The sequence below is a fragment of the Globicephala melas genome, chromosome 1 (genome assembly GCF_963455315.2).
Source record: "Globicephala melas chromosome 1, mGloMel1.2, whole genome shotgun sequence".
Taxonomy (NCBI): Eukaryota; Metazoa; Chordata; class Mammalia; order Artiodactyla; family Delphinidae; genus Globicephala; species Globicephala melas.
In genome coordinates this window covers 148,395,886-148,467,974 of record NC_083314.1, presented here as the reverse complement: position 1 = coordinate 148,467,974, position 72,089 = coordinate 148,395,886, and the positions used below count along the sequence as shown (strand labels likewise).

Here is a 72,089-nt window from a genome sequence, read left to right as displayed (position 1 = left end):
GAGCTTCTATGATGCAGAAGCCTGGGCTTTGTCAGTTTCACCTTGGTCCGGAGATCCTGACTGAGTTTTAATGGCTGGTGTCCTGCCCCAAGGCCCCGAGTCGGGGCATTAAAGCATCGTGTTCCCTAGGGCTGGTGTCAGGAGTCCCCGCGATTAAAATTGCAGCTTCTTTGGCTTCAGCCTCTCCCAAATAAAAGTCTCTTGTCGGGGGATCATTTTAAACAACTATCTATGGTGATTCTCATGCTCTCACCATCTGCGAGAATCATAAAAATCTCCCTTTTGTTCATCATGTTGAGATGGCTAATCCCAGAGAACTGCTTGTTCTTCAGACAAGGGGACAGAAGGACTGTGAAATCAAGGAGGCCCGTGTCCTGAGATGGGAGAGGTGGAGAGAGAAGGTGGGTGGAGTGGGACCCGTTGAGAGGGGCCTGGTGAGCTCCCACTGGGATGAGTGGCTGCCGAAGGCAGAGAGATGGACTGGCACCTGCTTTGAGTACTAGGTCTCCCTAGTACCTAGCAGCAGAGAGCTACAGAGGTCATTTTGGGAAGCAGGAGACAGCTTCAGGCTCTGCCCACCTCAGACAGGCAGCAAGGCAGCCTTTCAGGATGCACATGTTGCTGGCAGGAGAGGGGCTTTGGCCTCCCCAGACCTGGCAGGGAGCCAGAGCAGGGACCAGTCCATTTTTGGAGCTGCAAAGGAGCCCAGGGAAGAGGGCAGCCGCAGATTCTGAGGGCACTGAGGACAGTTTGCCTTGGCCAGAACTGCACGCTGGGTCCCACTCTGCCAGTAACAGGCTGTTTACACTTGGACAACTTCCTCCCCTCCAAAGTGCCTCAGTTTCCTCATCTGTAAAATGAGGGTAACAATATCTCTTGTCAGACTTTAGTGAGGATTAAATGACTACATCATACACGTTATCTCATTTAATCTTCACAGCAACTTTTGAAATAGGGATATAATCATTGTGAAATTTAACTGAGTGAGAGTGAGAGGGTGCAAGTGACTTATCTGAGTTACGTAGGTTTTCGGTGGCAAAGCCAAGGTTTAATTCTGTCTGACTCTAGAACCTTTGGAACCACATTCCATACTGCCTCTTTTCTAGGAATGAATGAATGAATTCCCTCACATGCAGGCATCCAGCCTCGGAGGTTTTTCTGACAAGGGTGATTGCGTCTCTTGAAGCTAGGCTGAACCCCTCCTGTGATCCTCCCTGCAGCACATGACCTTAACAGCCTGGCTGGAGGGTGCTGCTTCCATCACAGGAGCCCTCGGACTGCTGACAGCACTAAAGGCTGTGTGGCACGGTAGTTCCGAGCACAGGCTCTGGAGTCAGGCCAACCGAGTTATAATATTGTTCGGGAAATCCTTGCACTGAAGGACTCCCGGTGAGGCTGATACTGTCTGATGATGGGCTTCCCCGAGATCCCAGGTTTCTTGGGGGCACAGAAATAGGCCAAGAAGAAGCTTGAAGGAGAGAAGACCCTGGGGGCCGTATCTCTGACTCCAAATCTCTGAAGGGCCCAAGGCAGAGCCAAGCTTTAGCTTAAAACAGGGACAGCTGTCCTAACAGTGGGCTGCCTTGAGAGTGCCAGATCTGGCAGTGTTCAACGGAGTCTGTAGGCCGAGGACTGCTCATCAATGGGACGGGGCCAGCAGAGGGGTGGGAGGGCAGAGCCATGATGCTGCAGATCCCCTGACGGAGGAATTATCTGGTGAAAGGATCGGTGACGGGGCCATGTGAGGCACCGTTCATCTCATAACTGGAGAATGTCAAGTTTACAGTTTAAAGTTTATAGGACCCTTCAGGGGAGGCTACCCAATGAATTTCTACTCACGGTGGAGGTGTGGAGACTCTGTGCCTCAGGATTTTCCTGCATGATTTGGCCTTTCGGGAAAGGCAAAAGAATAAGATGGTGTCCTGGTCCATTTGGGCTGCTATAACAAAATACTACAGAACGGGTAGCATATAGATGACAGTGCTGGAGGCTGGAAGTCCAAGACCAAGGTGCCAGCTGATTGGTGTCTGCTGAAGACCTGCTTCCTGGTTCACTGATGGGCTGTGTTCTTGCTGTGTCCTCACATGGTGGAAAGGGAGCTCTCTGGGGTCTCTTTTGTAAGAGCATTAATTCGATTCATGAGCGGTCCACCCTCATGACCTCATCACCTCCCAAAGGCTCATCACATTGGAAGTTAGGGGGAAAAACATTGTCTACAACAGATGAGGATAAGAAAGAGGGGAGAAAGGGCAGGGGAGGGACATCAGAAGGTGGCATCTGCTGTTCAGTGGACGCTTACTGGATTCCAGGCACACTCACAGCTTAGTCACATTGACTCCTCCTCACACAAGCCTCTGTGCTTGTTTCACAGATGATGGTCTGAGATGCACTCTCAACCAGGAAGGCCCCAGGTAGGCCTGGCTGGAAAGCCTGCTGGGTTCTGGGTAGCACACTGCCTTCTTCAGGGTGGATAGCACAGTGCCTCTTGCCTGAAAGTTCATCAGAGGTCCCCGCCAGCCGGGCTTCTGCAGGCTGCTTGTCCTCTCTTTGATTCTTCTCACCTGTGGGTCTGTATAAAAAAAGAGTGGGAATGGGCATATACACTGAGAAAACCATAAGTCAAAAAGAGTCATGTACCACAATGTTCACTGCAGCTCTATTTACAATAGCCAGGACATGGAAGCAACCTAAGTGTCCATCGACAGAAGAATGGGTAGAGAAGATGTGGCACATACATACAATGGAATATTACTCTGCCATAAAGAGAAACGAAATTGAGTTATTTGTAGTGAGGTGGATGGACCTAGAGACTGTCATACAGCGTGAAGTAAGTCAGAAAGAGAAAAACAAATACCGTATGCTGCTAACACATATATATGGAATCTAAAAAAGAAAAAAAATGGTTCTGAAGAACCAAGGGGCAGGACAGGAATGAAGACTCAGTTGAGAATGGACTTGAGGACATGGGAGGGGGAAGGGTAAGCAGGGACAAAGTGAGAGAGTGGCATGGACATCTATACACTACCAAACGTAAAATAGATAGCTAGTGAGAAGCAGCCGCATAGCACAGGGAGATCAGCTCAGTGCTTTGTGACCACCTAGAGGGGTGGGATAGGGAGTGTGGGAGGGAGATGCAAGAGGGAGGGGATATGGGGATGTATGTATATGTATAGCTGATTCACTTTGTTATACAGCAGAAACTAACACACCATTGTAAAGCAATTATACTCCAATAAAGATGTGAAAAAAATAAATAAAATAAAATTAGGCCATCTGCAAAAAAAAAAAAAAAAGAGTGAGGGTGCTTGGCTCCCCCTTGCGGTCGGATTAGTCAGGAACCAGCTTGCAGGAGCCAAGCCTTTCAGGAACGTTGAGAGAATCACTGCAGTGGGAAAGGTTTGGCTAAGGGCATATTCCAGGCGTGGAGTTCTCCGGCACGCAGTAGGGGCACCATACAAATCTGAGGAGTCACTGAATGAAATAGAGACCTGGAGGTGGGGGGGCCATCGGGGTGTCCACTAAAAAAAAAAAAAAAGCACAACCTAAAAGTTGAGAATTATGTTTTATTTGGTGGACTTTCTAAGGACCTTAACCCTGGGAGGCAGCCTCTCAGATAGCTCTGAGGGACTACTCCCAAGAGGTAAGGGAGGAGCCGGGATATATAGGAGTTTTTGCAACAATGACCAGGTAGTGAAAACATCAAAGATCACTGTTAATTGAAGAAAACCAGATATCTCAAGTAAATGAATTTAGCGCTTTTCTATGTATGGGAAGATGAAAGAGTCTGGGCTCACTGAAATCATTCCTCTGATATTCATCTTAGCTATCCAGAGCCGGTATCCTGTTCTTTCCCATCCTGAGTCCACTCAGGGTGCACCCCTGGGGTGGCTGCAGTGGCTGAGGGCCGGGCAGCAGGGAGCCCATCTGTCTCCATCCTGAGCTCCCACAGGGCTCACCTTCGGGGGTGGCTGTTGTGATGTCTGCAGCACCCTTTGTTGACTGACAGGGCGGGCAACATTCCTTATTCGCAGGGGGAAGAGGGAACCAAAGGGGGAAGAGTGCCAGCTGGGCAGAGCACGAAGCTCCAGTCTCTGCTCTCCAGCCACCCCTGGGAGCCCTGGACCAGTTAGTTACCCTCCACGGTAGGGCCTCGGAGCCTCCGCCTGCAAAATCGCGGGGCTGACTTATGTCAACGGTGTTCATTCTGGGCTGTACTTATGAATCACCTGGGAAGTTTGAAAATATCCTGATAACTGAGCCCTCGCCCTAGAGACTCTGACTTTTTAGGTCTGAGGTGGGGCCTGTGCATTGCTATTTTTAAATCTCCCCAGGTGATTGCAGTCTGCCGCCACCGCTGAGAAAGACGTGGGTTATTTTTCTGGACCCCTCAAACTCCCATTGCCTGTCATTCTGAGATGGTTTTTAAGGCATTTCACTACATTTAATTTGTATCCTGTAGTAGTAGATGATGTCACTTCACCATTAGGACAATGAGCTGATATTTGTCCCCAGTAAACCTCGAGGTAGATCTGCATGTTCGTGTCCGTAGGGTAATTCCATCAATAGGCGACGGGAATAGGATTTATTCCCCAGGCCTCTAATGTAATTAAGTGTGCATTCTAAAGAAGGCTACACTGTTGAGATGCAAATTAGTGACGGCAGTTTACCTTCTAATTGCCATTTTGTTAAGGTTACCGTAGTGTTGTGGCAAGTGCTTAAAAGTGCATTATTCATGTAACAAACACAGGAAGTCCACCGGGAGAGAAAGTACAACACACTCGAGAGATGATTCGAGGCCTCTGGACTTCGTCATATCCACGAGAACTATTGCTTCATCCCCTCCCCTGTTTGTGCTCCCTGTATCCTGCAAAATGTGCCAGAAACAGAACACTGGGGTCGTGGGGGAAGGAAAAGGGAAAACAGTCTGCAGCTTGGGCAGCTGCTCTCGAGATTCACCACTTTGAGCAAGTTGTTCTTTTTTTTTTTAAAGAATTTTTTGAGGTGGACCATTTTTTAAAGTCTTTATTGAATTTGTTTACAATATTGCTTCTGTTTTCTGTTTTGGTTTTCTGGCCAGGGGGCACGTGGGATCTTAGCTCCCAGACCAGGGATCGAACCCACACCTCCTGCATTGGAAGGCAAAGTCTCAACCACTGGACCGCCAGGGAAGTCCCAGAGCAAGTTGCTCTTATTAGAGATGTCCGAAAGGCAAGCAGTATTTTGAGGTATTTCTCGAATCGGGCAGCCTGGCCTGCCCCTCTGCTCTGCAGTCTCTCTCTCAATCTTGAGAGGGCTGTGGCCTAGCCACGGAGTGGGTATCACAGAGAGGATGCTAAGGGGACCCAGATGAGACTGCTGCCAGATGACACGAGCTCTGACTTGGACTAGCAAGAAACCACCAGGAACAACCCTCTCAGTTCTACGAACCATTAATCAAGCACTGCCATCGTCCAGGTGCAATGCTTGAATGACCCCCTTCACCAGTCTGAAGCATAAGAAAGATTTACAAGCCTTTTACTTCTTAATTAACTGTTCAAGGCCTGCCTGCTTATAATATCTATCCTCCTTGAGGTATGAGAATGTCAACAACTTCCAAGAATGTCATGTAGCACAAAGAGTTTGGCGATGCTTCCAAGTGCACTCAATCTATCAAGGAGATTCGAATCTTCCTAGAGATTCCTCAACTCCATGCAAGTTCATCTCCTTCTCCTAAGTAGTCAGATCTCGGGAGGTTTTGCAAAGAACAATCTTTGTGCCTAAAGCCTCCTGTTATACCCATCCCACATCTCAGTGTGTGCTTTGTGGTCTTTTTTTTGCAATAACTAAGACGTACATCTGAGGTATTCAAAGGAAAACTGAAGATCTACTGCAAGATAATAAAACTTACAATATTTGTCAGGTAGAAATCACTGGCAATTTCGGGAAGATCCCACATGCCGCGGAGCGGCTGTACCCGTGAGCCATGGCCGCTGAGCCTGCGCGTCTGGAGCCTGTGCTCCGCAACGGGAGAGGCCACAACAGTGAGAGGCCCGCGTAACGCAAAAAAAAAAAAAAAAAAAAAAAAATTTCTCACGATGAAAAAATCTTCAGTTCTGTCTCACTTGGCAGTCTATCATGCTTGTGTCCATAATTTAATCCTTTCAACAATTTTGTAAGGTAAGAGAGTTAATCTCATAGTTCGAATTTTTATTATTATTAGACTGATAGAAAAAGCTAATAAGTTCTTAGCGCCTTCTTTGTTTCAGGAACTGCTAGGTCCTATATAAATAATAAATACTATCTCTAATCCTTACCATAAGACTACAAGGTGAATATTATCATTCCATTTAACAAACTAGGAAATCAAATCTCAGAGGAGCAATTTGCTCAGGATTCAGTAGTTTGCACATTCTGTAAGTGGCAGAGCTAGGATTCAATGGCACATGTCACTCACTCCCAAACCCACGATTCGCACAGCATAGTGACCTGCCTGCAAATGTTCACCTGTCCTGGATATGGTGGGACATGCTTTTCCAGCGGGTCCTGTCCTAACAGGGGCAGGGGACACCTTTCAGATATGTTGTATAAGGTGCTCCTGCCGAGGGGACCAGGGGGCTGCACAATGTCCCTTCCAGCCCAGGGACTGACTCATTGTGAGTCAGCAGACAGGCTCTTTGTCGAGCACAATCTGGCACAAAAAATGGGTTAAAAAGTGTTTGTTGAAGATTGAAAGAGTTCTGACTTGGGACTGAATTAATGATAAAGAAAATACACTAGAAACAGTCAGGGAAAGGGAGGTTACCGTACTCTGCAGTGGTCAAAGAAGTGGAGGCAGATTTTGACCCAAGAAGTGAAATAACTTGCTTAGTGATGCCCATCAGACTGAGAAGATTAGGGTCTCTGGGAGCACATCTCTGTGACCCCTTTTGTGAGATGTTAGAAAGCCTGCAGTATGAGTTTTAACCCTAGATGGCACTCATGTACTTTTTTAGCTTTCATAGCTTGGCTTTCAAAGGAACTCAAGCAGTGGTTCTGGCCAAGGTCTGTCCAAATTTGCATCTAACTGTGTTTCTCTAGGTCAGGGTGTCCACTTATGATTAATAAAATACCAGAGAAAAAACACGTTTTTATCTTGTTTATTCTTACTTCATTCACATATACCTCCTCTCAGCCTAAAAAGGATTTGAGACTGGACAGTCTGGCGTCCTGTATGATACATATTTGAAGCAGATGACGCAGATGCTTTTGAGACAGTCCTTCTGATGCCAGCGTGACACAGCATGAAGGGACAAGATCCCGGCACGACGCTGCCTTGGGGTAAAGTACCTGTTTTGTCTCAAGTGGCAAGTAGAGGAAATTTGTCTTCTTCAATTCCATATTTATCGCTCTTTGCTTGCTCTTACCTAATCTACTCTTTTGAAACACAGATAGGTAGACAGGATGAAAGTAAGGCAGGGTCAAGATCACAATAATGAGCATTGTGTTTGGAGAGGTCATGAGAAGCAGAGATTCTAAAATGTACCAAAGAGATGTAACAAACAACATACTAGGGATATAGGAACTGGAGGTGGGTGAGGCAAGGGCTGGTGAAAGTGAGACCCTATCATCCTTGATTCTCTAGCCATGGAGAAGATTGAGCGGATTTGAGGTTGGATGAGGAGAAGTTGTGGGAATGGGACTCAGCCTGGGCTGGTTGAATTTTTTGCTGAAACCGAAGCATCTTTCCTTCTCCCCACCCTGCCAGTAACTCATGGCTATGCCTTTATTTAATAAATATCTGAGCACCTCTCATGTTATAAGAATTGGTAGAGGCACTGAGGATATAGATGTGAATAAGATAAACAAATTCCTATCCTCGAGCTTACATTTTAAGAGGGGAATAAATAATAAATAACAAGATCAGGTGATGATAAATGTTATAAGGATGACAAAATAGGGAGCCATGATAGAGAGTGGTTAGAAGTGGGGTTTATTTAGCTGAGGTGGTCATGGTAGACTTTTCTGGGGTTACATTGGAGCTGAAATGGAGCTGAAACTTGAACAACGAGAAGGAACCAACTCTCTGTATTGGCATTCTTAATTCCAAGGAAACTGCAGCTAAAGGCAATAAACTTTCCTGGTAAAATCCTAGAAAGGCTTGAGACTCTATGCACAGGAAAGAATGTGAATGAAAAGTGGGGAAAGAAACAGGGAGATAAATTGAACCTTTGTAAATGCAATAGTCAACTTGCACCCTTACCCCTATTCACAGCATGGCCTTTAGCCGGCATTTATCCCTTGGCAAAACCCAACCAATCAAACAGACCACAAACAAAACATTGATTCCTTTTAAAAGATATGGAACAAGTCATATGTGGAAGTCTTGAATAGCAAGTGTAGCTCTTTTCTATCTAGGTGAAGCCCTCCGTATCCTGTTGCTTTTCTAGGAGAAGGGTGCTCCAGAGAAATAGCTCATTCCCCATCAGCTGATAAGGTTTGATCGTCCATCTCTCACTCAAATAACAGAACTCTAACTTTACCTTTTAATCTTCTTCAGTCTTAAAAGTAAATTGGTAAATGATTGCAAGATACTCGAGAAAAGCCTGCAATGTGAAAAAAGACCAATGTTAAAAGACAGAAAACAGAAAGAAACAAAGAGAAATTTGGAGAACAGAAGAGAATCAGACACGCAAATGAACAAAAAAGTTCCCCTGTTATCTCCAATAACATTAAAAAGACAAGTTATTAAATAAAGGTTAAAGAATCAGAATAAATTACTGTAAATGAAAATTTAGGTTATAAAAATTTAATGGAAATTGGGAAGAAAGAGTCAAGAAAATGTCCTAAAATATAGAAGAAAAAAATAAAGTGAAAAATAAGTGAGAAAAGAAAATTAGTATGGTGGGTAAATCTAAGAAGTTCAACATCTGAGAAATGGGATTTCCAGGAAGAGATGAGGAAAAATAAAGGGGAGGAAATTATTCAAAGGTAAAAAAAAAAAATGATAATTTTACCAGAGTAAAATGGGTAAAGAAATTTTAAAATTGAAACAATCAAGTAGGATAATTAAAAAATAAAAACCCACAAATAGTTATAAGATTTCAAGACAGCAGGGTTCAAAAGAAGATCCTAAAAGTTTCAGAGTGGGAGAAAAAGAGGAGACAGAGATTCTCACAGAAGAAAAATTTAGTTAAGTAGATAAGCTTATCAGAAACACTTTCAGATTTCTCATCAGAAAGACTTCATCAGACCAGCTATACACATTCTTTTTCAAGTATTCATAAAAAAAATTACCAGTGAGTTATGAAGTTTCCACAAATTATAAAAATTGAAATCATATGAGGTATATTCTCTGACTACAGTGGAATTAAGCTAGAAATTAATGTCAAAGAGATAACTAGAAAACATTGTATGGAAAATTACAAAATCTACATCTAAGTATCCCTGGATCGAAAAGAAACCATAATGAATATTAGATTTGAGCTGGATTATAATGAAATCACAACATATCAAAATTTTAGGGTAGCTAAAGCCCTGTTCCAAGGTAAAATTATACACTTAAAGATAAATAGCTGGAAATAAAAGGCTGAAGCAATGATCTAAATATCCATCATAAGAAGTTAGGAAAGAAAAGCAAATTTATCTCAAAGAAAATACACGAAGAGCAGAAATTAATGAAATAAAAAAATCATACTATATAGGGGATCAAGGTAAAAAAATTTGATCTGTTTTAGAAACAAAATCACACAAATTATTAATATCAGGAATGAAAAAGAACACAATTATAGATTGCATAGACATCAACATTAGTAAAATACACATTAAATCATGAAAGTTGAGTAAGATTCCTATAGACACTAAAATTTAGTAAGATGTTGTCATACTAATAAGATTAAAAATTTAGATGAAATTGACAAATTTTTAGGCACAAAAATTTGACCAAACCAACACAAAATGATGCAAAAAATATGAATGATGAATTCAAGAAATTATAAACGTTTTCACCAACCCATAAAGTAAATTGCAAAACCAAGTGATTTAAATGTTACATTCTACCAAATATTTAAAGAGGGAATAATGTAAACCTTATGTAAGTACATCAAAAAAGTAAAGAACTGGAAATTCTCCAATATAACACTTATATCAAACTTGATAAATTCAGTATAAAATGGAGTTACAGGCCGATAATGACCTAAGTCATACAACTTGCACAACATGAAATTGCTGATATCTAACCATCTGAACCTAGAAAAATGACAATTTTATGTGGTTCAACATAGTAAATGCAAAAATTTTAAATATATATTAACAAACCAAACCAGTCTGGGATCAGTTGAGGCAGTCTAGGATGAGGGGTTAACCTGACTGGATTAAGGTGAGCACCTCATTTAATCTATCTGCCTAGCAGAAGAAAGGGTAAACCCCCTGGCAACACCATTGAGAACTTCTATACTTTTTAATGGACAATGCCTGGCATTAGTTAAAGATTACTAGGAATATGTAGAAACAGGGCCTTAGGATAAATAACCAAGAGAAAAAGCAAACAATAGAAGCTGACCCAGAGATAATCCAGATGTTGAAGTTAGCAAAGACTTTAAAATAATTATGATTAATATGCTTAAGAAAAGAGAGGAGAAAGATAAAATAGATGAGTAGAAGGAAATTTCAACAGAGATTTGGCATTTATGAAAAGATTTAAGTGGGATTTTAAAATTAAAAAAAAAAGACTATATGAAGTTAAGAACTCAGTGGATGAAATAAGAGTCAGCTGAGCACAGAAATGACCATAAGGCTAGTAAATAGAAAGTATCCAAACTGAAGCACAGAGAGATAAAAAAAAGCAAAACACAACAGAATGTAAGAAACGTGAGGGTTAGGTCATAGGGTTTAGGTATATGTAACAGTAATCACAGAAGGAGAGTAATAAAAGAATGAGGGAGAAGTGATATAAGAAGATAGAATGGTTGAGAATTTTCCAAAATTTTATACAAATGGAAGCATACAATATGAACTCTTTTTTAAAAAATATCTTTATTGGAGTATAATTGATTTAAAATGGTGTGTTAGTTTCTGCTTTAGAAAAAAGTGAATCAGCTATACATATACATATATCCCCATATCTCTTCCCTCTTCCACATCTCCCTCCCACCCACCCTCCCTATCCCACCCGCTAGGTTGTCACAAAGCACCAAGCTGATCTCCCTGTGCTATGCGGCTGCTTCCCACTAGCTATCGCTTTTACATCTGGTAGTGTATATATGTCCATGCCACTCTCTCATTTTGTCCCAGCTTACCCTTCCCCCTCCCCATGTCCACAAGTCCATTCTCTAATAAGTCTGCATCTTTATTCCTGTCTTGATCCTAGGTTCTTCATGACAATTTTTTTTTTTACACATTCCATATATATGTGTTAGCATACGGTATTTGTTTTTCTCTTTCTGACTTACTTCACTCTGTATGACTGACTCTAGGTCCATCCACCTCACCACAAATAACTCAATTTCGTTTCTTTTTATGGCTGAGTAATATTCCATTGTATATATGTGCCACGTCTTCTTTATCAATTTATCTGTTGATGGACACTTACGTTGCTTCCGTGTCCTGGCTATTGTAAACAGAGCTGCAATGAACATTGTGGTACATGACACTTTTTGAATTATGATTTTCTCAGGGTATATGCCCAGTAGTGGGATTGCTGGGTCGTATGGTAGTTCTATTATTAGGGTTTTTTTTTTTAACATCTTTATTGGAGTATACTGCTTTACAATGGTGTGTTAATTTCTGCTTTATAACAAAGTGAATCAGTTATACACATACATATGTCCCCATATCTCTTACCTCTTGCATCTCCCTCCCTCCCACCCTCCCTATCCCACCCCTCTAGTTGGTCACAAAGCAGCAAGCTGATCTCCATGTGCTACACAGCTGCTTCCCACTAGCTATCTATTTTACGTTTGGTAGTGTATATATGTAGATGCCACTCTCTCACTTTGTCCCAGCTTACCCTTCCCCATCAGCATATTCTCAAGTCATTTCTCTAGTAGGTCTGTGTCTTTATTCCAATCTTGCCCCTAGGTTCCTCATGACCTTTTTTTTTTTTTGATTCCATATATGTGTGTTAGCATACAGTATTTGTTTTTCTCTTTCTGACTTACTTCACTCTATATGAAAGTCTCTAATGTCCATCCATCTCACTACAAATAACTCAGTTTCATTCCTTTTTATGGCTGAGTAATATTCCATTGTATATATGTGCCATATCTTCTTTATCCATTACATTAATCTGTTGATGGACACTTTGGTTTCTTCCATGTCCTTGCTATTGTAAATAGAGCTGCAATGAACATTTTGGTACATGACTCTTTTTGAAATATGGTTTTCTCAGGCTATATGCCCAGTAGTGGGATTGCTGGGTCATATGGTAGTTCTATTTTTAGTTTTTTAAGGAACCTCCATATTGTTCTCCATAGTGGCTGTATCAATTTACATTCCTACCAGCAGTGCAAGAGGGTTCCCTTTTCTCCACACCCTCTCCAGCATTTATTGTTTGTAGATTTTTTGATGATGGCCTTTCTGACTGGTGTGAGATGATATCTCATTGGAGTTTTGATTTACATTTCTCTAATGATTAATGATGCTGACCATTCTTTCATGTATTTGTTGGCAATCTGTATATCTTCTTTGAAGAAATGTCTATTTAGGTCTTCTGCCCATTTTTGGATTGGGTTGATTGTTTTTTTGATATTGAACTGCATGAGCTGCTTGTAAATTTTGGAGATTAATCCTTTCTCAGTTGCTTCATTTGCAAATATTTTCTCCCATTCTGTGGATTATCTTTTCATCTTGTTTATGGTTTCCTGTGCTGTGCAAAAGCTTTTCAGTTTCATTATGTCACATTTGTTTATTTTTGTTTTTATTTCCATTTCTCTAGGAGGTGGGTCAAAAAGGATCTTGCTGTGATTTATGTCAAAAAGTGTTCTTCCTATGTTTTCCTCTAAGAGGTTTATAGTGTCCGGTTGTACATTTGGGTCTCTAATCCATTTTGAGTTTATTTTTGTGTATGGTGTTAGGGAGTGTTCTAATTTCATTCTTTTACATGTGGCTGTCCAGTTTTTCCAGCACCACTTATTGAAGAGACTGTCTTTTCTCCATTGTATAGCCTTGCCTCCTTTGTCATAGATTAGTTGACCATAGGTGCGTGGGTTTATCTCTGGGCTTTCTATCCTGTTCCATTGAGCTATATTTCGGTTTTTGTGCCAGTACCATATTGTGTTGAATACTGTAGCTTTGTAGTATAGTTTGAAGTCAGGGAGCCTGATTCCTCCAGCTCTGTTTCTCGTTCTCAAGTTTGCTTTGGCTATTCAGGGTCTTTTGTGTTTCCATGCAAATTGTGAAATTTTTTGTTCTAGTTCTGTGAAAAATGCCAGTGGTAGTTTGATAGGGATTGCATTGAATCTGTAGATTGCTTTGGGTAGTGGTGTCATTTTACCAATGTTGATTCTTCCAATCCAAGAACATGGTATATCTCTCCATCTATTTGTATCATTTTAATTTCTTTCATCAGTGTCTTATAATTTTCTGTATACAGGTCTTTTGTCTCCTTAGGTAAGTTTATTCCTAGGTATTATATTCTTTCTGTTGCAATGGTAAGTGAGACAGTTTTCTAAATTTCATTTTCAGATTTTTCATCATTAGTGTATAGGAATGCCAGAGATTTCTGTGCATTAATTTTGTATCCTGCTACTTTACCAAATTCATTGATTAGCTCTAGTATATTTCTGGTAGCATCTTTAGGATTCTCTATGTATAGTATCATGTCATCTGCAAACAGTGACAGCTTTACTTCTTCTTTTCTGACTTGGATTCCTTTTATTTCCTTTTCTTCTCTGATTGCTGTAGCTAACACTTCCAAAACTATGTTGAATAATAGTGGTGAGAGTGGGCAACCTTGTCTTGTTCCTGATCTTAGTGGAAATGGTTTCAGTTTTTCACTGTTGAGGATGATGTGGGCTGTGGGTTTGTCATATATGACCTTTATTATGTTCAGGTAAGTTCCCTCTACGCCTACTTTCTGGAGGGATTTTATGGTAAATGGTGTTGAATTTTGTCGAAAGCTTTCTCTGCATCTATTGAGATGATCGTATGGTTTTTCTCCTTCATTTTGTTAATATGGTGTATCACACTATTTGATTTGCGTATATTGAGGATTCTGCATTCCTAGGATAAACCCCACTTGATCATGGTATATGATCCTTTTAATGTGCTGTTGCATTCTGTTTGCTAGTATTTTGTTGAGGATTTTTACATCTATGTTCATCAGTGATATTGGCCTGTAGTTTTCTTTCTTTGTGACAACTTTTTCTGGTTTTGGTATCAGGGTGATGGTGGCCTTGTAGAAAGAGTTTGGGAGTGTTCCTCCCTCTGCTATATTTTGTAAGAGTTTGAGAAGGATAGGTGTTAGCTCTTCTCTAAATCTTTGATAGAATTCACCTATGGAGCCATCTGGTCCTGGGCTTTTGTTTGTTGGAAGATTTTTAATCACAGTTTCAATTTCAGTGCTTGTGATTGGTCTATTTATATTTTCTATTTCTTCCTGGTTCAGTCTCGGAAGGCTTGCATTTCTAAGAATTGGTCCATTTCTTCCAGTTTGTCCATTTTATTGGCATATAGTTGCTTATAGTAATCTCTCATGATCCTTTGTATTTCTGCAGTGTCAGTTGTTACTTCTCCTTTTTCATTTCTAATTCTATTGATTTAAGTCTTCTCCCTTTTTTTCCTTGATGAGTCTGGCTAATGGTTTATCAATTTTGTTTATCTTCTCAAAGAACCAGGTTTTAGTTTTATTGATCTTTGCTATCATTTCCTTCATTTCTTTTTCATTTATTCCTGAACTGATCTTTATGATTTCTTTCCTTCTGCAAACTTTGGGTTTTTTTTTTTTCTTCTTTCTCTAATTGCTTTAGGAGTAAGGTTAGATTGTTTATTTGAGATGTTTCTTGTTTCTTGAGGTAGGATTGTATTGCTATAAACTTCCGTCTTAGAACTGCTGTTGCTGCATCCCATAGGTTTTGGGTTGTCGTGTTCCATTGTCGTTTGTTTCTAAGTATTTTTTGATTTCCCCTTTGATTTCTTCTGTGGTCTCTTGGTTAGTAAGTAGTGTATTGTTTAGCCTTCATGTGTTTGTATTTTTTACTGATTTTTTCCTGTATTTGGTATCTAGTCTCATAGCGTTGTGGTCAGAAAAGATAGTTGATATGATTTCAATTTCCTTAAATTTACCTAGGCTTGATTTGTGACCCAAGATATGATCTATCCTGGAGAATGTTCCATGAGCACTTGAGAAGAAAGTGTATTCTGTTGATTTTGGTTGGAATGTCCTATAAATATCAATTAAGTCCATCTTGTTTAATGTATCATTTAAAGCTTCTGTTTCCTTCTTCATTTTGATTTGGGATGATCTGTCAATTGGTGAAAGTGGGGTGTTAAACTCCCCTACTATGATTGTGTTACTGTCGATTTCCCCTGTTATAGCTGTTATGTATTGAGGTGCTTATGTATTCGCCTTATGTATTGAAGTGCTCCTATGTTGGGTGCATAAATATTTACAATTGTTACATGTTCTTCTTGGATTGATCCCTTGATCATCATGTAGTGTCCTTCTTTGTCTTTTGTAATAGTCTTTGTTTTAATGTCTATTTTGCCTGTATGACAATTGCTATTCCAGCTTTCTTTTGATTTCCCTTTGCATGGAGTATCTTTTTCCATTCCCTCACTTTCAACCTGTATGTGTCTCTAGGTCTGAAGTGGGTTTCTTGTAGACAGCATATATAGGTCTTGTTTTTGTATCCATTCAGCCAGTCTATATCTTTTGGTTGGAGCATTTAATCCATTTATATCTACATAATTATCGATATGTATGTTCCTATTACCATTTTCTTAATTGTTTTGGGTTTGTTAATGTGGGTCTTTTTCTTCTCTTGTGTTTCCTGCCTAGAGAAGTTCCTTTAGCATTTGTTGTAAAGGTGTTTTGGTGGTGCTGAATTCTCTTAGCTTTTGCTTGTCTGTAAAGGTTTTAATTTCTCCATCAAATCTGAATGAGATCCTTGCTGGGTAGAGTAATCTTGGTTGTAGGTTTTCCCTTTCATCACTTTAAAGGTGTCCTGCCACTCCCTTCTGGCTTGCAGAGTTTCTGCTGAAAGATCAGCTGTTAACCTTATGGCGATTCCCTTGTATGTTATTTGCTGTATTTCCCTTGCTTCTTTTAATATTTTTTCTTTGTATTTAATTTTTGATAGTTTGATTAATATGTGTCTTGGCATGTGTCTCCTTCTATTTATCCTGTATGGGACTCTCTGTCCTTCCTGGACTTGATTAACTATTTCCTTTCCCATGTTAGGGAAGTTTTCAACTATAATCTCTTCAAATATTTTCTCAGTCCCTTTCTCTTTCTCTTTTTCTTCTGGGACCCCTATAATTCGAACGTTGGTGCGTTTAATGTTGTCCCAGAGGTCTCTGAGACTGTCCTCATTTCTTTTCATTCTTTTTTCTTTATTCTGGTCAGCAGTAGTTATTTCCACTATTTTATCTTCCAAGTCAATTTTCCGTTCTTCTGTCTCAGTTATTTTGCTATTGATCCCTTCTAGGGAAATTTAAATTTCATTTATTGTGTTTTTCATCATTGTTTGTTTACTCTTTAGTTCTTCTAGGTCCTTGTTAAACGTTTCTTGTATTTTCTCCATTCTATTTCCAAGAATTTGGATTCTCTTTACTATCATTATTCTGAATTCTTTTTCAGGTAGACTGCCTAATTCCTCTTCATTTGTTAGGTCTGGTGAGTTTTTACCTTGTTTCTTCATCTGTTGTGTGTTTCTCTGTCTTCTCATTTTGCTTAACTTACTGTGTTTGGGGTCTCCTTTTTGCAGGCTGCAGTTTCATAGTTCCCATTGTTTTTGGTGTCAGCTCCCAGTGGCTAAGGTTGGTTCTGTGGGTCATGTAGGCTTACTTTTGGAGGGGACTAGTGCCTGTATTCTGGTGGATGAGGCTGGATGTTGTCTTTCTGGTGAGCAGGTCCATGTCTGATGGTGTGTTTTGGGGTGTCTGTGACCGTATTATGGTTTTAGGCAGCCTCTCTGCTAATGGGTGGGGTTGTGTTCCTGTCTTGCTAGTTGTTTGGCTTAGGGTGTCCAGCACTGTAGTTGCTGGTCGTTGAGTGGAGCTGGGTCTTGGCATTGAGATGAAGAACTCTTGGAGTTTTTTGCCATTTGATATTACATGGAGCTGCGAGGTCTCTGGTGGACCAATGCCCTGAACTTGGCTCTCCCACCTCAGAGGCACAGCCCTGACACCTGGCTGGAGCACCAAGAGCCTGTCATCCACACTGCTCAGAATAAAAGGGAGAAAGAAAGAAAGAAAGAAAGAAAGAAAGAAAGAAAGAAAGAAAGAAAGAAAGAAAGAAAGAAAGAAAGAAAGAAAGAAAGAAAGAAAGAAAGAGAAAGAAAGAAAGAGAAAGGAAGGAAGGAAGGAAGGAAGGGAGGAAGGAAGAAAATAAGATAAAATAAAATGAAATAAAATAAAGTTATTAAAATAAAAAATAATTATTAAAAAATATTTTTAAATAAAAAAAAGAAAGAAGAGAGCAGCCATACCAAAAAACAAACCCACCAATGATAACAAATGCTAACAACGATACTAAAAAAAAAAATCTGACAGAAACTTAAGACAAATGGTAAAAGCAAAGCTATACAGACAAAATGACACACAGAAGCATACACATACACACTCACAAAAGGAGAAAAAGGGGAAAAAATATATATAGCTTTGTTCCCAATGTCCACCTCCTCAATTTTGGATTATTCATTGTCTATTCAGGTATTCCACAGATGCAGGGTACATTAAGTTGATTGTGGAGATTTAATCCGCTGCTCCTGAGGCTGTTGGGAGAAATTTCCCTTTCTCTTCTTTGTTCACACAGCTCCTGGGGTTCAGCTTTGGATTTGGCCCCGCCTCTACGTGTAGGTCACCTGAGGGCGTCTGTTCTTCGCTCAGACAGGACGGGGTTAAAGGAACAGCTGATTTGGGGGCTCTGGCTCACTCAGGGCGGGGGGAGGGAGGGGCACGATGCGGGGCGAGCCTGTGGCGGCAGAGGCCGTCGTGACATTGCAACAGCCTGAGGTGCGCCATGTGTTCTTCCAGGGAAGTTGTGCCTGGATCACGGGACCCTGGCAGTGGTGGGCTGCACAGGATTCCGGGAGGGGAGGTGTGGAGAGTGACTTGTGCTCGCACACAGGCTTCTTGGTGGCGGCAGCAGCAGCCTTAGCGTCTCATGCCCATCTCTGGGGTCCGCGCTGCTAGCAGCAGCTCGCTCCAGTCTCTGGAGCTCCTTTAAGCAGCGCTCTTAATCCCCTCTCCCGCGCACCAGGAAACAAAGAGGGAAGAAAAAGTCTCTTGCCTCTTTGGCAGCTTCAGACTTTATCCTGGACTCCCTCCCGGCTAGCTGTGGTGCACTAGCCCCTTCAGGCTGTGTTCATGCAGCCAACCCCAGTCTTCTCCCTGGGATCCGACCAAAGCCCAAGCCTCTGCTCCCAGCACCCGCCTGTCCTGGTGGGTGAGCAGACAAGCCTCTCGGGCTGGTGAGTGCCGGTTGGCCCTGATCCTTTGTGTGGGAATCTGTCCGCTTTGCCCTCCGCACCCCTGTGGCTGCACTCTCCTACACGGCTCCGAAGATTCCCCCCTCGGCCACCTGCCATCTCCTCCTGTGAAGGGGCTTCCTAGTGTGTGGAAACCTTTCCTCCTTCACAGCTCCCTCCCACTGGTGCAGGTCCCATCCCTTTTCTTTTGTCTCTGATTTTTCTTTTGCCCTACCCAGGTACCTGGGGAGTTTCTTGCCTTTTGGGAGGTCTGATGTCTTCTGCCAGCGTTCAGTAGGTGTTCTGTAGGAGTAGTTCCACGTGTAGATGTATTTCTGATGTATTTGTGGGGAGGAGGGTGATCTCCACGTCTTACTCTTAGGCCATCTTGATGTCTGCCCCAGTATATAATTTTGTTTTTCACTAATTAGTCAATGGCATTTTAAGAAAGAAAATTAAGAGAGAAGAAAATGTCTTTAAATTTATCCACATATTTACTATTTCTAGAACTTTTCTCCTCTGGTAGTTTGGAATTTACATCTGGTGTAATATTCCTTCATCCTGAAAACTTCATGTTACATTTATGGTAGTGCAGAAATGCAGGCAAAAAGTTCTCTCTGCTTTTATTTTTCTGAATATTTTTGACTTACATTTTAATTTGATACAGAATTTAAGGCTGACTTTTTTTCTCTTGAAGCCTGTTTCTCATTCCATATTGTTGGACCTTATTTTACTTCTACTGAGAAGTCAGTAGTGATTCTTATCTTTTGTCTCCTGTATCTAACATGTCTCATTTCTCTGGCTACATTTAGTTTTAAAAAATTTAATCATGAATGCCTTGGAGTGTTTTCCTTCATATCAATATTTCTCCTGCTTCTAGAGATGTCAAATACCTTATTTTTTCATTGTTGAAATGATTCTTACCTAGACTGCTCCCAGCCTTCTTCTTACAAATGAACTGTCAGAAACATTCTCTTTCATGTCTCCATGGGCACTTGCAAAAGAGTTTCTTTGAGGTATATAGCCAAATATGTCCTTAGTATGTCATAAATACGTAAATCCTTAATTTAATGCCAAATTAAGAGATCCCAGAAAAGATGGGTTATTTTCACTCCCACACGCCATGGATGTTAGCTCCCACTGCCCCAATCCTCATCAGTACACAGTGTTAGCCATCTTCTTAATTTTGCTCATCTGATCGGTAAGAAGTTTTATCTCTTTTTTCTTATATTTGTATTGATCTGATTACTAGCAAGATTATGAATTTCTTCATACAGGTTTAGATTTTCAGATTTACAATTTGTAGATTCCTTACTTACACAATTTAACAAATTATTTATCACATTTTCTGTCTTTTTCTTCTGTGATTTATAGGTATCCCTGTGTAGGTATTAATTCCTTGATATCATTAGGCTTTGAAAATATCTTCCCATCATGTCAGACATCTGCTGTCTTTGTCTATAGTGCCCTTAATTTAGCATAGATACTTAAGGTTGTCAAATTAATTTTCCCCATACAGTTTATACTTTGGGGTCTTATTAAGAAATCCTTTGCACTTCAATGTCACAAAGACATTATCCTGAGTTTTTATTTGTATGTTTTTACCCATAGAGTGAGCCAGTTTTCCTCAAGAAACCCTCCTTTTCAACCAATATGTGATTCCACCCGTTTTTAGTCAGGACTTTGGCAAGGAACACAAGGCAGATTCAGATGACATTCGGAAGAAAATCAAATGAAGAAAATGTTTATTTAAGAATGATTGGTGGCTGCAGGAGAATGCACTCCCAAGTATGGCTGCCCTGGGGCCCAGCAGCTGCCCCTCTGATTCTCCGGGAGACTATCCAACACCAGCAGGTATCCCCAGTATACCTAGAAGAATGCTCAATAAACACCTGATGATTGAATAAATGAGCACAGACCGCCAGTTTATAAAGAAGTGAATACTTTTCATACTAAAGTGATTGGAGGAGGGAGAGGGGGAAGATGATGGAAGAGTAAGACACGGAGATCACCTTCCTCCCCACAGATACATCAGAAATACATCTACATGTGGAACAACTCCTACAGAACACCCACTGAACAGTGGCAGAAGACATCAGACCTCCCCAAAGGCAAGAAACTCCCCACGTACCTGGGTAGGGCAAAAGAAAAAAGAAAAAACAGAGACAAAAGAATACGGATGGGAACTGCACCAGTGGGAGGGAGCTGTGAAGGAGAAAAGGTTTCCAAACACTAGGAAGCACCTTCCCGGGCGGAGATTGTGGGTGGTGGAGGGGGGAAGCTTTGGAGCCACGGAAGACAGCGCAGCCACAGGGGTGCGGAGGGCAAAGCAGAGAGATTCCCGCACAGAGGATTGGTGCCGACCAGCACTCACGAACCCGAGAGGCTTGTCTGCTCACCCGCCAGGGCGGGCGGGGCTGGGAGCTGAGGCTCCGGCTTCACTCGGAGTGCAGGGAGAGGACTGGGGTTGGCGGCGTGAACAGAGCCTGAAGGGGCTAGTGCACCATGGCTAGCCGGGATGGAGTCCAAGGAAAACTCTGGACTTGCCGAAGAGGCAAGAGACATTTTCTTCCCTCTTTGTTTCCTGGTGTGTGAGGAGAGGGGATTAAGAGCGCTGCTTAAAGGAGCTCCAGAGATGGGCGTGAGCCGCGGCTAACAGCATGGACCAGAGAGACGGGCATGAGATGCTAAGGCTGCTGCTGCCGCCACCAAGAAGCCTGTGTGTGAGCACAGGTCACTCTCCACACCTCCCTTCCGAGGAGCCTGTGTAGCCCGCCACTGCCAGGGTCCCGGGATCCAGGGACAACTTACCCGGGAGAATGCACAGCACGCCTCAGGCTGGTGCAACGTCCCGCTGGCCTCTGCCGCTGCAGGCTCGCCCCGCATCTGCATCCCTCCCTCCCCCCACCCTGAGTGAGCCAGAGTCCCTGAAGCAGCTGCTCCTTTAACCCCGTCCTGTCTGAGTGAAGAACAGACGCCCTCAGGCGACCTACATGCAGAGGCGGGGCCAAATCCAAAGCTGAACCCTGGGAGCTGTGCAAACAAAGAAGAGAAAGGGAAATTTCTCCCAGCAGCCTCAGGAGCAGCGGATTAAATCTCCACAATCAACTTAATGTACCCTGCATCTGTGCATCTGTGTGTACCTGAATAGACAACGAATCATCCCAAATTGAGGAGGTGGACTTTGGGAGCAAGATTTATTATTTTTTCCCTTTTCCTCTTTTTGTGAGTGAGTATGTGTATGCTTCTGTATGAGATTTTGTCTGTATACCTTTGCTTTCACCATTTGTCCTATGGTTCTGTCCATCCATCTTTTTTAACTTAAAAAAATTTTTCTTTCTTAATAACTATTTTTTATTTTAATAACTTTATTTTATTTTATCTTACTTTATCTTATTTTATTCTATCCTCTTTCTTTCATTCTTGCTACTTTTTCTCCCTCTTATTCTAAGCCATGTGGATGAAAGGCTGTTGGTGCTACAGCCAGGAGTCAGTGCTGTGCCTCTGAGGTGGGAAAGCGAACTTCAGGACACTGGTCCACAAGAGACCTCCCATCTCCACGTAATATCAAATGGCAAAAATCCCCCAGAGATCGCCATCTCAACACCAACACCCAGCTTCATTCAACAAACAGCAAGCTACAGTGCTGGACACCCTACGCCAAACAACTAGCAAGACAGGAACACAACCCCACCCATTAGCAGAGGCTGCCTAAAATCATAATAAGGCCATAGACACCCCCAAACACACCACCAGACGCGGACCTGCCCACAAGAAAGACAAGATCCAGCCTCATCCACAAGAACACAGGCACTAGTCCCCTCCACCAGGAAGCCTACGCAACCCACTGAACCAAATTTAGCCACTGGGGACAGACACCAAAAACAAGCGGAAATACGAACCTGCAACCTGCAAAAAGGAGACCCCAAACACAGTCAGATAAGCAAAATGAGAAGACAGAAAAACACACAGCAGATGAAGGAGCAAAATAAAAACCCACCAGACCTACCAAATGAAGAGGAAATAGGCAGTCTACATGAAAAAGAATTCAGAATAATTATAGTAAAGAGAATCCAAAATCTTGGAAATAGAATAGAGAAAATGCAAGAAACACTTAACAAGGACCTGGAAGAACTAATGATGAAACAAGCAATGATGAACAACACAATAAATGAAATTAAAAATACTCTAGAAGGTATCAATAGCAGAATAACTGAGAGAGAAGAACGAAAAAGTGACGTGGAAGATAAAATAGTAGAAATAACTACTGCAGAGCAGAATAAAGAAAAAAGAATGAAAAGAACTGAGGACAGTCTCAGAGACCTCTGGGACAACATTAAAAACACCAACATTCAAATTATAGGGGTCCCAGAAGAAGAAGAGAAAAAGAAAGGGACTGAGAAAATATTTGAAGAGATTATAGTTGAAAACTTCCCTAATATGGGAAAGGAAATAGTTAATCAATTCCAGGAAACACAGAGAGTCCCATACAGGATAACTCCAAGGAGAAACACGCCAAGACACGTATTAATCAAACTATCAAAAATTAAATACAAAGAAAACATATTAAAACCAGCGAGGGAAAAACAACAAATAACACACAAGCGAATCCCCATAAGGTTAACAGCTGATCTCTCAACAGAAACTCTGCAAGCCAGAAGGGATTGGCAAGACATATTTAAAGTGATGAAGGAGAAAAACTTACGACCAAGGTTACTCTACCCAGCAAGGATCTCATTCAGATTTGATGGAGAAATTAAAACCTTTACAGACAAGCAAAAGTTGAGAGAGTTCAGCAGCACCAAACCAGCTTTACAACAAATGCTAAAGGAACTTCTCTAGGCAGGAAACACAAGAGAAGGAAAAGACCTATAATAACAAACCCAAAACAATTAAGAAAATGGGAATAGGAACATACATATCGATAATTACCTTAAATGTAAATGGATTAAATGCTCCCACCAAAAGACACAGACTAGCTGAATGTATACAAAAACAAGACCCATATATGCTTCTACAAGAGACCCACTTCAGACCTAGGGACACATGAAGACTGAAAGTGAGGGAATGGAAAAAGATATTCCATGCAAATGGAAATCAGAAGAAAGCTGGAGTAGCAATTCTCATTTCAGACAAAATAGACTTTGAAATAAAGCCTATTACAGGAGACAAAGAAGAACACTACATAATGATCAAGGGATCGATCAAAGAAGAAGATATAACAATTGTGAATATTTATAAACCCAACATAGTAGCACCTCAATACATAAGGCAAATACTAACAGCCATAAAAGGGGAAATTGACAGTAACACATTCATAGTAGGGGACTTAACACCCCACTTTCACCAATGGACAGGTCATCCCAAATCAAAATGAAGAAGGAAACAGAAGCTTTAAATGATACATTAAACAAGATGGACTTAATTGATATTTATAGGACATTCCATCCAAAAACATCAGAATACACATTTTTCTCAAGTGCTCATGGAACATTCTCCAGGATAGATCATATCTTGGGACACAAATCAAGCCTTGGTAAATTTAAGAAAATTGAAATTGTATCAACTATCTTTTCTGACCACAACACTATGAGACTAGATATCAATTACAGGATAAGATCTGTAAAAAATACAAAGACATGGATGCTAAACAATACACTACTTAATAATGAAGTGATCACTGAAGAAATCAAAGGGGAAATCAAAAAATACCTAGAAACAAATGACAATGGAGACACGACGACCCAAAACCTATGAGATGCAGCAAAAGCAGTTCAAAAAGGGAAGTTTATAGCAATACAATCCTACCTTAAGAAACAGGAAACATCTCATATAAACAACCTAACCTTGCACCTAAAGCAATTAGAGAAAGAAGAACAAAATAAACCCAAAGTTAGCAGAAAGAAAGAAATCATAAAGATCAGATCAGAAATAAATGAAAAAGAAATGAAGGAAATGATAGCAAAGATCAATAAAACTAAAAGCTGGTTCTTTGAGAAGATAAACAAAATTGATAAACCATTAGCCAGACTCATCAAGAAAAAAAGACTCAAATCAATAGAATTAGAAATGAAAAAGGAGAAGTAACAACTGACACTGCAGCAATACAAAAATCATGAGACATTACTACAAGAAACTCTATGCAATAAAATGGACAACCTGGAAGAAATGTACAAATTCTTAGAAATGCACAACCTGCCAAGACTGAATCAGGAAGAAAAAGAAATATGAACAGACCAATCACAAGCACTGAAATTGAAACTGTGATTAAAAATCTTCCAACAAACAAAAGCCCAGGACCAGATGGCTCCATAGGCGCATTCTATCAAAGATTTAGAGAAGAGCTAACACCTATCCTTCTCAAACTTTTCCAAAATATAGCAGAGGGAGGAACACTCCCAAATTCATTCTATGAGGCCACCATCACCCTGATACCAAAACCAGACAAGGATGTCACACAGAAAGAAAACTATAGACCAATATCACTGATGAACATAGATGTAAAAATCCTCAACAAAATACTATCAAACAGAATCCAACAGCACATTAAAAGGATCATACACCATGATCAAATGGGGTTTATTCCAGGAACGCAAGGATTCTTCAATATACGCAAGTCAATCAATGTGATAAGCCATATTAACAAATTGAAGGAGAAAAAACCTATGATCATCTCAATAGATGCAGAGAAAGCTTTTGACAAAATTCAACACCGATTTATGATAAAAACCCTGCAGAAAGTAGGCATAGATGGAACTTTCCTCAACATAATAAAGACCATATATGAGAAACCCACAGCCAACATCATCCACAATGGTGAAAAACTGAAAGCATTTCCACTAAGATCAGGAACAAGACAAGGTTGCCCACTCTCACCACTATTATTCAACATAGTTTTGGAAGTGTTAGCTACAGCAATCAGAGAAGAAAAGGAAATAAAAGGAATCCAAGTCAGAAAAGAAGAAGTAAAGCTGTCACTGTTTGCAGATGACATGATACTATACATAGAGAATCCTAAAGATGCTACCAGAAATATACTAGAGCTAATCAATAAATTTGGTAAAGTAGCAGGATACAAAATTAATGCACAGAAATCTCTGGCATTCCTATACACTAATGATGAAAAATTTGAAAGTGAATTTAAGAAAACACTCCCATTTACTATTGCAACAAAAAGAATAAAATATCTAGGAATAAACCTACCTAAGGAGATAAAAGACCTGATGCAGAAAATTATGACACTGATGAAAGAAATTAAAGATGATACAAACAGATGGAGAGATATACCATGTTCTTGGATTGGAAGAATCAACATTGTGAAAATGACTCTACTACCCAAAGCAATCTATAGATTCAATGCAATCCCTATCAAACTACCACTGGCAGTTTTCACAGAACTAGAACAAAAAATTTCACCATTTGTATGGAAGCACAAAAGACCCTGAATAGCCAAAGCAACCTTGAGAATGAAATACGGAGCTGGAGGAATCAGGCTCCCTGACTTCAGACTATACTACAAAGCTACAGTAATCAAGACAGTATGGTACTGGCACAAAAACAGAAAGATAGATCAATGGAACGGGATAGAAAGCCCAGAGATAAACCCACGCACATATGGTCATCTTATCTTTGATAAAGGAGGCAGGAATGTAGTGGAGAAAGGACAGCCTCTTCAATAAGTGGTGCTGGGAAAACTGGACAGGTACATGTAAAAATATGAGATTAGATCACTCCCTAACACCATACACAAAAATAATCTCAAAATGGATTAAAGACCTAAATGTAAGGTCAGAAACTATCAAACTCTTAGAGGAAAACATAGGCAGAACACTCTATGACATAAATCACAGCAAGTTCCTTTTTGACCCACCTCCTAGAGAAATGGAAGCAAAAACAAAAATAAACAAATGGGACCTAATGAAACTTCAAAGCTTTTGCACAGCAAAGGAAACCATAAACAAGACCAAAAGACAACCCTCAGCATGGGAGAAAATATTTGCAAATGAAGCAACTGACAAAGGATTAATCTCCAAAATTTACAAGCAGCTCATGCAGCTCAATATCAAAAAAACAAACAACCCAATCCAAAATGGGCAGAAGACCTAAATAGACATTTTTCCAAAGAAGATATACAGATTGCCAACAAACACATGAAAGAATGCTCAACATCATTAATCATTAGAGAAATGCAAATCAAAACTCCAATGAGATATCATCTCACACCGGTCAGAATGGCCATCTTCAAAAAATCTAGAGACAATAAATGCTGGAGAGGGTGTGGAGAAAATGGAACGCTCTTGTACTGCTGGTGGGAATGTGAATTGGTACAGCCACTATGGAGAACAATATGGAGGTTCCTTAAAAAACTAAAAATAGAGTTACCATATGACCCAGCAATCCCACTACTGGGCATATACCCTGAGAAAAACCATAATTCAAAAAGAGTCATGTACCAAAATGTTCATTGCAACTCTATTTACAGTGGCCCGGATATGGAAACAACCTAAGTGTCCATCATCAGATGAATGATTAAAGAAGATGTTGGACGTATATACAATGGAATGTTACTCGGCCATAAAAAGAAACGAAATTGAGGTATTTGTAGCGAGGTGGATGGACCTAGAGTCTGTCATGCAGAGTGAAGTGAGTCGGAAGGAGAAGGACAGGTGCCGTATGCTAACACATATATATGGAATTTAAGAAAAAAAATGTCATGGGGAGCCTGGGGTAAGACAGGAATGAAGACACAGACCTACTAGAGAATGGACTTGAGGATATGGGGAGGGGGAAGTGTAAACTGTGACAAAGTGGGAGAGAGGCACGGACATATACACACTACCAAACATGAGGTAGATAGCTAGTGGGAAGCAGCTGCATAGCACAGGGAGATCAGCTCGGTGCTTTGTGACCGCCTGGAGGAGTGGGATAAGGAGGGTGCGAGGGAGGGAGACACAAGAGGGAAGAGATATGGGAACATATGTATATGTATAACCGATTCACTTTGTTATAAAGCAGAAGCTAACACACCATTGTCAAGAAATTATACTCCAATAAAGATGTAAAAAACAAACAAACAAAAAATAAACAAGTGGGACCTAATGAAACTTCAAAGCTTTTGCACAGCAAAGGAAACCATAAACAAGACCAAAAGACAACCCTCAGAATGGGAGAAAATATTTGCAAATGCAGCAACTGAGAAAGGATTAATCTCCAAAATTTACAAGCAGCTCATGCAGCTCAATAACAGAAAAACAAACAACCCAATCCAAAAATGGGCAGAAGACCTAAATAGACATTTTTCCAAAGAAGATATACGGTTTGCCAACAAACACATGAAAGAATGCTCAACATCATTAATCATTAGAGAAATGCAAATCAAAACTCCAATGAGATATCATCTCACACGGGTCAGAATGGCCATCTTCAAAAAATCTAGAAACAATAAATGCTGGAAAGGGTGTGGAGAAAGTGGAATGCTCTTGCACTGCTGGTGGGAATGTGAATTGGTACAGCCACTATGGAGAACAGTATGGAGGTTCCTTAAAAAACTAAAAATAGAGTTACCATATGACCCAGCAATCCCACTACTGGGCATATACCCTGAGAAAAACCATAATTCAGGAAGGGTCATGTACCAAAATGTTCATAGCAGCACTATTTGTAATAGGCAGGACATGGAAGCAACCTAAGTGTCCATCATTGGATTAATGGATAAAGAAGATGTGGCACATATATACAATGGAGCATTACTCAGCCATAAAAAGAAATGAAACTGAGTTATTTGTAGTGAGATGGATGGACCTAGAGTGTGTCATACAGAGTAAAGTAAGTCAGAAAGAGAAAAACAATACTGTATGCTAACACATATATATGGAACCTAAAAAAAAAGTTTCTGATGAACCTAGGGGTGGGACTGGAATAAAGATGCAGACATAGAGAATGGACTTGAGAACATGGGGAGGGGGAATTGTAAGCTGATGTGAAGTGAGAGAGTAGCATTGACATACATACACTACCAAATGTAAAACTGATAGCTAGTGGGAATCTGCTGCATAGCACAGGGAGATCAGCTTGGTGCTTTGCGGCAACCTAGAGGGGTGGGATAAGGAGTGTAGGCGGGAGGCGCAAGAGGGAGTGTATATGGAGATATATGTAAACATATATGTAAAAAACAAAAAACAAACATATTCACTTTGTTATACAGCAGAAACTAACACAACAATATAGAGAAATTATATTCCAATAAAGATGTTAAAAAAAAAGAAAGAAGAGTGATTGGAATTATGTGAGCCAACAAGATTCTCAAGGTCTGTCTACAGTGGGAACTTATCCTCAGCATTAATGACAAAGGTTGAAAAAGAGTGTTGCCAGAGCCTTGGCGATCTAGAGCCCTGGGTGATGAGGCATGCACAAGAGCTATAATTGTAGGGAGATGAGCCCGTTGACGAAGTGTGGCAACAAAACAGGAAGGGAGCAAGGAAAGAGATGCTTTGGCCTCTTTTTCTTCCCATCCTTCAGTCTTCCACTGATGACTCTCATAGGCCAGAAGAGAAGGGGCCCCAGGTGACAGACTTGGTAGAGGTCAGCCCTGCAAGCTACCGAGTAAAGAAAAGAAGGAGAGAATGCATCTGAGGGGACAAATGAAGAAAGACCTACATACGCCACTTATATCAAATACCACATTTTTCTCAACTCTCTAATCGGTTCCATTTGGATTTGTCTTTTTTGCACCAATACCACTCTGTGTTTTTGTTTTGTTTTTGTTTTTTTTCAGTACGCGGGCCTCTCACTGTTGTGGCCTCTCCCATTGTGGAGCACAGGCTCCAGACGCGCAGGCTCAGCAGCCATGGCTCATGGGCCTAGCCACTTCGTGGCATGTGGGATCTTCCCGGACTGGGGCACGAACCCGTGTCCCCTGCATCAGCAGGAGGACTCTCAACCACCGCACTACCAGGGAAGCCCCTCTGTTTTTTGTTTTTTTTTTAACTGGCTTTATTATATATGTTAATATCTGGCACAGTGAATTTAAAACCTTTCTCTTTATTGTTTTATAATTATCTTAGTTATTAGTAAATGTTAATTCTTCCACACAATTTTGAGATTAAACTACCCTATTGCTCCTAATATTCTGCTAGCATTGTATTAGAATTTTATGGTCTATAGAGTAATATGAAGGCAAATTTTATCTTTAAAATGTTAATATTTTTCTCCTCCATGAACATGATATTGTTATCCAGTTGCTTAAGTTTAGAAAAATCTTCTTAAAATTCCAAATAGATCTCACATTTTTTTTTTTTTTTTGCGGTACGTGGGCCTCTCACTGCTGTGGCCTCTCCCATTGTGGAGCACAGGCTCCGGATGCGCAGGCTCAGCGGCCATGGCTCACGGGCCCAGCTGCTCCACGACATGTGGGATCCTCCCAGACCAGGGCACGAACCCGTGTCCCCTGCATCGGCAGGCGGACTCTCAACCACTGCGCCACCAGGGAAGCCCCCTCACACATTTTTTAAGTTAACTTAATCTGGAGAAAAGGAGTACTATTTTTTCAAATTTATTTGTATTTTTCTATTTTCTTATTACTTTCCATGTAAATTATGTCATCCACGTTTGTTCATTTTTCTCCTTCCTTTCTCATACTTGTGCTACGTTGACAGCTTTATTTTCTTATTGTGTTAGATAAAAAACCTTTAATTATTTAGATTTAAAGAGAAAAATTACAAAGATTTTTTTCTCATTAAAATGTTTATGGAGATTTTTATTGATAGCCTTTATCAAGATAAGGAAGATCCTTCCTATTTCCATTTTCAAAGACTATAAACACAATATTCCTTGATATAATATTCTTAAGGCATTACAGTGTAATTTCTCCTTCACAGATAGTTTAAATTGATCCAGATTATATGATACATAACAAACACTGTTTCATTCTTTACTTTCAAGGAGAGGCAAGTCAAGTTGAAACCTATTCTTGCTTGGAAATTGTTGATTCCTGATGGTAAAAATGAGTTTGAACAAGCAGTCCTACACACTGGGTGAAGTTGCCACCTTCACATTTCTCTTGTGAGGGGAAATCATATTAGGCTTGAAAAATAAGAAGTTGCTCGCAGGCATCCACTGGGGTTCTTACAGAAGGTCCTGCTGGTTGTGCTATGTGATGATAGCCCATCTGCTAGTGGTTTCTGTGGCAGTAGGAGCCCAACTGATCCGTGCATAGATCTACAAGGCATTTGGATGAGGTTCTTTCTGAAGGGCCTGGAGTCCTTCTTAGACCCGTGCTCTGTTCTCTGGGGACAAGTAAATGGGAAAATTTGAGATGCATTTATTCGTTCCATCTCTTTCATTACTCCTTTGCTTTGAGCTGCATAGAATGTTATCCAATGCTCTTGACCTTAGGTTCTTTTTATTCTGTGTTTTGTTTTGTTTTGTTTGTCTTTTTGGGGGAAGGAAGGGTGGTTTTTGCTCCTTTTTCACTTCTTTCCTTATAGAGCAGTTAGCTTTAGAAGTTAAGAAAAGTAATACGTAATATGTATGGTAGGTCTCTATTACTTTAAAGAGTAGACTTCCTTCAACTTTCATTAGAAAGGAGGTAATAAACAGAAATAGTTATACGTGTGCTAAGTAGCAACAAGTATATGCTACTCATTCCTTTTGATTGATGATAATAGTAAAAAATACTGCCTATGTTCAAGATATCCCTAAAATAGAGTAAACTAATTGTTCCATTTCTAGATAGAGTAGAAGCCAAGATTATGCCCTAAGTAACTAAAATAACTCTGAGAATTTAAACAAAATTTAATGAGTTGATTCATTTTATATATACATATGTGTATATATGTTTGTGTATACATATTAATATAAGTTTCATTACTTTATAAATCATGAATATAAATCTCCCACACATATAAGATACAATTTCAGTGATTGTTAGCCCATATGTGTATGTTTATGGGTGGGTGAGATACATTCAAATTACTGTATCTGGAAGGAACCTAGGTCTTTAAAGAATTTTGGGAAGCTGGCTTACCATTCTTGAGATGCTTGCCTTTGGCCTTTCATCTTGTTTAAGAAAACTTTAAAGATAAATATTGAATTAGTATAAATATTATGTATAATATATTTGTATTATAAAGAATAACAATAAACTGAACAACCATGTAACTGCAACCCATTTAAGAAAAAAAGACATGTAAATTAAATGAGGTAAAAGAAGACCAAAGCTGGTTTCCAAGGCTGGTGGGACAGCTTCATAAAGTTAAGGAATCAAGCTTCTACTTTACTTGCTGCTCCATCTTCAGCCTCTTCCACTTCAAGGTCCGAGTTCTATCTGAGATATAGCCATAGGATGGCCTTCAGTCTGGCTCTAAGGAGGAAGGGAAGATGTGCCTCCTGAATTTAGGGATTGAAGAAAATTCTTTACAGTTCTGTTTATATCGCATTTACCAGAAGTCAGTCCTATAGTCTAACCTGGCTGCAAGGAATCTGAAAATTGCAATCTTTGAGTTGTCCAAGTTACTCCATAAACACTGGATGTTCTTTTGAAGTAAGGAAGAAAGACAGAATTGTCTCTGTTAAGAGACAACTAGCAATTTGTATGGCAAGGAGTAATTAATATATTTTAGATATTGAGCCTTTTGAGCTCTTGTTGTTGTAAATGTCTTCTTCTTTATCAGGGCTTATCATTTTACTTTATAATGTCTTTAGATATAAACACTATTAAATTTAATGGAGTTGAATTTAATTTGCCATTGACATTTTATTCATAGGAATAAAAGGAATTTGTTCATATTTCAAGTTCATGAAAAGTTTGCTGTTATAAAATGGTCTAACATTTGCATAGATTTGGCTTTCACAAAGGATTAATCTTTGTTAATTTGATCCATTCGGGACACATTTGTGTGTGGTGTGAAGTGGAGATTCTAAGGCTCTGCTTTTCCTGTGAAGTTGTTTCAGTACCATTCACAGAACAGTAATTCTTTCTTCATTGATTTGCAATCCTAGTCCTATCATGAATCAGGTTTCCATATGTTTGGGTATGATATTGGGATCTCCATTTTGTTGATTTATCTATTTGTCTATATCAACACTAACTTCACAATTCTTTCAATTAGAGTAGCTTTATAATTAAGTCTTGATATCATTTAATTTAGGTTTTCTTACATTATTTTTCTTCTTCAGAAGAATCTTTGCTCTTTTTGGCCCATTACTGTTCTATATATATTTTAGTCATCCTTTCAAGATTCATAATATAAAACAAAAAAAACAACAAAAAAAAAAGTCAAAATTTTGACTGAAAGAGCATTGACTCTACAGAATATTTTGAATAGACTTGACTTTTTAATTAAAAAAAATTAAGTATATTCAGAAAATATGATATTTGTATTAAAAACTCAAAAGAACATATGGCTAAATTATTATGAATTATAAGCAATTTAAACAAATTGATTAATAAAAAGTCAGTTATTAACATTATGTTTGTGAAATTGTTTGCTGGATGTTGATATTATTTGGGCTTGTATTTTTTTTGTTGTTGTTTGTTTGTTTGTTTTTTAAATAAAAGTTTTATTGGAGAAAAATAGAACCACCACGTACACAGGGAAAAGAGCACAAAAATTCAACTGATACAGAACTGAAAGTCACAATTATCCAATGTTGTTTGTGATTACTTTTCAATTTCTTAAACAGCTCCCCTCAATTTGTTTAATAGTCTCACCAATTTTTTCAGCTGAAATAGCATCAAGTTTTCAAAAACTTAAGAGCCTCAGGGAAGGGACCAGCTTTCAAGATAACAAAGGTGACACCAAGAGTCTCCTAATAGTACCAGTTCTACCTAAAAATTCCTTAAGAGTAATTATCGAGTCTGGTGGAACAGTCTACGTATCTCACAGACCATCAGGGATGAGTTAGAATATTGACTTAGATGGTCCAGTATGGAGAGAGGGCAAACAAAATGGCTGCATTTCCTTGTCAGATAAGTTCATGTAAGGAAACCAGGGAGGCGCTAAGAAAAAACAGGCAATGGCTGCTCAAAAATAGTTAGGAAGGCATTCTAAATACCACATATTGTTGGACAATAGTGTGTAAGTTGATGCAATTATAAAGAAAACAGGCAACTTCTTAAAAAAATAGCTGGTTACAGTTCTTTGATAACTCAAGAAAACAGTCAATAGCAAACACAAGAGCCAAAAGTCTCAGTTGAGGGTTAGGACCGAGGTATTCTTCCTAATGGTTCCAAATAGTCAAGGAATTACACTGTTGCAAAAAGCATTAAAGTAGTTCTGAATTTTTAAAAAATTAAAACAGGGCTTCCCTGGTGGCGCAGTGGTTGGGAGTCCACCTGCCGATGCAGGGGATACGGGTTCGTGCCCCGATCCGTGCATGCGCAGAGCGGCTGGGCCCGTGAGCCATGGCCGTTGGGCCTGCGTGTCCGGAGCCTGTGCTCCGCAACGGGAGAGGCCACAGCAGTGAGAGGCCCGCGTACCGCAAAAAATAAAAAATTAAAACAAAATTTCTGCTTCTCCTCCAAGATCAATTCCCTTCAAAGCTTCATGGAAAAACAAACAAGGAAGCAAAACAAAACCCAAAACCCAAAAACAAAAGACCACTGATGGTAAAAGAGAAGACTTCTACTCACATTATCAATTTGAAAAACAGTACTTTTGCTATTTTCTATGTATGAACAATCCCAGGACATTCCCCTGAAAAGTAGGTGTCCAGTGGCTATGAGAACTCTTTATCTTCAAGCAAGTTTGAAAGGAATAATATCAGCATAATACAGAATTTGAAATTCCGAACTAGAGGGTGTGTGGGGGAAATGAGGAAGGATCTAGTTCTATCTAGGGCTTTAGGAAGTTAAAATAAGGATGACAGGAAATGCTTATATGCCAACAAAAAGGAGAGTTGAGGTGCTTCCAAAAAAAAACTTTGGTAGGGAAAATAGGAATGCTAAATCCCAGGAAGCCTGTAAGAATCTACAATTGGTCCAAGTTAAAGACAAAACTGTCCAAACAACATTAACGTCTAAAGGAAGTTGAAAACTAGTTTATGAATTTTTGCTCTTGTAAAAAGTTACAAAACACGTGGGTTTTGTTCTCTTTTGTGATGTTCATATTATATTCATTTTTAATATGAAGAAAGAGTTGGATTTTTCTCTCCTACCATGTTCTTCTAGTACAACTGACCAGCAATTTTCTATTTCAGCTATTTTTATAAGTACCTGTTAATCAGCACAGTAAACTCAGGGCTGAATCATATACATACATCCCATGGGAACATTTTAGGTTGTGTGTATACAAGACCACGTAAGCAACTGTCCCTCTGCTTGAAAACTTGTTTCCAAATAAAGTTTTTAAAAACATCCCTTTCAGTGTAACAGAACATTACTTAGTAAAATATCAATAGCTATGACAACTTATTTTTCTCTTCAAGGGAAATCACAAAACAGGTGAACAACCAAGTCCAGGGTGGTTTTTCTATTTATAAATACATCCAGTACTCTGTACAGTAAATAAAGTTTGCATGCAGTTTAAGTATCTTTAAATGACATTTTAAGCAAATAAACCTTTTGCTTCATAATTAATGGTACATAAGAACATCCCTCCTCTTTTTTAAATAGCCATAGGGACCTCTTCCCCAGTTCCAAATAGTAATCATGAAGAACAGGTACTTTCTTAAGAGTTTTCTGCACATCATACTAAATAACATGCAAAGAGTTCAACAACATTCTTCTTAAAGGTAAGTATTACTCTTTAAATGGGCATGTTAACCACTGAAAAGTCACTCAACTATTTCCATTACACTGCTTCATTTGGTCATTGGTAGTATAAAAGAAGTCAAATAATAACAGGTTACTTTATCCACTGGCTACTGCTTATGACACCAAATGCTCCAAGGCCAACATTTTATGCAACATAATTGTACTGGTTTGGATTTTCTTTATCTCTTTCCATGTAGTCCCGGTCAATTAAGGATTCTATTCTCTTCTTAAGATCAGCAGGTTTTACTGGAAATTTCAACTGGTTGTACACTTCTGAAACAAGAAGATTGTGGCTGTCTTTCTTATCTTCATAATTTGAACAATTGCAGCGTCAATTTGATACTGTCTGTCTTGAAATACTCTTTCTGTAGTGCTTGCTTGTTCCTCAACCGTTTCTTTCACCTGAATTTGATTGATCTTTATCCTGAAATGTTTGTGCTTGCAATCATCATTACAAATGAACTTGTCACCATCTCCTATAGCTTTACCCTTTGGATTTTTCATCAGAACTCTAGGTTTGCCACAGGCCAATGACTGCAGTGTTCTCCTTAACTCTCCAGCCTCTATTCCCGTAGCCTGCTTGATCTCTTCTAAAGTTAACTCCTCTCCCTCATTAAACATTAGCAGCACCAGTGTTTGAAAAAGAGAGAACTGGAGTTCCTTTTTACCCTCTTTAAATTCTGCCTTTAGCACACAGTGTCCTAGGGTTGCCTGCCACTGAAGTTTCCCGCCACTATGTTTGCCTAGGTAAAAGGTCTTGAAAATCTCCTGAAATTTTACCATCTGTGGTGGTAAATGAACTTCCACAGGCACATACGTTGGCCAATAACGCACCGTCAGGATGTTCACAGTTAATTCAATATTCCCAGGTACATTCTGGTTCTGCATATACTGTTTGAATTGAATCAGGATGTCTTTAGAAAGTTCCATGTCTTTAAACGTTCCTTCAAGTTTGCTGGTGAAAGAAGCTCCACATTCATGTTTGCGTTTGGACAGCATTGATTTTTCAGCATCCACAGATGCACTCTTCCCAGCAGGCGCTTGGCTAAACCTTTCTTATAGAAGGGCCTCAAAAACATGCTTGCCATAGATGAATCTAAATATAATCGTAGGGGCTGCCCTGGTGGCGCAGTGGTTGAGAGTCCGCCTGCCGATGCAGGGGACACGGGTTCGTGCCCCAATCCGGGAAGATCTCACATGCCGCGGAGTGGCTGGGCCCGTGAGCCATGGCCGCTGAGCCTGCGCATCCGGAGCCTGTGCTCCGCAACGGGAGAGGCCACAACAGTGAGAGGCCCGCGTACCGCAAAATAAATAAATAAATAAATATAATCATAATCTTATCCAAATTTTCTCAAGTTCTTCATCTGTAGCTTCTTTGTTGCCTGCGAGAAGCTTTGAATCTGCATACTTAGATATAAGTTCAGCAGGTTTGTTTGGTCTTTTGTTAATGAATGTTTCAAATGCTTCTTTCATGGCATTGAAACGTTTTTCATTCTTCAGGAAACAGGTATCAATTATATGGTCAACCTTATCCTTAAAAGCCAGCAATTCTTGAACCATGGTTTTATCCTTTTCAGGATTAATTACAACAGTGCTACCAAATGCCTTAATGTATTCAATCCTTTGCTGCAAGAGAATCTGAATGCCACCTCGAACTTTACTGAAGAGCTGATACAGGTGAGATAAATCTTGAATTCGGTTTTCATCAAGGAGTTTATTTAAATCTTTCTGAAGAATCGCTGTTAAGTGTTCACCTAGAAGTTGTTTTTCCACAGTAGCAATTAATGACTTTTGGGTGGTCTGATCTAAGTAAGTAATAAGTCTGTCTGCTTCTTTTTCTAGACGTTTGTTAACATGATGAAGATATTCAGGAACCTCTCTTTCCTGCATTAATTTTTGGCCTTCAGCTGCGTAGAGTCGGTTAGTTTCTTCCAAAAATCGTTGTTCAAAAGAATCCTGATAAATTTGCAAATCAGAGAGCATGCTTAAAAGGCTTTGGAGTAAACTTCTATCAATTGCTTCACTATTCCTTTCCCAAATGGAGGGTCATTGAATTTTTTTTTTTTTTTTTTTTTTGCGGTACATGGGCCTCCCACTGCTGTGGCCTCTCCCGTTGCGGAGCACAGGCTCCGGACGCGCAGGCTCAGCGGCCATGGCTCACGGGCCCAGCCGCTCCGTGCATGCACGGATCGGGGCACGAACCCGTATCTCCTGCATCGGCAGGCGGACCCCCAACCACTGCGCCACCAGGGAAGCCCGGTAGCATTGAATTTTGAAGAACGTAAGTCCTATCCAGAAACAAAAAAACTGCTACTGATCATGATCATTTGTCTGCAATGGTTTTGCCAACATCTATCGATCTTCTTTAGAAAAAGAACTCTATCCAGTGAATCCTCTCTGAACTGATGAATTTGTGCTTTCATGTGATCTTCACAAATCTGTCTCAGCTGTTTGCACAAGTTTGCAGAAATCTTGTAAGAACAGAGAGTTCTTCTAAATTGTTCTTAATCGAAGTACTATCCTGGGTTAGCTTCCACTGCTTTCTTCAGTTTCTGCCATGTTTCATCTGTGTCGCTTTCTGGTAATGTAGGCTTATCTTTAAAGTTCTTGACCACTGACTTCTTAGCAGAGCCAGGCTTGCTGTTAGCAAAGCTAGAGACAGTGGTAGAAGATTGGGCTAGGCCGTTTGAGTGATGCACTGAAGCCACAGAAGAGATTAATATACCTTATTTTTAAGCTGCTGCTGCTGAGATGTTGCAGCAGTTGGTGAAGGTGAAGAGGAGGAGGAGGATTCCTCAGCCATCTTCGCATCAAACCCTACACACCCCAGTGTGTCTTCAAAACGCAGCTTCTTCTGTATCCGTACGTGGCTGGGAGCGGCCACTGAAACCCCCAGGCAGGAGAAGGACGGGGTTAAAGGGGATGCCAAATCCCTGGGTTGTAAAGGAGTGGAAGAGAAGGGAGAGGTGGAATCAAAGTCTTCTCTGTCGTTACTACTGTTACTGCCGCTACTGCTGCTCTTTAACTTTCTCTTCTTGGCAGAGGTGGGCGGGGTGGTGCTGGTATTACCATCAGTGGCAGATCTGACCTCCTGAGCCGCAGCGGCAGCAGCTGAGGGACCGGGGGAAGAAAAACCTGTTGGAAACATGAAAATAGCGGGGTCAACAGGCAGACAGCATCCAAAACCTACGTTTATATGCCTGCGTGTGTGTAGGAGAGAAGGTGGCAATACTAGAGGGGGAAGGGAAGAAAGAGAGGAGAAACACAGAGGACGAGAAGGAAAGTGAAGGGGGCGCTCCACCAGGGGAATGGGAGGGTTTGGGAAGGAGGATAGGCTGACACCAGGAGTGAGCAGAACAAGGGGGAGAGTGGATGAGGAGACAGACAGATAAACGGCCGTGCCATCCCCCTCCCCTGCTTTTCGCTCTCTCTCCCCACTTTCTGCAGGAGTAACTCAGTAAGTCTGTGAGGCTGCAGCTCCTCCTCCTTTTCTCCCTCTTGGCTTGTATGTTTAGGCTTATTGTATTGTTCCAGTTTAGTTATTACCAATAATGTTATCTGGAAATTTATTCTATATGTCTTTTGTGTGTTTGTGCATACATTTCTATTGATTATGTTCCTAAAGTAGAATTGCTGGATCATAGGCTGTGTTTATTTTCAACTCTAGTAGAAGATGCTAAAGTGCCTTCAAATATCATCCCACCACTGTACTCTCACCAGCCATGAACATGAGAAATGCCCTGTACACTGCATTACACCACATTACACCACAGCCTCATCGAAACTTGGTATTGTCAGCCTTTTTTATGGTACCCATTCTAGTGAGTGTGATATTGCATTGTGGTTTTAACATGCATTTTCCTGATTCTTAACGAGGGTCTCTACCTTTTCTTATCTTTACTGCTATTTGGGTATTTTCTATGCTGAGATTGTTCAGGTCCTTTAACTATTTTTCTTTCAGCATATCTACCTTAAAAATAATTTTTATAATTAAAATTTTGATATGAGCCCTTAATCAGTTGATGTTTTGCAGATATCTACCCCTACTCTTTGACACTGCTTTCATCTATCACACTCTTTCCAATTCCACTTATTTTTTAAATGGATATATTAAATCACTGCAAGAGACACCTTACCTGTAACTTTTCTCTCCTTTAATACATTATTTTATATTCTTGTATTGTAAAACACGCATCTCAAAACAGATTTACACAGCTTGTATTTTGCATTTATGCACTCCGTTTTCCAGCAGGTAAAATCTAGCATTTTATTTATTGACATATTTGGGATTCTTCATGAACCAGATGTTGCTTAACTGTTGAGTATATGAAACCAAATACATGTTCCTAATTCCAGCATGCTAATATGTAACTCCATACTTAAGCAGGGTTTTTTTGTTTGTTTGTTTGTTTTGTTTTCTCTCTTTAGGATCCCTAGAAAAAAGAGCCCATGTCCAAATTATTACTAAATGTTTATTGGAGTAGGGTGGCAATTTAGACAGCAAGAGTGAGGGGGGAAATTAGGAAATAAAGCAAGAAAGGACAGGCATTTATCTTCTTACTTGTTCTAATTTCTTGTATCTGACTGATCCAAGTTTATCTGGCAGGCAGTTAACACACCATTCTGTCTGATACTTTTTTTTTTTTTTTTTTTTTGTGGTACGCGGGCCTCTCACTGTTGTGGCCTCTCCTGTTGTGGAGCACAGGCTCCGGACGCGCAGGCTCAGCGGCCATGGCTCACGGGCCCAGCCGCTCCGCGGCATGGGGGATCTTCCTGGACCGGGGCACGGACCCATGTCCCCTGCATCGGCAGGCGGACTCTCAACCACTGCGCCACCAGGGAAGCCCTGTCTGATACTTTTTACACACCGTTCTACCTGATTTTTTTTACACAGGCCCTCCGGGCGGCTGCTGGGGAATCTAGATCCCACCTCCCTCATGTGGCATTTCCTTTGAATGTAGAAGTAGTGGGTGGAGCCAGAAGGTCCATGGATCCAGGCAGGTCAGACCCTGCCAATAACAGTGGGATTATGAATGTTTTGCTAGAGCTGGCTTGTCGCCCAGAGGAGAGGGCACACAAGTGTTCCCATTAAGAAATGAGGTCACCTCAGAGGCAGTAGCCAGGTCTCTGAACTGAGCAAGAGGCTTAAGCCAGGATGCAGATGAGGCCAAGTGCGTGTGGCATATGCATACCTGGGTTCTGTACACCTCTGATGCTCTCGTCTACCACAGATGCCCTTCACAATAGTAATCTAACGAAGACAATGAGCCGCAGTAAAGGCACAGGAAGGAAAGAGGAAAAGACGTAATATCAGTGTGTCCGACACCTGTGGTTTGACTAAATCATTTAGTTGCACATCAAAGGGAATTCTCTCAAAAGACAGGATTTCAAAATTCTCTGTTTTTTTTCCTGAGTTACCATGATTCTTGCTGCCTGATCCCAAAATTGCTATTTCATTTTCCAGGTGTGATGGAGCCGGCATTTTCTTACGTATCTGGATACTCAGTGGACGTTCTCCTCTTACAGATGATAGTAATCACCTCAGGTAGGGATATCTACTTCTTTTTCATAGTGTGTCACATCTATAAAGAAAAATAGTGAAGGTAAATGACAGTGAAGAAAATGAGGAGGCTTTTTCACTGCTGTTCCTCAGAGTCTACCCTTTCTGTTCTAGTTCTGAGGATAGAAATTAGTGTTAAAACCACCTATGATTATAAAATGTTATTTCAGTTTCTGTGTCTTTCTGAGCCCCAGCTCCGTGCTGCAACGCTGTGCCAAGGAGCAGAGACAGGTACCTGGCTAACATCTACTCTCGGGAGACTCAAGTTCTCACTGACAAGTCATAACGAATAGATCCCTTATATTTAAGAACAAACCACGATCATTTATGTGATGATATGAATTATGAGTTTAGTAGGACCTCAGATAAAGGAGACGTTGGCGTGAGCTGGAGCTGTCCACAAATTTCTCTTAGAGCAATAGGCCTTAAGTCTAATAATTTGGATACCTTACAGTGAAAAGGATAAACACTCTTGACAGAGACAAGAATGAATCTGGCATAATCAAAAAGAGGAAAAACTAAGATTATGGGAGGAGCTTGTTATAGTTACCTATAGCTTCACAGAAAATTATCCCCCAAATTAGTGATTTAAAGCAACCATTTTATTATATCTCACATCTTGTTGGGCAGGAATTCTGGCCAGTGCTCAGCTGCGTGACTCTTCTGTTCCACGTGACGTAGACTGAGGTCTCTTGGTATATTCAGCTAGTGGGTGGAGTGTTCCAAAGGGCTCAAGGTGGCTTCATTCACATGTCTAGCCCTTTGGTGGAGCAGGCTGGAAGGTTGGGATCCCCTGGGATTGTCAAGTGACATGTTAACCCATGGCCTTTCTGTCATGATGGTCTCAGGGTTGTGAGACTTTGTATATGGCTGCCGACAGCTTCCAGAAAGAATGGTACAAGAACAACAACAGCAACAAATGAGACCAGCTCATTTCTTAAGACAGACCCAGAAACTATTGCAGGTTGTCTTCTGCCATATTCTATTGAGCAAAGCAACATCAGAGCACAGTTTTAAGAGGAGGGGACATAGGCACTTTCTCTTCATGGATGGAGCATCAAAATATTTGTGGCCATTTTTAACTCGCCAGAAACTGATACTGAAAAAAGCAGCTGGTGTATCTGATAGGTAAAGGCTGTTGTTCAGCAATAGCGGTCCACCTCCCACCTCTCAATATTGGGGACTATCCACATTCCTTTGTTAAATATTTACAGAGTGCCTACCACGTTCAGGCAATGCTTTATGCACTGGGGATAATAAAGAGAATTTTAAAAAAAGATAGAGACTCTGTTGTTGTGTGGCTTACATATTAGCTGGTTATGAGAGAAAATAAAGACAGGAATTAAAAATATCAGGTAACGATATGTGCTACTGAAGATATGATTAGGGGAAATGGGAAGTGGATGGTGATAAAATTTTTCTCTAAGGAGTTGACATTTAAGCTGGGACCTGAGAGGTAAGAAGGAGGCAGTGATGGGAGGGTTTGAGAGAAAAGCACTGCTGTCAGAGTGAAGATATCTCTGAGAGCAAAGTTCTGAAGTCAGAAAGGACTTGGCATCAAGAATCAGGAAGAAGGCCAATGTGTCCAGGGCAGAGGGACCTAGGTGAAGCATTCTCCTGTGGCCTTCGGAATAAATCCGGTCTCGGGCTTCTTCCGCAGAGCACTTCACTGTGAGCAGCTCCAGGAGCCACCAGGTGGTCCTGGTGGGCGAAAGTGCTGAGCTCAGCTGCCAGCTGTCCCTGCCACAGTGTGGTTTCATGAGCACTCTTCCCATCTGGTTTACCTGTACAAGGATGGGGAAGAACTCTGGAAAAAGCACTACAGCTATATGAATCGCACAGTGCTTCTGAAGGACACCCTGGGAGAGGGCAAAGTGACCCTCAGGATCCACCATCAGTGTTCTTGATGGGGGGCAGTACCACTCTTTCTTTAAAGACGGTGACACCTATGAGGAGGCCATCATGGATCTGAGGGTAGCAGGTAAGGACAGAAAAGAGTCATCTCCACATTTCCTTGGCAATGCTACCCTGGACCACTTCCTGATATAGTTTGCATGTTTATATATGTGCATAATATACATAAACATACACATGTAGGGACCTCCCTTGTGGTCCAGTGGCTAAGACTCCATGCTCCCAATGCATGGGCCCCAAGTTCGATCCCTGGTCAGGCAACTAGCTCCCACACGCTGCAACTAAGAGTTCACATGCCGCAACTAAGAGAGCTCGCATGCCACAACTAAGACTTAGTGCAGCCAAATAAATAAATAAATATTTTAAAAGATACACATGTACATATATACAGATATAAAAGTATTATATACATCAATATATAAATATTTATATATCCATATCTTCTTTTTAAATGCTAATATGGTGTGTACTTTGCTTTGCAACTTACTTTTTTTTTTAACATAATTTTGTAAACAGGAAGAAACTTCATATCAGTGTATGAATTTTTCCTATTCCTTCTATGGTTGCAAAGTTTTCCATTGTTTGGATGATGCAGAATTATTTTACACATATCCTACTTTTTTTTTTTTTCAGGTCATCACCACTTTATTTTATTTATTTTTTAACATCTTTATTGGAGTATAATTGCTTTACAATGGTGTGTTAGTTTCTGCTTTATAACAAAGTGAATCAGCTATACATATACATATGTCCCCATAACTCTTCCCTCTTGCATCACACTCCCTCCCACCCTCCTTATCCCACCCCTCTAGGTGGTCACAAAGCACCGAGATGATCTCCCTTTGCTATGTGGCTGCTTCCCACTAGCTCTCGATTTTATATTTGGTAGTGTATATATGTCCATGCCACTCTCTCACTTTGTCCCAGCTTACCTTTCCCTGTCCCCGTGTCCTCAAGGCCATTCTCTAGTAGGTCTGTGTCTTTATTCCCGTCCTGCCTCTAGGTTCTTCAGAACCATGTCTTTTTTTTTTAGTTTCCATATATATGTGTTAGCATACAGTATTTATTTTTCTCTTTCTGACTTACTTCACTCTGTATGACAGACTCTAGGTCCATCCACCTCACTACAAATAACTCAATTTCGTTTCTTTTTATGGCTGAGTAATATTCCATTGTATGTATGTGCCACATCTTCTTTATCCATTCATCTGTCGAGGGACACTTAGGTTGCTTCCATGATCTGGCTATTGTAAATAGAGCTGCAATGAACTTTGTGGTACATGACTCTTTTTGAATTAGGATTTCTCAGGGTATATGCCCAGTAGTGGGATTGCTGGGTCGTATGGTAGTTCTATTCTTAGTTTTTTAAGGAAACTCCATACTGCTCTCCATAGTGCTGTATCAATTTACATTCCCAGCAACAGTGCAAGAGGGTTCCCTTTTCTCCACACCCTCTCCAGCATTTATTGTTTGTAGAATTTTTGATGATGGCCATTCTGACTGGTGTGAGATGATATCTCATTGTAGTTTTGATTTGCATTTCTCTAACGATGAGTGATGTTGAGCATTCTTTCATGTGTTTGTTGGCAATCTGTATATCTTCTTTGGAGAAATGTCGATTTTTTTTGGATTGTGTTTTTTGTTTTTTTGATATTGAGCTGCATGAGCTGCTTGTAAATTTTGGAAATTAATCCTTTGTCAGTTGCTTCATTTACAAATATTTTCTCCCCTTCTGAGGTTGTCTTTTCGTCTTGTTTATGGTTTCCTTTGCTATGCAAAAGCTTTTAAGTTTCATTAGGTCCCGTTTGTTTATTTTTGTTTTTATTTCCATTTCCATTCTAGGAGGTGGGTCAAAAGGGATCTTGGTGTGATTTATGTCATAGAGTGTTCTGCCTATGTTTTCCTCTAAGAGTTTGATAGTGTCTGGCCTTACATTTAGGTCTTTAATCCATTTTGAGTTTATTATTGTGTATGGTGTTAGGGAGTGTTCTAATTTCTTTCTTTTATACGTAGCTGTCCAGTTTTCCCAGCACCACTTATTGAAGAGGCTGTCTTCTTTTTTTTCTTTTGCTTGTGGTACGCGGGCCTCTCACTGTTGTGGCCTCTCCTGTTGTGGAGCACAGGCTCCTGATGCACAGGCTCAGCGGCCATGGCTCACAGGCCCAGGTGCTCTGTGGCATGTGGAATCTTCCTGGACCAGGGAACAAACCCATGTCCCATGCATCGGCAGGTAGACTCTCAACCACTGTGCCACCAGGGAAGCCCCCTGTCTTTTCTCCACTGTATATTCTTGCCTCCTGTATCAAAGATAAGGTGACCATATGTGCGTGGGTTTATCTCTGGGCTTTCTATCCTGTTCCATTGACGTACATTTCTGTTTTCGTGCCAGTATCATACTGTCTTGATTACTGTAGCTTTATAGTATAGTCTGAAGTCAGGGAGCCTGATTCCGCCATCTCCATTTTTCTGTCTGAAGATTGCTTTGGCTATTCGGGGACTTTTGTGTTTCCATACAAATTGTGAAATTTTTTGTTCTAGTTCTGTGAAAAATGGAATTGATAGTTGGATAGGGATAGCACCGAATCTGTAGATTGCTTTGGGAATTATAGTCACTTTCACAATGTTGATTCTTCCAATCCAAGAACATGGTATATCTCTCCATCTGTTTGTATCATCTTTAATTTCTTTCATCAGTGTCTTATAGTTTTCTGCATCAAGGCCTTTTGTCTCCATAGGTAGGTTTATTCCTAGGTATTTTATTCTTTTTGTTGTAATGGTAAACGGGAGTGTTTCCTTAATTTCTCTTTCAGATTTTTCATCATTAGTGTATAGGAATGCAAGAGATTTCTGTGCATTAATTTTGTATCCTGCAACTTTACCAAATTCATGGATTAGCTCTAGTAGTTTTCTGGTAGCATCTTTAGGATTCTCTATGTATAGTATCATGTCATCTGCAAACAGTGACAGCTTTACTTCTTCTTATCTGATTTGGATTAAAATTAACTTCTAGCTCATCCAAGTAGAGGATCAGAAGGATCTTTGCTATTAGGAAACTTATTAACATAAAATAATGCATCAATTATTCTGATGAGAAATATGATAATGTTAATACAGTTGATGTCATTAGAGTTATTACATTTCAAATGAGTTCCTAACTCAAGAATTAATCAAAAGTAAAATGTCTATTTAACATTACATGTATTAGCTTTCAAAAAGAGAGTATTGGAAATATCAAGTATTATTATTATTAAGTAGCTAGAGAGAATGTTCCTTATTCCTGGCATTAACTCATTTAAGAAGGTAGGTAGGTATGCCTGTAGGAGATGGGCTAAGATGGGATAAGAATTTTAAAATGAGCCCAAGATCAAAGAGTTAAAAGTCCCTGTATTTTTGAGATGTTGTTTATATTGGATACCATTGGTAAAAACTTTGGAAGAAGATCTGAGTATCCTGTGGCTTGACTGATACTACACTTCTAGGTGAAGATCTCTGACTCTATATACACCAGAAAGGGGTCATGTTTCATTTGGGAGTATACCCTTACCAAATCAAGAAGCTAGATACAAACCAAGAAACTAGAAAATGAATTTCAGAAAGTAAAATGTAGAATCAATTAATATAAAAACAGAAATCAAATAAAAAATGTTCAGATTCCCAACAAAAAGAACTGATTTTTCCCCTAGTAAAACAGACACACACCATTGTTAAGATTTGTTATGAAAAAAAGGGACAGGTCATATATAAAAATATAACAGGAAGGAGTAGATAGTTCTGCCTCAAGCCATGACAGAACAAGTGGTTCCTGAACTCTTCTTTGAGAACTACTGAAAAACATGAATAAAACACGTATTTGTAAAATGCTTGAGTAAATCAGTGAAAATGGTAAAGTAAGAAACTTCAAAAATCCTTCCCTGGTACAGACTGAATGTTTGTGGTCCATGCCCTTGCCCAAAATTCATATGCTGACACCCTAACCCCTAATGTAACTTATTTGGAGATAGGGCCTTTACAGAAATAATTAAGGTTAAACTAGGTGATAAAGATAGGGCCATGATCCAGTAGGATTAGTGTCTGTATAAGAAGAGACATGAGAACTCATGCACTCTCTCTCTCTCCCCTTGCTTGCACAAAAAGAAGGGGTCATGTGAGCACACAACAAGATGGTGGCCACCTATAAGCCAGAAAGAGAAGCCTCACCAGAAACTAACCATGCAGGCACCCTGATGTGGGACTTCCCGCCTCCAGGACTGTGAGAAAATAAATGCCTGTTGTTTAAGCCACCCACCCAGTTTATGGTATTTTATTATGGCAGCCTGAGCTGATTGATACTTTCCCTTTATAAAACAGTAAGTAAACTAGGAAAAAATGGGCCAGAAATCAACTTTTTTCAGAAATCTGGAAACTAACCACAAGCTTGCAACCAGGGGAACACTTAATCAGAAAAAAATAGCTGAATTTCAGTAAGAACAGTGAGCTTTGTGGCATTCTAACTGGCATTCTAACTTAACCTGTTCTTATCCCCTGCTTTCCAGCTCAGTGGTAACCTTGAAAATAACAGCCTGAATTCCCCTATTAGTACTGGAAGAGGGAATAGAATGGACTTCAATAGCAAAGATACAAGCAGGATGGAACCCACATGCATGAACTAGACCCTCACTAGGATGACTGAAACCCATATGTATTCTTATTGCTTTTGACCTTGTTGAAGAGAGTATGTTGCAGAAACCAGAGCCCTTCATCACAATTGACATACACACATTTGGCTTAGGACTCAGAGAAGTTGAAGGAGGATTCATGGGAAAGTAGACCAATTGCAGGTCTAGCTTCTACATCATTCCAATGAAAGGAATCAGCATATCAGCAGCAACATATACAAGCTACAAAAATGGCTGCTGCTTCCTTTCCACCCTCCGTCTCCCAGGAATTTTCCTTATGGCCTACACTAACTGGAAACATAAATGAAAGGGCATTCTGGAAAGTGTAGTCAAGTTGACACACATTTAAGAACATGATCACAATGTCCTTAGATAATTTTTTTTATTTTTACATATGAGAAAGGACAGAAACCTCTGAATTTAAACGAAGGGAAAAAACAAACAATAGGAACAGACCTAACAGACTGAAGTTGACTAAGATAGTGAAATTAGCTGATAAGTTTAAAATAACTTTAATTGATTTGTTCAAGCATGCAGAGGAAGAGATAGATAACACTACCATAGAAGTGGAATCTATGGTAGGAAAATATTGGGGATTCCCAGGAGGAGAAAATATAACTTTTGAAATTAAAAAAAATCATTAAAAAGAGTTTAGCAGCATATTCAGCAGAAAGAACATGGGATTAGGGAATTGGGAGACTATTTAATTGTAAATATCCAAACTGAAGAACAGAGAGGAAAAAGAATATAAAATAAAGAAAAATGCATAGGGATATAAGAGAAATGGTGAAAGGATCTAACAGATATGTAACTAGACACCCAACAACAGAAGATGTATTTGAAGAAATAATGACTGGAATGCTATTTTTAAACCCATGTATTCATGGAGGTATGTGAACCTCAAGCAGGATAAACCATATCAAACACATCATAGTCAGACTATGGAAATCAAATTGAAACAAATCTGTTTAAAGCAGTCTGAGAATAAAAGGCATATTGTCTTCAAAGAAACAACAATAGGACAGATAGCTGACTTTTCAACAGATAATACAAAAGGAAGAAAATAATGGAATTATCTATTGGACACATTGGAAGGAATTAAGTGCCAACCAGGATTTTGGTCCAGATGACACTATCATTTAAAAATGTAGGTTAGGGCTTCCCTGGTGACACGGTGGTTGAGAGTCTGCCTGCTGATGCAGGGGACGCATGTTCATGCCCCAGTCTGGGAAGATCCCATATGCTGTGGAGTGGCTGGGCCTGTGAGCCATGGCCACTGAGCCTGTGCGTCCGGAGCCTGTGCTCTGCAGTGGGAGAGGCCACAAAAGTGAGAGGCCCGTGTACCGCAAAAAAAAAAAAAAAAAAAATGTAGGTTAAATAAAGATGATTCCATAGTGGCCTTAGAGAAGTAATTCTACTTTAGTTTAAGGAGAAATTTACAGACAACCAAATCTCCTGGTTCTTGAATCAAATTAAACAACGTTATATGCCTTTATCCTGGCATAAAAAGCTCAGTCAATCACTGTATTTCTGTAAGTCAGTATTTTTGCTTCAAGACTTCTAGCTTTTTAGGAAGATTACCTCCCTGATATCTACCATGTGGATCTCCCTCTGAATGTAAATTTCTTCCAAGTTTCTTCTAGATTATAGTTGGAACTTGTTTCTGCCCTTGGCCTTTGTTACAACTCCAGTCATTATGAAAGCCAACCCTGAAATAAATTTATATACTAAAATTTTCCCTTGTGTCACTTATCAGAGTAAGTACTCTGGCTTCATTTGGAAACTTTATGCCTCCTACACTTATTTTACAAAATCATTCTTTTAATTCAATGCACAAAGGACCTGTTATCTGTTTATTTAATTTTTAACTGTGGACTTTCATGCTAATAGCCCTCTGATGCATTTCCCTGATTGATGTCAGATTTCCTCTGATAGATATGTAATTTATGAGCTCCAAAACTACCAATAAACCATAACTGAAGGATGTAGAGAATTGTCTTTGAGTTCTCTGCTTAGAAATTTTTGTCTGATTTTCTTCTCCAAAATGATTAGTTACTGTAATTTGTCTTAAAGTTTACTCTCCTTACCCCTTTACATGGATGTAGATTTTAACACATCCTAGAAAGAAAATTCTAATATTCAGAATTCTCCAGTCAGGAAGAAGTCTGTCTCAAGATAATCGTGAGTTCACCATACTTGGAAGTATTCAAGCAAATAATTGACAGCCTAATTAAAAGATAAAAGAAATTAACGGAATTTCTTCCCTATGCTAGGTAACTTGATGTTTGAAGTCCTTTGTCTATGTGTTATTATGGGACTCCAATTTGTTTTCTTAGCATCCTCAGAAATCCTTAAGCCACAGCTGTGATTTTCCCATATCTTTCAGTACATCTGTATGCAGGGAGTGATGTCTAATTACAGCCATATGCTGGCTCTACTCAAAATCACTTGAAATTCTAAGCTCTGCAACATCTCTGGGTCTTGCTCTTCTTCCTTACTGATCCTAATTTCTAAATAACTCCATATAGAACTAAAAGTAAACAAGAACTTAGAGACGAGGGTTAATACTGCTTTTTCAACATGTTCCTATTAGAAAATCCTGGTTTCCTAATTTTTACATTTCCTTTCTCTTTCTTCCATATTTCCAATGCCCACCAAATGCTTATTGGATGAAAAGTGTGCTATAAAGCATATTTATACTCATGATTAGCATAGCCATGCTAATTTTATTACTGTATTATTTTGGACCGATAAATGTGCATGGCAGATAGTGTGGGTGCTCTGAGGTATTCTTTCTCTGCCTCATTTTAAAGTCCTCTGAGATTTGTTTGTCATCGATATATGATTCCCTGTCTCAGATAAGTTCAGATAGGAAGAACATTGATCTGGGTTACATTTCCAAGATCTTCTACTTCAGTAGTCTTGGTTGAGTTCTAGGTATCCAGGTTCTCATGCTATTTGGGGTTGCTTTCAGTAACAATTTTATTGCTTCAACACCCTTATCAGCAGTAAGCAGGAATTAAGGTTCATCTTTACTGTGAATTTATAAGTGTGTGTGTATATTTTATAACATTGTGTGCATATGTCTATTTAAAATTTCATTTTAAGGCACTTTTCTCAGCATTCTTTTGCATTGGCATGTAACACTTTATGTGTCATTCTCCTATTTCCAATTTTTGGTACTAAATGCAATGCTGCTAAGAAAATTATTCAATGTGTCTCCTTGTATAGGAGCTTCAATGAGATGTATACCAATATGTGGAATTTCAGAATTAAAGGCTATTTGAATTTTCAGCTTTACTTGACATAGCTGCCATTTATAAAACATACCTGCCAAGTATCTTGATGAATGGGTCAAATAGTGAAGGAAAATGACAGGAGGCACAATACATGCAAACTCAGAGTAAAAGGGAACATTGAAAATTCACTTGTATTAAGCATTTATAATCCTGAAATATTTTCAAATGACTATTTAGATTGATGATATTTATGTAAAGATAAAAATATATCTGTGAGATCCAATTTAAGAAATATTTTATAAGCCACTAATATCTCTTCTCATTGGTTAAACCTGACAGATGGAAACTAATGTAGGGGAAAAAAGCATAAAAATTGCTAGAATATGGACAAAGTTAAAATGCTCAGGAAACTTTTTGTTATTGAGAAAAATAATTAATAGACTGATAAATTGTATAACTTTTTTTTTTTTTTTTTTTTGTGGTACGTGGGCCTCCCTGTTGTGGCCTCTCCTGTTGCGGAGCACAGGCTCCGGATGCGCAGGCTCAGCGGCCATGGCTCACGGGCCCAGCCACTCCGCGGCATGTGGGATCTTCCCGGACCGGGGCACGAACCTGTGTCCCCTGCATTGGCAGGAGGACTCTCAACCACTGCGCCACCAGGGAAGCCCAATTGTATACCTTTTAAACTTAATTTTAAATTCCCAAATCTCTAATGGGGTCTCTAATATTGCACAAGTAGAATTAAAATATTTGAACAAAGAGAAGAAAAATATATACTGAGAAAAATCCAATCTATCCCAAACAGAACATTAAGGAAAATGAATAACAAAGCATAGAAAAGATGAGGCAAATAGTAAACACAAAATAAGATAGTGGAAGTAAATTTAACTAACTATCTTCATAATCACAATAAGTTTAAATGGACTAGGAACTCTAGTAAAACTTAAAAAATGAGTTAAAAAAATCCGGCAGTATGCTATTTAAATTAAATCCAATTAAAACTTAAGACTACAGAAAGTTTAATTATAAAAAGCTAGGGAAAAAATAATCCCTAAGTAATAATCAAAAGAAATCTGATATAGTTGGATAATATACAAAATAAGATGAAAGAAGTACAGAGTTTCAATATCTAACGATAAAAATTTCATTCTTTCCAACCATAAATAAAACACTAACAAACAGTAATCACATATTATAATTACAGAAGTCCAAAAACTTTAATAATAAGTACCATACAGGCCACATTCTCTGATGACACTGAAATTTAGTTGGATGTCAATTTAAAAAAAATATTTAAGCAATTTAAAGTCTTTTAGAAATTCAAAACTGTTTTAAATAATTATAGATATAAAGAAAATTATATGTAAAAATTCACACACAAAGGAAATTCTGGAAAGACAGAAAATGTGACCTAGAACATAAATCTTCCTCTTTCCCCACATAATAATAAACAGAGAAACTTTTGGGCCAACCCAATGGATAGCTAAAACACAATCCACTGGGAAACATTACCAAAAAAAACTAAGTGCCAATGTATATTCATGAATAAAGATATACAAAGGATTGGAGAAAATGTGAAAAATAAGTGAATACAGGCAAAGAAGATTCAAAATATGTATAATAGCAGACATTGGAATGCAAAGCCAAATCAAAAGAACAAAACAAATACTAAAAGCTATAATTCAAGAAAAACTTCTGGAAAAAAAACAAAACAAAACAAAACACCCAGATTTGATGCTACATATTAACTAAGCACATCACATGCAGAAGAATTCAGACTCAAAACAATCAATAGCAAGACATGTTCTATTAAAATTCCTGGACATTTAAAGTAAAAGAAAAATATCCCTCTGGTCACCTAGCCAAACAACAAGTAACATGAAAGGAAAATAAAATCAGACTAGGATCAGATATTTCAATAGTAATACTTCAGGCTAGAAGACAGTAGTGTAACAGATTTGAGATATTCAGGAAAGTAAATAAAAACCAAAGATTTATAAACAGAAGAAATGACTTTGGAAAATAAAAGTTACTGCCAAAAGTTACTGCTATTAGATGTAGTAGTTACTTTTAGAACTAAAATGAAATGAAGGTTAATAACATGAAAAATGTTTAATATCGTAGTTTTTAAGTAAAGACAAATTAAAACCACAGTGAGTTACCATTATGCACACGTTAGAATGGCTAAAAATGCAAAGACTGGCCTTACTGTTGACTAGAATGTGGAGCAATTGAAACTCTCATTCACTGCTGGTATGACTTTCAAATGGTATAACCACTTTTAAAATAATTGGCAGTTCTGTAAACAGTGAAGCTTAGACATATAATACGACCTAGCCATTCCACTACTAAATATTTAACCAAAGAAAATGAAGACATATACAATCATGCAAAAACTTACATGCAAATGTTCATAGCAGCTCTATTTGTCAGAGCAAAAAAATGAAAACAATCCAAAAGTCCATCAACAGTTGAATGATTAAGCAAAGAGTTGCATGTCCATACAATAGAACACTATTCAGCTGTACATTTAACAACCAGGACAAATCTGAAAATAATTAATCTGGATAAAAGAAGTGTAATAAAAATGAATATGCCCTTTATGACTCCATTTAAATGAAATTCTAAAAGATACATACTAGGGACTTCCCTGGTGGTGCAATGGTTAAGAAGCCGCCTGACAACGCAGGGGACATGGGTTAGAGCCCTAGTCCGGGAAGATCCCACATGCCGCAGAGCAACTAAACCCATGCACCACAGCTACTGAGCCTGCACTCTAGAGCCTGCGAGCCACAACTACTGAGCCCACATGCCACAACTACTGAAGCCTGCACACCTAGAGCCCATGCTCTGCAACAAGAGAAGCCACAACAATGAGAAGCCTGCACACCGCAACAGAGTAGCCCTCGCTCACCGCAACTAGAGAAAGACTGTGCACAGCAATGAAGAGGCAATGCAGCCAAAAATAAATAAATAAATGTATTTTAAAAAAAAGATACATACTAATATCTGTTGACAGAAAACATATCAATTTTTGCCTTAGGATAGTAGTGGGGAGAGAGTAAAGAATGGATTATCAAGAAGTACAAAGAAAATTTTGGAATTAATGGATATTAATTATATAGTTTAAAGGGTGTATGGATATGTCAAAATTCATCATATTGTACACTTTAAATGTGTGCGATATAACGTGCATCATTATACCTGGATAAAGTTTTAAAAAAGAGAATAAATGGGCTGACTCTCTCAATATAAAAACAGGGAGAATTAAAGGAGCATATGCAAATTCTTTGAAATTTTAACAGCACTTTGAATATGTCTTCTCATTACCTTACATCCTCCACTGATTTTGATAAGTCAACCATGAATGGTGTGGTTCCCTTGTACATGATGAGTCTCATGCAGATATATATACCATAACTTCTTTAACCATTCATCTGTTGATGGACACTTAGGTTGTTTCCATGTCTTAGCTATTGTAGATAGCGGTGCTATGAACATTGGGGTGAATATATCTTTCCAAACTAGAGTTTTTGTCTTTTCTGGATATTTGCCCAGGAGTGGGATTGCTGGATCATATGATAACTCTATTTTTAGTTTTTAAAGCCGCCTCAATACTGTTCTCCATAGTGGTTGCACCAGTTTACATTCCCACCAACAGTGTAGGAAGGTTAAGAGTGCATTATTAGTGTTTATGTACTATGCACTAATTTTTAGAAAGTTTTGGTTCATGGTTCTTATCTTTATTTTGTGGATGACTATTTTATTCCTGCTTATTTCTTTTTAATTATTTTTTAAAGAATATTAATATATCTTTCAACATATATTTTGGTAAAAGTTGCATAGTTTTGGTCTTTGCATCCCTGTATTTTCAACTTTTCTGTCATTGAGCATTAGTTAAGTCTCTTGTAAACATCATAGATTTGAAAATAGTTTTCTTTCAATGGACATGTTTAATTATGGATAGATATGACATTTAATTACTGATGGGTATAGATTTATTTCTATTTTCAGAGTTACTTCCATTTTGCCCTGTAGATTACTTGTTTTTATTCCAGTCATTCCCCTAATTTGCTGTCTTCTGATTACTTTCTATCTGTCTTCGGATTACTTTCTATCCTTTTTTTTTTAAGTTAACATAGTTTGCACAAGAGCTACAAGCGAAATGCAAACTTGAGTGTACAAATATATTTTACTTGCCCTCCACCTGACAATTATTTGGCTTTATATAAAATTGTAAAGCCACAGTTACTTTATTTGGAAATCTTAGCATATTGTTCCTCTGTTGTCTCTTTATCCACTCTCCCAGATGAAACATTTGATGCTTGTTTAATCCCTTAATTTTGCAGGAAACCTGTCAAGGAAATAAAATGTACTTGAGGTATTGTAAATTCAAATTTTACTAAAGGCAAGTAGCTGAAATAAAAACATGTTTGAGAACAAATTGATTTCCTCTGAGATGCCAAAAACATCTTTGGAAAAGCCATGAGAAAAAACTTTTATGTAGAAGTCATTAACTTGAATTCCCTGGCTTAAATCAATGAGAGGGAAACCCCTGCTGGGAGAAAGTGTACAAGGAATAAAGGCATTCTAGAAAGGAGTCTGATTTAATTTGCACAGTATCTCTTTGCAACTGAAGTAAATGAATACCCCGGTGAAAATATAATCAATAATATATATTCACTCTCTCTCTCTTTCTTTCTCTCTGTCTTCTTACTCTCTTCCTGCACCCTCATAACTCAGATAACAGTAAATCACTATATGTTGTGTTTGTTTGCTTGGAAAAGGCTATTGCACAATAATAGTGATGCTTACATCATAAGACACATCAGAAACTGCAGTGGATTTGTGGATTTGTTTTTACAACTTTTCTAAACATTCTTATGCATCCCCTTACCCTTCTGGAATTTGAAAAATTGTGAAACATAAGAGACATCAAAATGGAATAATCAACTTATCAATACAGGAGAAGAGCTAAACTCATTCAATGAAAGGGTGCAGAGAAAGTAGTTATTGAAAAAACAATGAGATTCATACCAAAACCCTAACACAAACTTGGTAGAACCAGAGAAAACATTAAGAAAAATTGTAGAAAATGAATTTGGGGAAATTATTTTTTCTTTGTAAAACAAAATTGACTTGATTATGGGAAGTGGTTGATCTTTTTAAAGTTAAAAATCTCATAGCTAATTTAGAGCATTTCAATTTATGGTCAAGTTTGACCATTTTCAATTTTGGCCTGTCATGAGGTTGCTGCTATAAACTCTATAATATTGGCAATGTGAGACATATTAATAGAGTGTAAATGGTGACAAGTAGAGTAAACTGGGTCTTTTCAGTTGACTACATTGTATAATCTCTCTTTCAAATCAATTAATGTATTGTCTTAATTTTTTTTAAGTAGAAATCTGGGAAAACCGAAAAGATAATTGGCAAAATCTTTGAGTGGCTAACGCAACTCTTTCATTGGTCTCCATAGGATACAGAGGAGCAGTGCTGAGAAATGGCCTTAGGGAACCAAGTGGATGAAAACAGGATTCGTTTTTAACAATTCTGGTCCCCTCCACTGTGAATGACAGTAAAATTTCTCCTTGATTCTAACTCTTCTTTTAATCCCACTGGGTCAGCAGATAAACCTGACTCTTTTTTTTAATATCTTTATTGGAGTATAATTGCTTTACAATGGTGTGTTAGTTTCTGCTTTACAACAAAGTGAATCAGCTATACATATACATATATCCCCATATCTCCTCCCTCTTTTTTTTTTTTTTTTTTGCGGTACGTGGGCCTCTCACTGCTGTGGCCTCTCCCATTGTGGAGCACAGGCCCCGGACGCGCAGGCCCAGCGGCCATGGCCCACGGGCCCAGCCGCTCCGCAGCACGTGGGATCCTCCCGGACCGGGGCACGAACCCGCGTCCCCTGCATCAGCAGGCGGACTCCCAACCACTGTGCCACCAGGGAAGCCCTCTCCTCCCTCTTGCGTCTCCCTCCCACCCCTCTATGTGGACACAAAGCACCGAGCTGATCTCCCTGTGCCATGCGGCTGCTTCCCACTAGCTAAATATTTTACATTTGGTAGTGTATATATGTCTATGCCACTCTCTCACTTCGTCCCAGCTTACCCTTCCCCCTCCCTGTGTTCTCAAGTCCATTCTCTATGTCTGCATCTTTATTCCTGTCCTGCCCCTAGGTTCTTCAGAACCTTTTTTTCTTTTTTTGGTTCCATATATATGTGTTAGCATACAGTATTTGTTTTTCTCTTTCTGACTTACTTCACTCTGTATGACAGTCTCTAGGTGCACCCACCTCACTACAAATAACTCAATTTTGTTTCTTTTATGGCTGAGTAATATTCCATTGTATACATGTGCCACATCTTCTTTATCCATTCATCTGTTGATGGACACTTAGGTTGCTTCCATGACCTGGCTATTGTAAATAGAGCTGCAATGAACATTGTGGTACATGACTCTTTTTGAATTATGGTTTTCTCAGGGTATATGCCCAGTAGTGGGATCGCTGTTTTGTATGGTAGCTCTATTTTTAGTTTTTTTAGGAACCTCCATACTGTTCTCCATAGTGGCTGTATCAATTTACATTCCCACCAACAGTGCAAGAGGGTTCCCTTTTCTCCGCACCCTCTCCAGCATTTATTGTTTGTAGATTTTTTTGATGATGGCCATTCTGACCTGTGTGAGGTGATACCTCATTTTAGTTTTGATCTGCATTTCTCTAATAATTAGTGATGTCGAGCATCTTTTCAAGTGCCTCTTGGCCATCTGTATGTCTTCTATGGAAATATGTCTATTTAGTTCTTCTGCCCATTTTTTGATTGGGTTTTTTTATCTTTTTGATATTGAGCTGCATGAGCTGTTTGTATATTCAGGAGATTAATCCCTTGCCAGTTGCTTCATTTGCAAATATTTTCTCCCATTCTGAGGGTTGTCTTTTCATCTTGTTTATGGTTTCCTTTGCTGTGCAAAAGCCTTTAAGTTTCATTAAGTCCCATTTGTTTATTTTTGTTTTTACTTCCCTTCCTCTAGGAGGTGGGTCGAAAGGATCTTGGTGTGATTTATGTCATAGAGTGTTCTGCCTATGTTTTCCTCTAAGAGTTTGATAGTGTCTGGCCTTACATTTAGGTCTTTAATCCATTTTGAGTTTATCTTTGTGTATGGTGTTAATGCACAGAGATCTCTTGCATTCCTATACACCAATGATGAAAAATCTGAAAGAGAAATTAAGGAAACAATCCCATTTACCATTGCAATCAAAAGAATAAAATAACTAGGAATAAACATACCGAAGGAGACAAAAGACCTATATGCAGAAAACTATAAGACACTGATGAAAGAAATTAAAGATGATACAAACAGATAGAGAGATATACCATGTTCTTGGATTGGAAGAATCAACATTGTGAAAATGACTATACTACCCAAAGCAATCTACCAATTCAATGCAATCCCTATCAAACTACCAATGGCATTTTTCACAGAATTAGAAGAAAATATTGCACAATTTGTATGGAAATAAAAAAGACCCCGAATAGCCAAAGCAATCTTGAGAATGAAAAACAGAGGTGGCAGAATCAGGCTCTTGGACTTCAGACTATACTACAAATCTACAGTAATCAAGACAGTATGGTACTGACACAAAAACAGAAATATAGATCAATGGAACAGGATAGAAAGCCCAGAGATAAACCCATGCACATATGGTCACCTTATCTTTGATAAAGGAGGCAAGAATATACAATGGAGAAAAGACAGCCTCTTCAATAAGTGGTACTGGGAAAACTGGACAGCTACATGTAAAAGAATGAAATTAAAACCTTACTTTTGAGTGGATGAATACTGGGTACAGGCTCCTTTCTGCTTCCCTGTATCACTAACCTGTGCCTTTGGATGCAAAGATATTGATTGGGTTGTTTTCCTTAATGGCAGAAACTAGGCATGAGAAGCATAAATCTGTACTGTAGGAATCATGGACTTGTCCTTGCCTTTGTTTAATCTCAAAGGGTGGAATATTTCTCCACATTGGAGAGGTAATGAGGGTCTGACTCCAGGCCAGATTCCCACGTGTAATTCCTTATGTCCGATCATAGGAAATTACAAAGGCTTTGCGTAGCAGGCCCCATGCGGGAAAGCTGTCCTCCCCACACCAGGCTCGGTGCACAGTCAACTCCTTGCACTCTCTGGAGGAAGCTGCAGTCAAGGACTAGGTCTCCGGCCCCCAGCAGCCATGCTCATATGCATACCTGCATTCCCAGTCCAGGTATCTCCTTTTGGAGGCCTCGTTATTGGGGTCCTCAGCTGAGATGCTTTTTAGTTGCCTCTTCTGAGACCTTCTTTTATTGGGAGACGGTGTCTTGACTAAAAGCTTCTTCTCTGCTCTGACTATTTTTCCATTCTAGCCCTTCTCTGTCTCTCCTCCCCATCCGCTCTCCCCTGCGTCCATAAAATGGCAGGAGCCTTTTGTTCAGTGTTCTTTATAGTGAGACACAATTTCCCCCACCTGTGCTGCATGTCACCTGACCCTTACCCAGTGCTGTTCTGTGGGGGAAATGGAACTGTAAGGAGCCACCACAGCTTTCCTTTTTTGGCCTCTTATATGCCCACAATAAGGGGATAAAAGCTTGACTGTTAACTGTTTTGCTCGTTGTCCTAATTGGCCACGTCAACATCTAGCAGCTCTCAACAGGTAGTACAGAGAAAGCCAAGAGTCAGTGGATGTAAAGATGAAAAAACAAATACCCATTTTTGTGGTTATAGGTTATAGGTCTTTTTTTTGGTTTAAGTAAAAATAATTTCTCTGTATTGTCCATAATAACTTATCATGGATTTGCATTATATTCGGGGGAAAAAGTCTGCTAGTAATTAAGAGTACATGTTTTTGTAACCTTGCATACATTTTTTAATGGAACGTTTTAGGATTGTAGATTGCTGGTGGAACACGAGAATTAAAATTTTTCTTCCCGTGTGACTAATTCTACATTTCCTTCCATTTTCATAAGAAGATTATATCTGCACAACAAAGCCAGGACTTTCATCATTGGGCATTAGTTAGGGGATTTCAAATTAGTTAGGGGATTTCATTAGTTCACATGCCTTACTGTGAACATAGGCTCATAAATATTCCTGTCCAGCCTTTGTGGACATCTACAAGTTTCTATAATATTAAATTGTTATTATTAACTATAATATTAAATTTTTAATTCTGCATTTGAGATCAAAATAGAAGAAAACATCTAAACTTCACAAAGAGCTCAGTATTGAATGTTTCTGGATGAAACACTTGGGCCTTCCAATTTTACTTGAGAGAACTATCAAAGTGTGAAGTCAGAAATGAGACTGTCACTGGAGTTTGAGGCACTAATACTGCACTTGTAGAAACCCCGGAGCCTCAAGGCAGCTACAATCAGAAAGCCCTTATAAGGCATAAGTCTTCCTCCTTTCCCTCCCTGCTCCCTCCCTCCCTTCCTGCCTCCCTCCTCCCTCCCTCCCTTCCTCCCTTCCTCCCTCCCTTCCTTCTTTCCTTCCTTCCTTCCTTGTTTCCTTCCTTCCTTCCCTCCTTCCTTTCTTTCCGTCTTTCTTTCTCTCTTCCTTTCCTTTTTTAGGAAGGGACTATATTGTGTACATTTCTTTCAGTGATATCAGCTGATACCTCTGTGAGATTTTGAGAGAACAGGTAGAGGCAATGAGAGGCAGTAGAGGTAGATGTTTCAAGAGATATAGAAGCAGAGAGGAAGAGATAGACAGATTTCACTGGGGTAGAATCTGACCACTTCTGGTCTTCTCCCCCTCTGATTGCCTCCCTGATGTGTGTGTATGTGCAGGTATATGCATGCATGTGTGTGCATGTGATATTTGTTGTTTATCAGGCACAATGTTAGACGTTTTACATCAAAATTTCTAATCTTCACAATCTCATAATTATATTCTGCATTTCGTGGAGGAAATAAAAGTAGATCAGAAGGGATAAGCCATTAACCCAAGGTCACTCAGCATGGTTAAGTCAGGATAGAAACCCAACTCTCTGGATTCAAACACTATGTTCTTTTCATTAAGCAACCTTTCTTCTCTAGCCTGAGTAAAACCTGGTCTCAAAATCACCTTATTTTTTCTCTTGTTGTTTTTTTTTTTTAATAAACAGGTACTCCCCTCACTTCTTTTTTCTTTCCTCCATAATCATATTTAGTTGAATTTAGAGTTATCCTGAGAATATTATCATCCTGGCTTGGGCAGCTTCATTACATGTGTAGTTTCATTACATGTGCCAAAGATATCATTAGAAAAGTACACGTTCTGGCAGGAAAATCTCTAGTGTATTATTATCACATCAAATCCACCAAGAGCTTTGCACATTAACAGAGCAAGAGAAAATCTACAAGTCTTTGTTGCTTTCCCCAGTTATTAAGGCACAAAGACTGGAAAGGTCACTTTTGTAGAAACCCCAGGAGCCTCAAGAAGGCTACAATCTGAGATTGTATCTGGAGACCAGTTGGAAGAAAGATGCCTTCTGAGTTACCACCCTTCCCATTCCATTTACTTCTGAATATAAAGTAAATAAAGGAAATGACCATGGTGATAAAGACCATCAGAACACACAGGATCAGAGTCATATCTTCCAACTACATGACATCCAACTGGAAATGTGGATCTGAAATGGGGACTGGAAAGAGATGCAAGAATTAAAAGGGTCACAGAGGGAAAGGAGAACTGAATTACAGACCAATAAATTTACTTTTCACGTTCTTATTACTCCATACTTCTGGGCTTATGTGTGGGTGAAGGAGAAGTAGGCTGGGTTATGTGGATGACCCTGGGGATGAGTACATTTGGCCTAAGTCTGGAAGAAGGCTGCAAAGAGGCAGATACCCATTCTTCCACCCAAGCATCATGACACTTGCTCTGGTTGGCCAGAGTCTGAAGGACAGATAGACACATTATACCTTTATCTTCTTTATGTGGTGCTGTAGCCCCTCAAGAATTCTAGACCTCTTGAGGAGTATGGTGAAATAGAATAGCCTAAGATGAACAGAATCTCTGAGATGAAAGAGATCTTACAATTCTCAAAAGTCATCCTCTTATCTGGAGCAGAAGTCTTCTGTAAAGTATGTTTTCTGGGTGATTATAAAGGTGGAAAACACCCCTAACTCATAATATTGATTAATATGTCTTGTGATGGGAACACCATTGCCAACAGTTAGGGTATCTGTTTCATTACTGGACAGCTATGTCTATTAAAAATTACTTTCTTATATCAACCCTAGTTTGTTTCACTGACATGATTGTTCACTGATTCATACTACCTTGTAGAGAAAGACAACCAAGATGGTGAGGATGAGGAAGCTGAAGTCAGGAGTCTTAAATCCACGTCCTTGAAATAACAGTTGAAATAATTGACAATATTCTTGTTGGAGAAGTGAAAACTCTGAAGTCACCAAGGTTGTTGCCCACATGATATATTCCATACGGTCTTAGACTGTACAAATGGAGGGTAAAGCGTTCACCTAATTAATATCTACTTTCTCCTATAATTTGATATAAATTCTCTGCCCTTAACTAGATCAGAGATCCCTTTTATAAGGGTAATAGCATAAATTTTTTAAAAATAGCAAAATTGCCCTGGGAGTGTGTGCATAAGGATCAGAGAGTGGAGAGTCTGTAAGTCTCTCTCTTGGTCACATACCTCTATTTTTCTCACATTAACATTTAGGAGAACTTCAAACCTCTTCTCATAAAAGATAGAAAATAATTTAAAACAAAATTGAAAGAAAAACTTGGAAGATAGTACAAAGATGCTAAGAGTATTTATTCAGGGGATTGTGTGTGTGTGTGTTTAAATCTAAGCTGAGTTTTTAATTTTCTTTCCTTCCTACATGGCTAGGAAGCATAGCTTCTAAGCATGGCTAGAGCTGTCCATGCTTAGAAGGAAAGTTAAGATGATGGTGGGGTGCGAGTGAAGAAAGACATGCCATAAGCTTAGGAGAAAAGGGGAGAAGGATGATGACAAACACATGTAGCAGATAAGACACCAGAGAGGGAATTGAGACAGAATCCCTAGATTATGCTAATAGTAATGATAGTAACAATAATATCATACATTAGTGTTTGTACTATGTGCGAAGCCAGGCCAAATGACTTTGATATATTGACTAATTTAACCTAAAATAACTTTATGAAGTAGGCATCATCATCAGTATTTTAAAGATGAGGAAACTGCAGTTCAGAGACTTAAAATAACTTCCCCAAGTTCACACAGGTAATAGTATTGCCAAGAAGTCTGACTCTAGCCTGGCACTGGTTCTTGGAAATAAACGGTATACATCTCTTGCAGATTGAGTGTCTTCTGCATCTCTTGCAGAATTAAAATGTACAGTGCTCGTGGAATTCCCTGGCAATTCATATTTGTTAAATGAATTGATAAGAGGTTTCTGAATTGATAAGCCTCAAGAAGGAAAATCAGTCCAGAAAGGCACAGCAAACAGCAAGCTGCCTAAATAGGGAAGAAGTTTGCTAAATGAGATAGTTGTAGAGGAAGCAGTACCTTCAGGGGAAAGTCCATTTTAGGTAAAGAGAAGAAAGTTCAGTAGCAATTATAAAAGAGGTTAGTGGATGTGTGTTACCTGCCTAATTACCAGGAGTCGTGAGCAGTGTGGGTGGAGGCTTCTGTGATCAATGACTCAACTTTAGGTCCTCAAGGTAGAGCAAGGAAAAATAAAATTTTAATTCGCAGATTCATTCTTTTTTTTTTTTTTTTTTTTGGTACGCGGGCCTCTCACTGTTGTGGCCTCTCCCGTTGCGGAGCACAGGCTCCGGACGCGCAGGCTCAGCGGCCATGGCTCACGGGCCCAGCCGTTCCACGGCATGTGGGATCTTCCCGGACCGGGGCACGGGGTCTCAATCACTGCGCCACCAGGGAAGCCCCCCAGATTCTTAAGGATTCCGGGTCTGCTTCAACAATGACAGTGACCTGCAGCCTATTCTTGGGGCTTTCAGTTATATCTAATGGAAGCCTCATAAATCGCTAAATGCCCAGGCTATATTTCGCTGTAATGATAAATTCTCTTTCACAAGGCTGCTATGACTAAATATCTCTTTCTTTTTTACTTTATTTTTAGTCTTTTCATAGAGGAACAGTACACTACAGCTGTTGAAACAGAGGGCTAAGGAGTCTAAGTGCCTGGTTGGGGTCCTGGCACCACCATCATTTAACGGTGTGAATAGCTATTCAACTTCTTTGTGTACCAGATTTTATCACAGATAAAATCTAATTCACTGAAAATTAAATATATTAATCTTATAAAATGCATACTGCACATAATAAATATTTAATATATACTAGCTATTATCATAGCATCTTGCTTCTTTCCTCCAGCACTGATGGATACGGCATTTAGTCTGCTAACATGGTTAATAAGCAAGACTCAGGTATGGACTTTCTTAGAGTAAACTACAAAAACACTTTCAGTCTGGTCTGGTTTAGGGTATTTTGTCTTTATTTCATAGGAGAAAATTAATAAATGAAATCCTCTGAATTGTTCAGCGCTACTTTGTGACTTCTGCATTGTGATTTTTGGCTATAGCTACAGCTCCAGCTATAATAAAAAAATTACCTTACCTTGCTGATCATTGACATGTATACATAATTTCCATGGGGACCTCAAAGATAGAGCTGATGACACATTTTACAATATGTTGGGTTCAGCTATCCTCAAACTTTCACAATTGCCTTTTCAATTTCACCCTTAAAGAGAGTCAGAGAGTCCGCCTGCCGATGCAGAGGACACGGGTTCGTGACCCGGTCCGGGAAGATCCCACATGCCGCGGAGCGGCTGGGCCCGTGAGCCATGGCCGCTGAGCCTGCGCTTCCGGAGCCTGTGCTCCGCAACGGGAGAGACCACAACAGTGAGAGGCCCGCGTACCGCAAAAAAAAAAAAAAAAGTCAAAGAGGACAAGGATCAGTTTCAGTTGTCCATACAGACCATAAACTTAAGCGAAATATCTGTAGACGTATGAATTATTTTGAGAAGAGGACTTTTTTACTTTGCATCAGTCTCTAAAATAGTCTATGACCCCAAAAGTTTAAGATATACTGAATTATTATCTCCTCTAAGATTAAAGTACAGGAAGAATTGGCATATTTTATTAAGTGAAATGATGGCTGGATTTTTGGCAAAAATAGAGCTATTACACTGAAAGAAATATGTTCTTTTGCTATGGAGAAGAAGCATCATCAGTTTGTATCATTAAGCCCATAAATTTGGAGGCTGGAATCCAAACTCAATGACATGAGATCCAAAAGTTTATTGTTCATGCAATTCAAACAAATATTTGAGGTACAAGAAGCCCAGGCTTTCTGATAAATAGCCTGTTACTCTTCTTCAGCTAAATGTTTTGCCAGCTACTAAACACTTGGGAAAGGAGATACTTTCATGAAGTTCTCATCTTTCTGGTCCCACATGCCTCTTTTTTTGTGATGCAAATAGATAATGAGGAAGACACTCACACGTATTGAAGTCAAGACTACCGGTGTGCCCACTGACCAAGGAGGTATCACATTGCAGGAGCAATCTGAAGGAAGAAAGAGATAATCATCAGTTATTGGTGTGGAGACACTTTGCACTGGGGGAAATGCACCAAGAAAGCAAGAGATATATTTTAATGCCATCCCTTTGTATTTATTTAGAATAGGACCAAGGGAAAAAACTATGGCTAAGGCTTAGGACTAGAGGATCCCAAGGATCTAAAGGCTTAGGTCTAAAGCTGTGTGTCACTGGGACGATAAGCAGAGCTGTTTCTAGGATGGGACCAGTTTGGGGCTGAGCCTAAACAGACCCAGAGAAAAGCAACTTATCTTTCTTTTTCTCTATCTAGTCCATCAATCAACGTGTCTCATTTGGAGGATGAGACAAAGTTATGCACTAGTCCTTGTGTTGTCTGGGTTCAAAATAGGCTGGAGTAGGATAGGTCTGGAGATGTCTCAACTGCCTAAGAGATCATAAGAGCTCTGAAAGTAAGAATTTCATCAATGGAAGGCTGGTTAGACAGCATTTTGTTTAAAATCTTATTTAGCACACGTCGTGGTGTCCCTTGACTATATAGTCTTTCCATGAAAATAGTCTATGACGGGGGTGCTTACTACCACAGGTCGTGCCCAGTCCTCTGCTGGGGAGTACTATACACAGTCTAACTTAGTGTTTAAAATATGGGATACAAAGGCTCATGAGCATCATGGTGGCATAAGATAACCCTCATTTTTATCTCCCCATCAACAACAAAAATGTGGCATCCATGCATAAACAGAAGTACCTCTATAGGATTTGTGGGACACAGCACCATACACCAAGGGACCCGGGAGGGGTCTTGCTCATATGTGTGTCAGGTAATAAGCAGATAGTATTTGGTACCTGCTCTGGAACATACAAGAGACTGTGAACTGTGGCTCCTGTCAGCTGTGCTCCTGGAGAACATGCAGAACATTGACCTACCAAAGAGAGAGTCTTTGTGGAAGTCCAGGTTTTCAGGCAGAAAGAGACCTCAGAAGAATGTAGTCTTGAAAGATAGAGCTATACCAGAAAGGATCCGTGCATTTGAAGCTTTTAAAAGTGAGCACACCCTCAAATCAAACAGTTATTTTGTGTCTTAAAATTTTCCCCCAAATCCTCCAAGTCCATTTCCCCCAATACAACATAGTTGAGATGGATGAAAACTTTTTCCCTAGGAAGGGTAGGCCACCTGGTGTAACTCTCTCTGCATGTTCTATTTTCCTGATGCTGTGGACTATTAAGTGACCTCTGCTCGCTGTTTCTGCCCTGTATGATTAGCACTTTATTTCCTGCCCCTGGACCATTTAAGGAGTCAAGTAAGAAATATGTGGAAACTGTGTTACATGTTAAATGCTAAATGTTAAAAAGCTCTCCCAGTTTGTTGGGAAAGCTATCACCATACGGGAAAAAAAAGGATTTCAATTTGACTGAGGTACAAGAAAGCCCAGGCTTTCAGATAAACAGCATTGTCAGAAGCTCCATGGCTAAAGAATATCTAGGACCAAGGAATGATGAAGGGCGTATGTCTAACATTTGTCCCGAGAGTTTAGAACTTCCTGAGGTAGATGGGCTTGGGAATCAAGGGTCAGGCAGCTTTAGCTCTCCCACCCTCACTTTATATCTCCTGCCCTTCAAACCCACTTACCTTGTAATCTGTAATATAAATCGACACTGGGCACCATGATAAATGTCAGCAGCAGAACCAGAATTATGACCAGAATCTGTATCCAAATTGTATTCCATGGAATACAATGTATACATTGTAGCAGAATACAATGTTTCCGATAAATACAGTTTATCGGAAATAGATTCATCTAAAGCATTCAAGACCTCATGACAGTGGGATATTAGACCTAAGCCAGTTTGGGGAGGTAGTTATAATTGGGTGAGTGAAAAGTGACAAAGGGTCCAGAGTGGGACTGAGCCCAGTGTGATTAGTTTGAGACTGGAGCAAAGGTGAATGAAGGCTTCTCACCCCAATTCTTCCCATCCATTCTGTCTCATGTTCTCCCTAAGGCAGAGCTGGGTTCTTCCTACTAAGCCTCAGACCAACTCAGTCCTTCAGTCCTTTTGTCTAAGCAACCAATATATGCGCAGTTCTGAATTCTCCAATGTATTCACTGGGTCTGGCATTATTCTTCTTGAATACATTGAGACATACGTTTACATAAGCTTTCCTCCTTTCTTATTCGTGCGAACAAGCACCTGCTTTAGTTTGCTGGTTTGCACATACTGGGCATAGACACCTATCATTTTGTTTGGGAATCTGATGTCTTTCTGCCCAGAGAAATAAACACAAAAATGTTCTAAAAGTAGTAAACTGCTAAACCTGTTGGGAACTTATTCCTATTATAATAATCTTGAATTGGGATACCCCTCTCAGCATCTGTCCAACATGAATTTCACAGACATATACAAATACTAATACATGTACATTTACTCAGCAGTTTCCAAGGCACTCATTTTATTTTATTTCAATCATTCAAGTATTGATTATTTATTGCTTACCTACTATGTGCCATGCAATATTTGAAGAAACTGGGGTATATTACAACAAAGATCTCTATCTTCATGTTTTAGAAAGGGAGATAGATAAGTGACAATAAACATAATAAATAAGTTACATAGCAGGTTAAAAGGTGATACTACGGGCTTCCCTGGTGGCGCAGTGGTTGAGAGTCCGCCTGCCGATGCAGGAGACATGGGTTCGTGCCCCAGTCCGGGAAGATCCCACATGCCGCAGAGCAGCTGGGCCCATGAGCCATGGCCGCTGAGCCTACTCGTCCGGAGCCTGTTCTCCGCAACGGGAGAGGCCACAACAGTGAGAGGCCCGCGTACCGCAAAAAAAAAAAAAAAAAAAAAAAAGGTGATACTACTATATAAAAAAGAAAAATTAAAAGAGGGTAAGGTGATAGAAAATACCAGGTGGAGGGGGTGGTAAAGGTTGCATTTTTCCAAGTTGGTTTGTCAAAGTGGTCCTTACTTACAAGGTGAGACTTGAGTATAGATTTGAAGGAGATAGGTAATTTATTGGAATTATAACATTCTGGGAAGAGGGAACAACTGGAGCAAAGACCCCAGGCAGGAGCAGTTCTGTCACGGTTGGGGAACAGCAAGGAGTTCTGTGTGACTAGACTAGAGGAGACATAGAGAACATTAGGGGATGAGGTCAGATAGGTAACAGGGGCAGAGATAGTGCAGGACATTGGTGGGGCATTTTACTTTGAATAAAATGGGGAACAATTGCAGGGTCTTGAACAGAGGGTGACATATATCTCATGTTTTAAATGGATCCTCCTATCCATGTGTTGAGAATATACCATAGTGGACAAGAGAAGTAGTAGGGAGAACTTTTCAGTTGCTATTGCCAATGTTCAGACCATGGGTGATGGTGTCTCAGACTTGGAGGGCAGCAAAGGTGGTAAGAAGTGGTGAGACTCTGGGTATATTTTAAAGGTAAAGCTAGTATTATCTCTCGACACGTGTGATGTAGAATATAAGAGAAAGATTGCAGTCAAGGATGACTTCAAGGATTTTTTTCTGAGAAAATAAAAGTAAGAAGTGTGACTGGGAAGGCAGTACATCACACAAGTTGACAGCTGATTAAGAGTTTAGTTTTTGATCTGTGCGATTGAGGATATTTACTAGACTTCCACACTGAGATGCTGAGTTTAGAGATGAGACTAGAGTTTGGGAGAGAGGTCTGGGTAGAAGATATCATTCGAGGAATTCTTATCATATTGGTTTTATGTAAAGCCTTGAGATAGAATTAAGTCACAATAGAGAAAAAAAGACTCAAAGACTATGCCCTGGGAAACTCGTATATCAAGAAGGCGGAGCGAAAAAGATGAAGTAGCAGAAGAGAATAAGAAAGAAGACAAGCAAGATGGTGAACAAAGCCAAGAGAACATAATATCCTGAAAACCAAGTGAAGAAAGTGTATTAATTTTTCTCTTTAGTTTATAAATTTGATGACAATGGCCATCATCTGAAGAACAAACACACAGATCTCACCTGATAGGACAATGCTTGTTCCTTCCTCTTGACCAGTTACAGGTTTCGAAGGTAGCAAGTGACATTCCCATAGGAGCTCCATCTTAGAAGAAGGGTCATCTTCAGATTGAACGATTTGTCAGTATGCTGTGAGTGAAATTTTGATGAAGGTAGAATGATCTCTCCTCTGCTGTCTCTCCATTCCATTTGAGGTTGCAGGAACCAACCTCTTGAATTACACTCCACTAAAAGACCTTTGGTATTAGGAGGATGCACAAGAATCTGCGTTTCCAGGCTTGTAGCTGGTTGGAAAGAAAGGGGAAAACAATATTTAGGTGAAGGGATGGGGAAACATAAGAGAGAAAGAAAAGCCCCCTTCTTCTACTTTAAACCTTATGCCCTTAGATACACTGATAGTCAAGCGCTGTGGGGCTCTGATTGCTTCTACAAGCTAATCAAAAGGGAAAAAGGCTAAGCCAGACTGAAGGGGTATGATATCCAAATTAACAACCTGGTCCTAAAAAGTCAGGAGAGGAAATGCCTTTTTGTTTCATTTATTCACTTAGTCAAAAATATTTATTGATTATTTACTAAATCTAGGAGACTGGGCTAGGTCCATGGACGTAATGATGAACAAAAACAATCAAGATCTCAGTTCTCATAGAATTTATAGTGTAACATTTTTTCTTGTATCTTCATCGTTAGTCACATATGAGCTACCATAATTTATTAATAAGCAGTAAATAGCATAAAGGCAAGTTTGCGACTTTAATTGAAACTTTAATTTATGTGCTCTTTGAATAAAACAGGTAACACACTACTATTATCAAAATAAAGCAGTAGATATCAGTTTCGAGAAAATAAACAAGTTTTTGAAAATTTTTAGGACATTGCTGGGGATGTTAAGAATTGCCTAATGCGTGGGCAAAGAAAGAATGAGTAGAGATTTAAAGAGTTCCTCTAGAGCAGCTCTGTCTGATAAAAGTTTCTGCAGTGATGGAAATATTCCATATCTGTGCTGTCCATTCAGTAGCTTTTTGCAATGTGAGACTTTAGCACCTAAGATGTGGTCAGTGATCCCTTATTGGCTTTTTGGCTAAGATCAAGATGTGGTCAGTGAGAGTAAAGAACTAAATTTTCAATTTATTTAATTTTTTACTTTAAATTTTGCCTAATTTTAATTTTATTTAATTTAAATATAAATGTAAGTAGCCACATGTGGCTAGTGGCTATCATATTGAATAGCTTAGCTCTAGGTAATACAGATGAACGTCACAATAACTAATGAAAATGTTAAATGTGAATGGGCCTAGGTCCCTACCCTTGTGCCCTCACATTTGGAAGCCTTTCAGTTTACTTCAAGTCCTCCATCTTGCCACCATTTCTTTGTTATTCAGAAAACCATGACTGAGGTGATATTGGAGGACACAGAAGATTACAGACGAAGGCTTTCTGAACTATATTTAAGAACTACGTAGTCAGCAAATTGAGTCAGGGAGAAATGGGAACAAGAATGATCATTAAGGAGACAGTTGTAAAGATTTAGGTGGTTTATAGAGTCAAGTTTTACTAAAGTGTTGTCAAAAATAATTGAAAAATATAGTACCAAATCCTGAAAGGATTCTGTTGATACTTTAAAGATCTAACAGTGCACATGGACCTGGGAAAACAGACAGTTCTTGCCGATAAAGGTAATATGTGCACAGACACAATTTGCATTCTTAATCCAACACTCTTCCCCATTTAAAGACTAAATGCATGAATTTGAACTTGCTAAGCAAACCCTGTAATATGAAATGGTCAGGAACACTAAGAATATTCCTAATACTCAGCCTCAGATGGATTGAGAATTGTGGATGCATAGAAGCCTCAGAGGGATCCATCCTTACCTGTGACCTTCACTTCTCTGATGGCCTCATCACAGAAATCACCATCTTTGAAGAAACAGTGGTACCACCCATCAGCAGCAGCATTCACATTAAGGAACCTGAGGGTCACCTTACCCTCTCCAGTGACTTCTTTCAGGAGCTCTGTCCACTCCACATACTTGGAGATGGTTTCTCCATACAAGTCTTTACCATTTCAGTACAAGTGAACAGGTTTTGTGTAGTGGTTCTAGAACCAGCGTATTTCCATGTGTTCTGCACTCTGTGGTGGGGACAGCTGGCTACTGAACTCAGCTTTTCCACCTAATGGAGCCAAGATTGGCCCCTGAATGCCATTCACTGTGAACTGCTCTGTGAAGGAAGACAGTAACCAAAAGGTGAGAGTATGAACCAGGAGTCACTGTGTATTGAATTCATATATGTACATGATGAGTTCCTAGCTTTCTAGGTATCAATGGGTTCTTAACATTCCTTCCAAATACTACCTATAGGACTGCCTTACCTTTTTAGTATCTTTCCAGAGACTCCCAAAATTTCCCTTTTATTTGATTCTCTTTAAATAGGATTAAGATAGAAATTTCAAGAAAATAAAGAAGAGACCAATTAAAAAAGGGATATTCCATCAGGCTCAGTCCTTAATAAAGATCTCTGCACTCACTAAGTGCCTAATCAAATAATGTAGACTGATTGATTTGCACAGGCAAATAAAGTCTTCTCTAAAAAATATGTGTGATCATTACTCTTGCCTTTTCTCTTAACCTCAGGCCAACCACCAACCATTTTTATTTCGACTGAAAAAATCCACACTGACCCTGACATCTGATATATTTCTCTTTTCATCCCTTTAAAACTCAAAAATTTATTTCTGGGTAGAGCTTTTTTATTTTTATTTTTTAAAATTTTATTGGAGTATAGCTGATTTATGATTTTGTATTAGTTTCAGGTGTACAACA

At 39.4% G+C, this 72,089-nt stretch overlaps 1 protein-coding gene and 1 pseudogene across 1 annotated transcript; both read right to left on the bottom strand.

Annotated features, from left to right (window-relative positions):
• Window positions 1-35,190: 35,190 nt before the first annotated feature.
• On the bottom strand, window positions 35,191-38,485 carry LOC115860492 (cullin-4B-like; annotated as a pseudogene).
• A 3,969-nt stretch (window positions 38,486-42,454) lies between these two features.
• Window positions 42,455-71,506, bottom strand: LOC115860493 (putative selection and upkeep of intraepithelial T-cells protein 1 homolog; the record flags this gene model as incomplete). Its single annotated transcript, XM_030870377.2, is given in 7 exon segments — window positions 42,455-42,681; window positions 61,255-61,377; window positions 65,175-65,282; window positions 66,903-67,004; window positions 69,263-69,316; window positions 69,319-69,552; window positions 71,140-71,506. Coding segments are annotated over 7 exon segments (1,215 nt in total), but the record flags the coding sequence as incomplete, so codon positions are not given.
• Window positions 71,507-72,089: the final 583 nt, after the last annotated feature.